This window comes from Tamandua tetradactyla, chromosome 10 (genome assembly GCF_023851605.1).
Source record: "Tamandua tetradactyla isolate mTamTet1 chromosome 10, mTamTet1.pri, whole genome shotgun sequence".
Taxonomy (NCBI): domain Eukaryota; kingdom Metazoa; phylum Chordata; class Mammalia; order Pilosa; family Myrmecophagidae; genus Tamandua; species Tamandua tetradactyla.
Genome location: NC_135336.1, coordinates 14,214,351 through 14,276,588, shown reverse-complemented (window position 1 = coordinate 14,276,588; position 62,238 = coordinate 14,214,351). Strand labels below are relative to the sequence as shown.

Genomic DNA, 62,238 nt, shown 5'->3' with positions numbered 1-62,238 from the left:
TCCAAAGCCTCTGGTGGCTTCCTGCTGCCCTTGGGGAGACAGCACACCCCTCAGGGAGCCCTCCAAGCCCTCCTTCTGGACACACCCTGGACTCTAGCCAAACTCAGCATTCGGCCCAAGTATCTTCTGCTCTCCCTCTAGCAATGACTTGATGACCTTCCTTAACTCGCCAGCTGCTCCCTCCACATCTCCAGATCCTGCTCATCTTTTGTAGCCCCCTTCAAATGCACCTAAATTTATTGACCTCAGTTTCTCGCCCTCACACAGTCCTCTCTCTGTACTGCTCTCTGCACGCTTCTTGCCTGGCATGGCTCATGCATGTCCCAGCACTCATTCCAATGGTGGCAGAAACAAGATGGTCCTACAGACGAGGGTTTGATTCCTGACTCTGTCACTTAGGGCGTGTCCTTGGAGAAATTAGCTAACCGGCCTGGGCATCAGTTCCCTTATTTGTAAAATGTTGGCACTTAATACCCCCTCACAGGATTATTTCATTGATCAGTGGTTCTCAACAGGGATGGGGTTAGCTCCCTGGGGGTAGATAAACCCCAGGATTATCTGGCAATGTCCAGAGACATTTCAGGTTGTCATAACTGGGGAAGGGGGTGTGGGGTGGGTGGTGCAGAGCTACTGGCATCTAGTGAACAGATGCCAGAGATGCTGAGCATCCTGCAATGGACAGTACAGCCCCTCATGACAAAAAAAAAAAAAATTATCCAGCTTATAAATGTCAATAGTGTCAAGGCTGAGAACTTAGTATAGATGAAATGGGGTACAGATGAATTAGGTGATGTTGGGCTTCTGGTTCATAGTAGGCTGCCTCACGAATGTCCATCCCTTCCTGCCTCTCCCCAGAGTGCCAGCTACTTACGGGGAAGCACTGTGTCTGATTCATCTCTGTGTTGGTCACAGAGCCCCACACAGTGCCTAGCCCAGAGGGGCCAGAAGTCAGGATCAGGAAGGAAGGAAAGGAGGAAGGAAAGAAGGGAAGGAGATATTCTTATTCCTGCAGATCCTATGGAAAGGAAGAAGAGGACCCCAATGCTAGGATGGGAAGGCACCAGGGCAGCAGGAGGGAGCTCCACGTGGGCTATCCTTGGGAATGGGGCTGGTGGTTAAAGAGATGAGGCCAGGGGCAATGGAGACTGACCCCCAGCACAGCCCGCCCCTCTTGGGCTCGTGTCACTTAATGGACAGGGTGCTCTTTGTTTCAGGCTCTGAATCCTGCAGCCATGGTGAGGATGAATGTGGTATGACTCAGGCTGTAAGGCTTGACCACGGCAAGCCACCCAGATGAGTATTTCCATAATAACACTACACACTTTTATATCTTCCTTTCATCGCAGATCTAAAAGCATAGTGCAAACATTAATTAAGGCTATTGGCATTCCACAAGGCACTGTATGTAAATATCACTCTCCCCACTTGGCGGGAAGGGTAAACTGAGCCACGGAAGGGCAGGGTGACTTCAGCCCAAAGCAGCTCATGCCTTGTTGAGGAGCTGGAGTTTGGCAGCCTCCCCACTTTTCCAACTCTGGCTTCTGTATCCTCTTCTCCAGGCCCTCTTGGTGATGCCACATAGAGGAGTGGTCTCTGGTCCCCCAGTGGGGTAGGGGACAGAGGGAGACAGTGGGCTTGAGTGTCAATGCAGAGGGAAGGGGCATAGAGGAGACCCACACTCTCAAATGTGCACCCTAAACCTCCCATCCCCAGCCCAGAGACTCATCTGCATGCAAAGCTGGGTGGGTGGCAGAGGATGATGTCAGAAAGGAGTAAAAAACATCATTTTTAGGAGGGACACAGAGTAGGAATAACTTTGTCTTTCTTTGAAATTTAAAGCAAATGTCTTTTTTCAAAATGTCAATAGGTGGATGGGACTAAGCATATGGTGCTCTGTATTGTTCTTGCAAACTTTCTGTAAATTTGAAATTACTTCCCTGCTAAAAAGGTTAAAAAGAAAGAAAGAAAGAAAAGAATGACCACCGTTTTAGAACCACTATGAGAGGGACTTGCAATTAATTCTGTCAGCCATGCAGGGGCAGCCTCTGACCCTCAGGCAGCCTCTCTTGGGGGCTCGGCCCCCTCTGGCTGTGCAGGCTGAGAGCTGAGGTCCCCCGTCCTTAGTGTGGGACATCTGTTTGGGAGCGAGTGGGGGAGTGTGTGTTTGATGGTGTCCAATGTCCTGTGCAGCAAGTGAATCCAAAAGGAACACTGGAGGAAGGAGAAAAAAGGAAAATGTGGTCCTTTACAAAATGTGGCAGAAGGAAATTCTTTAAACTTGAAAATCCAGGTTGTGCTTTCTTGGGGAAGGGCCGGGACGTCCCACAGCGGACCTGGGACAGCTGCAGTGGCTAGCAAACCACCCCCTACTACCCCCAACCCCACCCCGACACTGCCCCCTGCGGTGACTCATGCCAGGATCATTTAAATACCGGGAGTGCCCCGCGAGCCGCACTCATGCTGCAGCCTTGAGCCGCCCGCGTCCTCCTCTCCGGCTCCCTCTTCTCCACGGAGCTGCTGGTAAGTAGGTGAGCCGGCCCCACCTCCTCCCCTCTCCCCCCTTTTCTGGGCCCTCGCACCCGCCGCGGGGAGACACTCCAGAGTCCCCAGGGAGGGGCAGGGCTGGCAGGTGCCTGGGGCGGCTCTGCAAAGACCCCGGCCCAGGGGATGCTGCACTGGAGGGGTGCACGGCTGGCCCCCCAACTCCCACTGCCCTGCGCCCCCTCTGCAGAATCCCCGACCAGCTTCTGGCTCTGCCTGCTCCTACCATCCCCTGCTGTCCACCTGGGAGGCTGGGAAGGTGTTTTAGACCTGCCAGATGGAGCTGAAGTTGACCAAATCACTCGAGTCACCCACGGAACTTACCTCTTTGTGGATATTAGCTCCTTTGAGGAAAACGTTCCTTTTTTTAAGCTTCAGGTGGTTTGAACCCACATCCTCTTTCCCTGCCCTTACTGTGGCCGCCACTGTGGCTCTCGGACTGAGGCTTGTCCGAGAGCGGGGAGCGCTTCCTCCATGGGGTTTGCCACTGAGACATCTCTTTTCACTGACTTTGAGTTGCTGCAAATCACCATCAGCAGACATGCTGGTCTCGGGTTCAGGTTTCCAATTTAGACTTCGTCAGTGGACTTATAATTGTTTGGGGTCCTGCTTACGTAACCCCGCTTTGACAGTGCTCCCCTCTTGCCAGCTAGAAATGTCCGGCCTTGACTGAGGCTGGTGGCTCTGAGCAGGGATGGATGTGTGATGAGGGGTAGTATGAATTTAAATCTTTACCAGTGTCTCTGTTCAAATGTAAAGGCAGGACCTGGGGCCAAAGAACCCACCGTGGAAAAACAGAACTGTTCTAGACCTGTCTGTCCGTGTCTGTCCTGTCTACCTCCAGGACCGAATGTGTTACCCAAGGGCACCTATGCCTCTCTCTTAAATGCCACATGCACCACACTGAAGGGGCCTGTGACGCTCTCAGCTTCTCCTTTAGGATTTTCTGGGATTTTATCTCCTTAAGTTGAGCTGCTCTCAGATGTGTGGGCTTCACTGGCTCCGTAATTTAGAAATTCTCTAACGGTATTCACTTCTCCCAGTCTGCATCGAATGAACATCTGGGCGTAAATTCAGAGCCAGATGTTCCAGTTTCCCTGTGGTCTTGAGTCAGGCAGGCTCAGCAGTGATGAAACAGGCGTCTGAGAGAGGATGAAGCCAGGGCAAAGTGTTCTGAATAGATCCAGAAGTTTTCTCCCCGGGGCCGGGGGTGGAGGGGAGGGTGTACCACCTTGGATTGCTCTGTAAATGGAGGGTTGGCAGAATAAGGGTGGGAGATGTTGAGACACGAAGAGATAAGAGGAGGTGAGAGAGAAGCCCAGAACTGGCTGCCCCCACTCAGTCCTTCCAGCAAACACTCTAAGGCTGTGATTACATCTGGCAATTTGCTTCCCTAAATCCTGACCACAAAGACTGACTGCAACTTCTGGTTTCACTGTCTCCCTTGGCTTTTGGGGGCACAGAATTTAGAAACCACTGCCAAGATGCTTTGATCGGAGTCTGATCCATTTTTATCTAGTCTTGATCCCTTCCCTAAGAAGGGGGCTGTTCGGAGACCCCTGCTGCTTTTATAAAAGCCCCATTTGGGTAGTCTCCCTGTTCTGCTGGAAGTTTGTCCATATTCTCTGCTACTTATGCTCCTCTAATTACAGCCCTGCTCCAGCTCCTGCAGGAAGTGGAGTTCTTTGCCCCCACCCCCATCCTGACTATGGGAGGATCCCCAAAAGTAGGGCTGGAAGGGAATGGCTTTTTCTACTCATTTTCTTTTTTAAACGAATGAACAATGTTTTGTCTTTGAAGGGCTGTAGTAGGTGGAGGTCAACAATTGTGCAAGGTTGAGGAAGAAGATGTAGTAGGCTCTGTCCAGACTTACCTTGGGGTTCAAGGATGCTTTGTGTTTGGGGCAGAGTGTTCCTAAACTGGGCACGCATGAATTGAGCTGTATGTTCAGGTTACTGGGAACCACTCCTTCTGGAGACTTCTCTGCCCTTCCTGTCTCTTCCAGGTGAAAATGAGCCAATGTGAGCTGATTTAGGGCAGAACATCCTTCAAACCATGCAGCCTGGGAGTTGGGAGAGGCACTTGACCTTGGCTAATAATGCTGGGAAACTTGAGGTTTGATTGTCCATGAGCCTCCCAGATCGTTTTAAGATGGGGGTAGCAAAATGACCTCTTCCTGCCTCCCAGTCGCTTCCCGGACACCAGGTTCACAAGGCCCCGAAGTTCTGGGGTTCACCAGGATCTATGGTTAGAGGCCCTGATCTGGTGTCAGGGGTCTCCAGTAGACTGTGTGACCTTGGACAAATCACTTCCTCCCTCTGGACCTCAGTTTTCCCATCTGCAAAATGACTCGATGGTCTCTAGACGCACTTGCACCTGTGATACTCTGAACTCCTAGTGCTGCTTCTGGAAGCAGCTTCTACTTCTGGGTTCAACTCAGCACAAGATTCCTGTTGGGGATGCAGAAAGGGCCACTGAGGGAGCTATTAATAGAGGACACTGGGCTAGCACTGTGGCCCAACTTTCATCCTCCCCAATCCTAGCTTCTCTGTCTCTGTTCTTCTTGGCAGTAAATGACACAAATCATGGGCCTGGGCTCCCAGCTGCTCCAGGCCACAAGTGGTATTTCTTCGTGTGGGCTGCGGGCCTCTGCATCAGAATTGCTGGGGGACTTTGTTAGACATGCAGAGTCCCGGGCCCCACCCAGAGCTATGGGATCTGGGTCTCTGCGGGTGGGACCTCCAGACATCCTGATTTTACTCAACAACAAAAATAGTAACAATTGGATCTCGTCTTTATTGGGTGCTCACTTTGTGTCAGGAACTAGTCTAAGCACTTTACATATATTAACTCATTTCATTCTCATAACTATGGGGCCGGCTCCCTTAAATGAGACTTCTAGGTGATTCTTTCATCCTAATCTGGAGGAGGAGGCAGTCACCCTCTGTTTATTGAGATGGGGCGAGGAGAGGGGCTGGTTCTGGATGCGCTGATGTCTGCAGTGCAGCCTGTCAGTCAGAGGGTGACTTCAGACCTGTTACTGGTTGGAGCTCTAAGGCTGGGCCTTTCTCTTGGGAGCCCTCAGGTTAGGGTCACATCTCGCTGCAAATGAGGCCATGGTTAGGGAGCCCTGTGTTTGGGAGAGAGCACAGGACAGGGCAGGAGGTCCCCTCTCTGGGTCTCAGTTTCCCCAGGTGTGCCAGGAGGCAGTGGGACAAGAGGATCACTAACACCCCTCTCAGTTCTTGGAGTCCATGAAAGGGCTATGGATGGATGTGAAGATGTTCCAGTTAACAAGTGGAATTGTCCTTCCTGGAAGACTTTTGAAACAAGTTAGGGCTGAAAATATGGGTATAGGTCCCTCAGGCTCCAGATGGTGGTGGCACTGCTGGTGGGCTGGGGTGACCTAGAAGAGAGGGGAGTAAAGACATGGTGGGGCTGCAGGCAGAATCTCCTTTCTGCCTCCAGTCAGAAGACAGAGCTTGAAGGGCCCTTGAACCTCTTAGCAGAAGGTGAAACTAAGACACAGAGAGTTTACCAAAACTCATATCCCAGCGTTCTATCAAGATCAGAGGAGAACGTCAGTCTTCCAGGCTCTTTGCAAAAGCTTTGCTCTGTGGCATTGCAATAAGAAGACTTCTCCTTCCAGGGAAGCTCGTGTTTAGGGAATGAAGGTGTTAAAGAAAAAAAAAAAAAAAAACCCAACCCACCAACCAACTGAGCTCAGGGCTTCATGGCTAATTATGTGTTTGCTCATGAGTCACAGGGTGTTCTTGGTAACAAGACCCACAGCTGGAGCACCCTGATTCAAGCGCTTCTACCCCTGGGGAGGGAGTACTTTGGAGTGTCCAGTGAGCTGTCCCTCTGTCTTTCCATCTGCTTTGGCTTGCTGATTCCATGGGCCAGTGACAGAGGCCAGGCTGCACCCGCTCCCCGGGACAGGGGCTGGGTCGATTCCACGGCAGTGACTGAGGACGCGTTCTGCAGCCTGGAGGAGGAGGGTGTAATTAGGGTGGCTTCGTGGGCCTTTAACTGGCATCTGTCACAGCTGCCAGGCAGCAGCAGCCAGCGTGGGCTATTAGGCTACTGTGTGTGTGGCTCTTGAGGGGACCAGGGCCACTGCGTGAGCCTGCAACACTTGCTGAAAATCCAAGAGCCCGACTCTCCAGCTCATCCTCCACCACCCCCTCCTCCCAGATGGCTGTGCAGCTGGCTTTGAGGTGGGCTCACCGAGTGCTGGAAAACAGGAAACCACTGAGCGTAGTGCTTTGGAGAGCTCTGGAGACATGAGGATTTATGAAAAGGAAAATCCACAGATTCTTGCAATATTTCTCAAACTGAATGTGGCCCACTATAGACAACAATGGCTCTGTTCCCATAAAGGGATTATCTTCTCACTGCTCCTCCCAGGCCATGAGGCTTCCTCTCCTGGCCATGGGCCCTTCAGGGGCTGGGGATGCAGACTCAGAGAAGGTCACTTAGAGATGGGTCCTCAGGGTGCCTCATCCCACCCCTCACTTGACAGGTGGGGAAACTCAACAGAGACTGCCCTGGGCTGGCCAGGTTACAGCCACTTAATTTAGTCTCTGATACTTCAGGCTGCAGCACCATTTTGAAGTTGCTGGGCCTAGGAGAACACATTATAAATACATAAAGGACTGGCAAACCTGTTACCAGGAGCAGCTTTTGTAAGTCAGTCCAGAGGGCAAATGCCTCTCTCTCTCTCTCCATCTCTGCCTCTCCCTCTCTCCATCTCTCTTGCACACACACACCCACACACATACACATGCACACCATGGGGATGAGCAGACATCCATACCTGTCCACACAGACCCTTGTGAGCACAGACACAATTGTCCTGGTAGGTGGATCTCACGTCCATGCTCTTGGACTCAGTCTTAGAATCCTGAAAACTTAGGGATGGACAAGACATTAACTGTCTTCCCATCCAATACCCTACCAGAGTTAGGAATCGCCTCTCCAGCCTCCTTACCAAGTGGTTGCTGAGCCTCTGTTTGAACAGTTTTGGTGATGGCAAGCTTACTACTCTGTGATGCTGTCCACTCTGACTTTGGAAAGCTCTCTTTGGTGGTGAACTGAAATCTACTACCCCACAGCTTCTACCCACTAGTTTTTACCTTGGGGCCATGCTAAACAAGCCTGCTTCCTTCCTCTCACAGCCACCTTGCATGTACGCTAAGAGGTGCTTGTGGGCTCCTCGCATCTTCTCTTCTCAATATTCATCCACAGTTCCTTCAGTAGGTGCTTGGATGTCCTGGTTTTGGGGTCACCTGCACCATCCTGGCCACCCTTCTCTAGTTACCCTTCAGTTTGTTGTTAGCCTTTTTGAAGTGCAGGGGTGGAGCTCTAGTACAGCACTGAAAGTATGGCCTGATCCGGGCAGTGTAGTGTGAGACTATCACCTCCCTTGTCCTAGACACGATACTTCTATTAATGCAGACTACGATTACATTCTCTTTTGTGAGCAGCCTTCCTTCTTTGTTGACTCAGATACACTTAACCATCAATTATAAAGAGTGGATGTTGAACCACCTTTGCTTAGGCAGTTAGTTTTCTGCCCTCAAGTTCTGGACTTGACATTTGTCTCTCTGACTTCATCTTTATGAATGTGTCCACAGTTTAGTCTATCCCATTCCTTTGCATTTAGACTCTATTGGCTAAACCAATCTTTCCCTTGCCTTCTCTTTTTCCCTCTAAAAATACTTAGTTAAATCTTAGTGTAAAAGTACAGCAGGTTGGGGCTTGGATGGGGTGTGAATAAGTCTGGTTGGATGCTGGATGAACTTGAACTCGGTTTCAGGGTAAGCTTGCTAGTGGGGACTGAGGTGATGTACAGAAAGGGAAACCCGGGTTATTCTGAGTTCTGAGCTGGGCTCAGTATCCCATGAGTTCAGGGGCACAAAGAGAGGCCTGAGAAATACCTTCTCCATCCAGGCAGACTATAGCTTATATTCCATCATTTGAAATCCTTTCTCTGACTCAGGATTTTTGCTCATCAAAAGGAGAGGCACAGCATTCACCCTCAAAGTGCTCACCTGCGAGCCCAGAGACCTGGGCCTTAACCCCTGAGCCTCTGTTTTCCTGCTCCCTATATCCCCATGAAGTGACAGAGGTGCATGGTCATCAGTTCTCAACCCTTCGGGTATAACAGGCCTCTTTGAGCATCTAATGGAAGCTACAAATATGCTCATATACAAGAACTCCCCCAGCTGCTTGATTAGGAACCCTAAGATTAGAAGCACTTTGGGGCCTGTCTACCTCCAAGAGCCTAAAGATGATCATGGCGTGGATGAACTGGTAAGGCAGCCGTGCACACTTGCCCCGCCCTGTGCAGGATGCCCTCGCACCCATCTCCCATCTGCTCCTCACGGCAGCCCCAGGAGAGGTTACCATCCCCACTCAACAGAAGAGAAAGCTGAATGGAGGCCTCAAGCGACTCATTCAAGGTCAGACAACTAGTTAGCGGGCCTTAAATATTCATGGAGAGGCCGGTACCCATGTCCCAGGTCTCCACATTCTCTACATTTTATATATAAATATAAATATAAATATAAAATCAGGAGCATCAGCAATGTCAAATGTCAAAACTTCTCTGCATCAGGCCCCATTCCCACGCTGGCCCTGTGTCTGAGTGAGCGTATGGTCCTACTGCCTTTTAGCTCAAGGCGCATCCTACAGTTTCTGGGACTTACTCAAGATTACCTGATGTTTCTTCATGGAAACTGGAGCTAAGTACCCAGAAGTCAGGCCCCAGGCATTGGCTGAGCTGCAGCAGCCTCTTGCAGCAAGACCAGGAAGCGGTACAGACAGATAATTTCCTTTCACTGGGGAGGAGGTTTGAATTAAACCTCAGTGAAGCACATGTGAAAGGGTGAGCAAAGACTGTGGACAGTGATGAGGGGGTGAGCTGGGGTGAGGCGGGGCAGGGTAGAGGGCCTGGGAGAGGACAAGCTGGACTACCCCTTCGTCTTTCCCCTCCTCTGCCGAACACGGCTCCTCCCGGCAGCCACCATGTTTGTGACCTTAGCATCTTCCCCCAGGGCCAGGTTCTGTTTTTCTCTTGCTGTCATTTCTTCTCTGTTCTTCCTGAGGAGGCCACGTTCAACCTGCATGTTCAGTTGCTGGGAGGGAGTCAGAGAGGAACGAGATACAGTCCCTGCTTCAAGGATGTGTAGGGATGAAAGATGAATGTCCTCATTCTTGTTGACCAGGGAAGGTGACAGAAAGGAACGAAACGCCTGCCACCGTCGGCCGGCTGGGGCCTGGCATGGAGGGTGGGGAGACCGCCCGCCCAAGGGATTCCAACTCCTGGGATCTGGGGCGGCTTCCTAGGGGTGATCCCATTTGGGCTAGACTTGGAAGCATAGGAAAGCTGTAGATGAAGAAGCAGAGACTCCGGGTGAGTGAAGCGATGGAAGGGGGAAGGCATGAAGGGAGGGGAAGGGGCTTGCCCCGTGGGGACAAGAGCATGAGGCAAGAGCCTAGGTTGGGTGTGCAGTGACAGGGCTCAAAGACAAGCCGGTCTTTGGCACTGAATGTTGGAGTTGTCCTGAAAGCAGCCACCGTGTAGGTGAAATGACCCTGACTAACCTGTGCTCTCTCCCCTTGCAGAGGCCATGCCACTGAAACATTATCTCCTTTTGCTGGTGGGCTGCCATGCCTGGGGCATAGGGTTCGCCTACTATGCCTGTCCTAGTGAGTGCACCTGCTCCAGGGCCTCCCAGGTGGAGTGCACGGGCGCGCGCATCGTGGCGGTGCCCACCCCTCTGCCCTGGAATGCCATGAGCCTGCAGATCCTCAACACGCACATCACTGAACTCAACGAGTCCCCGTTCCTCAACATCTCGGCCCTCATCGCCCTGAGGATTGAGAAGAATGAGCTGGCTCACATCATGCCCGGTTCTTTCCGCAACCTGGGCTCGCTGCGCTACCTCAGTCTTGCCAACAACAAGCTCCAGATTCTGCCTATCGGCCTCTTCCAGGGCCTAGACAACCTTGAGTCGCTCCTTCTGTCCAGCAATCAGCTGGTGCAAATCCAGCCAGCCCACTTCTCCCAGTTCAGCAACCTCAAGGAGCTGCAGCTGCATGGCAACCACCTGGAATACATCCCCGATGGCGTCTTTGACCACTTGGTGGGTCTCACCAAGCTCAACCTGGGCAAGAATAGCCTCACCCATCTTTCTCCCAGGGTCTTCCAGCACCTAGGCAACCTCCAGGTCCTCCGGCTGTATGAGAACAGGCTCTCCGACATCCCCATGGGCACTTTTGATGGGCTCAGCAACCTCCAGGAATTGGCTCTCCAACAGAATCAGATTGGCGTGCTCTCGCCTGGCCTCTTCCACAATAACCGTAACCTCCAGAAACTCTATCTGTCCAACAACCACATCTCTCAGCTGCCCCCCGGCATCTTCATGCAGATGCCCCAGCTCAACCGGCTCACGCTCTTTGGGAACTCCCTGAAGGAGCTCTCTCCAGGGATCTTCGGGCCCATGCACAACCTGCGGGAGCTTTGGCTCTATGACAACCACATCACTTCCATACCTGACAATGTGTTCAGCAGCCTCAGCCAGCTGCAAGTCCTGATCCTAAGCCGCAACCAGATCAACTTCATCAGCCCAGGTGCCTTCAACGGGCTGACGGAGCTGCGGGAGCTGTCACTCCACACCAACGCGCTGCAGGGGCTGGACGGAAACGTCTTCCGCATGTTGGTCAACCTGCAAAACATCTCCCTGCAAAACAACCGCCTCAGACAGCTCCCAGGAAACATCTTTGCCAATGTCAATGGCCTCATGACCATCCAACTGCAGAACAACCAGCTGGAGAACCTGCCCATGGGCATCTTTGACCACCTGGGGAACCTGTGTGAGCTGCGGCTCTATGACAACCCCTGGAGGTGTGACTCTGACATCCTTCCACTCCGCAATTGGCTCCTGCTCAACAGGGCCAGGCTAGGGACGGATGCCCTCCCAGTGTGTTTCAGCCCAGCCAATTTCAGAGGCCAGTCCCTCGTCATCATCAACATCAACGTGGCGGCACCCAGTGTCCAGGCCCCAGTGCCCAGATACCCGGAAACGCCCAGCTACCCGGCAACGCCCCAGTACTCGGACACGCCCCGGTACCCAGACACACCCAGCTCCGCTGACACCACAGCCATCTCCTACACCACTGAGTACACCAGCCCTGTGGACGACTACACTGACCTTACCACCATCGGGGTCACCGATGACCGCAGCGTGTGGGGCATGACCCGGGCCCAGAGCGGGCTGGCCATTGCCGCCATTGTCATCGGCATCATCGCCCTGGCCTGCTCCCTAGCTGCCTGCATCTGCTGTTGCTGCTGCAAGAAGAGGAGCCAAGCGGTGCTGATGCAGATGAAGGCCCCCAATGAATGTTGAGGAGGCAGGCTGGAGGCAGGGCTGGGGGCCTAGGCTGGGGGACCCTGGAGGTACGGCGGGGAATTTCATCGTCCCACCTCCATCTCGGGCCCACGGAGCTGCTCCCTAATCTCTGTCTGTGTGCCCTGAGAGAAAGTTGTCCCCACCTTTTCCTGACCTCTCGGATTCTCCCGCAGAGAAACAGGTCTTGGAGGGCTTTGCTACCAGCAGGGAGCTCCAACGGGCCATGGCCAAGACGCCGGGGGATTTCCAGTTCACATGCCTGGGCTTCCTTCCGGAAGGCCCTTCCCCCAAACCCTCAGCACCTCTACTCCAAGAACAGCCTTCTCTATGCCCACGCCGTCTCCTGGCCTCTGTGGACTCACTGATTCCAAAGCCTGCTCACTTTATGGGAATAGTTCTCTGCCGGGGCTAGCCCCTCTCCTCAAAGTATTATCTAAGTTGATTTCCCTTCTCTCGCTCCTGCTCTCGGTGTTCTCGCTCTTCTTGATTTTCTGCTCCTGAAGGCAGGGTGAGTACTCTCCTCAAAGAAAGCTTCAAACCATTTAGCTGGATCTTCAGAGCTGCTAGATGCCCCAGCTTTGAGGATGCCGTGAGAGAGAGAAGGAAAAGCAATGCAACCTCGTTCCTGGACACAGAGCCATTTTGGTGTCTCTCTTGTGATTTTTATCTGGAAAAGGAGGAAAGTCTCCCATGCAACAAGTTTAGCCTTTAGAGAATGACATTTCTGAACTGCAACTTTTCTTCAAAAATTTCAGCACTTTAAGGAATAAAATCATGCAAAATTTCTGACCTCTAAACACATTAAATTCAGCTTGTTGGTGCTGGGTGGAGAAGGAAACCTGGTACCTGGGGGTCCTTGTGCTCCCCCCCTAGGGTTTTTGTTTTTTTTGACTTTCATCAAAGGATAGCATACATGCAGAAAAGTGGAAACATGATAATTGTACAGCCTGATGCATTTTCACAAACTGATCTCACCGTGTAATCAGCAGCCAGATCAAGAGAACAGAGCACTGGCAGTTTCACCAGTACATGGGTTTTTACTGATGCTGGGGCTTCTGGCGATTGCATGGGCTTCCCTAAGAACTGCTCCCTGGGAGTCAGGACCAGCCCTTCGCTGCCCCCTCACTGCCGGTCCTTGCAAAGGCCCAGCTGCCCGGCATCGAGCATGAGCTGTGGATACATTCAGCCCAGAGAACGCCAGGTGCCCGGGCTGGCCGGGTCAGAAACCTCCCGACTGTAAAGGCCCACGTGGCCACATGCCCTTCCCTGCCAACGTGTCGTCTGCTGCTCACTGGAGTCCCCTCTGCCCGGGCCTTTTATGGGCATGATATGGCTATATATGTTTTTAATTTTCATTCTCTGTTTGGGTGAAGGAAAATAGCTTAGAGATGAGGTCCTTTAATTGAGCAGCTGAGTGTAATGGAATCCAGCAATCCCTCCAACGTTGTGGTAAAATTCCCCATCAGCATTATAGCTAGCTAGCAGCAGCGCTTCAGAATTTTCACACCCAGCAGGCAACGTTGGGATGCAGCTAACATGGGGTCTGGGGGCTCTCTAGGGGGCTCCTCCTGCCTGTGGTCTTGTTATTAAGAGTTGAGTTGTTTGGTGCCGGTTTTTCTCCTCCGATTACTGGTTCAGCCACAGTTATGTGAATACTTGCATTTCATCCACACGCTGTTAAAGAAATTATCTTCATGGTGACTCATGTCTTTCTCTGGATAACTGGTCCATGAGTTTAGAAGTAAACACGGCAATGAAAAGGAGAATGTCACCTCAGTCTCCATGCCTGGAAGAGCACCAGGTGACTTGGAGATCTACCACCAGCCCCGAGGGGCTTTTATTAGTCCCTCCGCCCCACAGGACACACAAGCAGTCCCGGCGACTTAGGATGCTGACAGGAGACCCGGCCCCCTCCAGATCCCTGTAAAGGACCGGTGCCCCTTGCAGCTTTTCACTCCCTGTCCCAAGGAATCTGGGAGAGATGAGGACTTCAGAGTCAAAAAACATTACTTTCCCAAGGTAAATCTGGGTCTCCAAAGCATTTTAAAAATATCTGTGGCAACTGGTGGCACGGAACAAAGCTTGCCAGAGCTCATGGGGAAATGAACCCGGAGCTTAGGGTGGTAGCCCGCTGTATTCATCCTGGAGCCCACAGCGGGGGCACGGCCTCCTCTCATCTAGACTGGGGACAGCGTGGCCTGGCACTGCATCTTACATTGCTCAGGACCCCAGGTGGCTCCTTGAGAGGCTGCTCCAATGTCTCCTTATATGAGGGCACCCATGGGCCAGCGAGAGCAAAGAGGTGAGGAAGGAGTCTTCTCATTCCAATATGCCTCCCTACCGAAGCTGTACCCAGAATTCCTGTGTATCTCTGCCACTGGCTGTGACATTGGAGTAACTTCTCTGGCCCCAGTGATCAACGTGTGTCCCCTGGCTGAAAGCCAGCATGAGGGAAGCTGTCCTCAGATGAGTCCACCAGGAGAACCCTGGGTGAAGGGTGGAGGACCCTGTAACCTGGCCTTCCAAGCTTGGCTGCTCCATTCTTCATCAGAGAGGGTTGGATGGAGATTCTTCTTTGTTGTCTGGCCATGGAGCCGCCAGGGAAGCTGGATGGAATCTCCTTTCCAACAGGAGGCTACATCTACATCTCACCTCTTGGGGCTAGAATGAACCACTTGCCCCCCAAACAGTTGGGGTAAGATGCAGGGTTCTAGTTTGTTTCTCCCCTCTTCTCGCTGGCTTCTTGGCCACCTTGCCGGCCACCAGCCTCCGTTTGGAGTGGGGGGTGGGGTCACTTGATGGAGGAAAGGTAATAAAAACCAGTCAGACCCATCAATTTTTAAAGCGCCCGTCTGCATGTGCTCCCTTCAAAGCCCTTGCTGTCCATCCTCTTTTCAACCCTCACAACAACCCTGCGATATTAGTACTGTCATTTTCCCCATGTGATAAGGTACAAAGCCACTTGTCCTTCTGCAACATCATTCAGCAGGTGTGGGTTTTAATTCTCTCTTCAGCCTTTGAACGAGACCTTGTGGACTGCCCTTGGGCTTTCATCATTAAACCGCAGAAGATGGAGTCACAGGCGCAGTGCTCCCCACAATGTGAATCATTGAAACCTCACTTGGTCTGGACCACAGTATTTGTAAATACGGGAGAAAATTGAACTCATCCATCCGTTAAAGAGAAACTGGCCCTTCTCATGGCGGTTGTGGGACTCTGTGTACATTAGAATGTAGTGGTCCAGCAAGGGTCTCAGGAGCATCCCTGACCCTTTTTCATGGGCAGAAACAATTTTCTCAAGACCTTTCAGACATTAGCGTAGAACAGTTTAGGGGCCCTCCTATCCAAAATCAGGAAGCGTGTGGAGAGTGGACAGCTATTAGAGCAGTTCCAAACACGCTAGATGTGTCCTATCCTTTGGCTGTAAGTCACTCAAAGAATTCAGCCCACAGCTCTCACCACTGGAACTGAATCCAGGGAGCTGGGGAAGACGCTGATGGTCCTGGGAACTGACGGGGAGCTTTGTGGTGGTTCCGAGAGGGTGGGCGGTACAGGCCACTTCCAGGGGAGACTCTTCCAAGTCCGAAGTTTCTTCTTCACCTAAAGAGAGACTGTTCTCGCCAACCTATTGCGTTCAGCCGCAGCATGTAATTTACCTGGTTAGAGAATCACTGCAAATAGCCCCAGTGCTTAGCGATGTGTTTAGAGGTTTCTGTGCCCCTGGGGTTTTACAGAGTGTGAGCCCTGGTGGGCAGGGTCGGGGGTCTGTCTCTTGCTGCTGCTTGCAACAAACTTGGTGTACAGAATCAACAATAAATGATATACACACAGGACCCGTGTGCTCTCTGCCGACATCCTGAGAATCAACACCTGTTGATTCTGCTCGTCACACGTGTGCAAGGCTGACCTGGGCAGACCCTGGAAAAATGGATCATAGGTTGAGAAAAGGGCCTTTGGAAAGTGAGTGGGGACCCAAAAGGGAATAACACATGATATCTACGGGCCATTGTGGCTGGATGGGGCCTTAAGAATTGGTTCGACCCATTTTGCAGATGGGGAAAGTGAGATCCAGTCAGGAAGAGAATGAATTTCCCAGAGTCACACCGAGTAGTATCTGAGCTGGCACTACAGCCCCTGTCTCCACACTCCTGTGCCACCTGTCAGGCACTGGCTGTCACTCCCCACTCCTCCACAAGCCCACACACACCGTGGGGTCATGCGGGTTGGATCCTGTACATCTCGGGACTGCAGCGGGGCCAGGGAATCCCAGGCGCTGAAGATCACCGCTGGGATGGGGACCACTCCCGCCAAGGGTGCAGATGCCCCGGGAACTCCTTCAGGCCTCTAGGCTCCCTGCACTGCCACGGCTGCTGGCACTGACCCGTGGTTGCAGGGGGGCACTCTGCTGTCCTTGCAGCCCACCGTCGGGCTCAGGCCACGGCCTCCAGATCACACCCACCGGGGATCTCTGCAGCTGTTTAGACCCCATCTCCCTGCTGATTCCTAGGGTGGAAGCCTGTCCTGGGAGGGCTGGGCTGGGGCAAGGTTCAATTATGTCCATCATATCACGGGGCCAGACCCCTTCGGTGACTGGGGCAGGGCTTTGTAGCCCTTCCTACCTCTGGACTTGAGTCCATGCAGACAGGTTTCTGGAATTTTGGATAGTGGGTGGTGGGAGGCCGGGGTGGGGGGTGTGAGGGGTTAAAATCTTCATCCCTCATCTCCTAGGATGTCCCTGGGTCTTCAGTGCACATCTCCCCTCCCCACACGCAGCACAAACATGCCCGATGGCCCTCAAGCTGCACATCCCTGCAGTTTAACTTCATTACACACATACACGCACACACATGCACACACATACACACGCACACACATGCACGCACACACATGCACGCGCACAAACATACATGCACACACATGCATGCACACACTTTTACACGCACACACATGCACACACATTTTCACCCCATTGTGCAGCCCCCAGTTGAATACACCAAGAGAGAAGAAATTCTCTACCTCCTAAAACAATTTTTTTGTCCTTGGAGATCCCTGAGTGTGAAAGCGTTCCTCTCCGTATTAAGCCAAAAAGCACCTCTCTATGACTTATTTTCCCCTCTGAAAGTTCATTAAACAATCTAACAACAGCAACAACAAACAGCCCACGACCGTCTGAGACTCCCTCCCGGGGCGAGAGCAGAGCAGGTGGCAGCAGGCTGCCGGGCGGAGGCTGGACCCACGGATCGTTCCGTGGTCCTGCAGGGACCAGCCTGGCCGTGGGAGCCACGAGGAGGGGGCGCGAGTGCGGAGCCGGTTCCAGTCCTCGCCCTGGAGCAGGCTGCCGGGAACCTCCTGGGTGGGAGCCCTTGCGACCCAAGGGTGCCAACCCCACGACCTTGGCTGGATTTCAGCCCCCCCGGGGATCTGTGTGCGGGAACTGGCCAGGGTCATTTTGTAATCTTCAGAGGCCTTGCCCCAGGTTCTCTCCTGCTGTCCTGTGATCCTGGGGCCATTCCAGGAACGCTCAGGCCATAGGAGGGGAGGAACCACTGCCCGGAACTTTGACCATTGCTGGGTTGTTTTCCCGCTGACCGCAGCCGGCACCAGACGGCCTCTGCCCCCAAGGAAGAGCCAGGCACCTGACCCCGCCTGCGCAGCCCCTCACGGTGAGTCTCCTGGGGTCACTGCAGGGCGCCGGGGTCTGTGGGGGGGGGGTGGGCATTGGGGGTACGGTGGGGTCTGGCCTGGGGTCCTGGCTGGGAGGCAGGAGGGGGGCTGGCTGCTCTTCCCAGGCTCCAGAGTGTGCCCCCCCACTCCAGGCAGCCGACAGTATCTGTGCCCCCTCCCCCCGAGGGGAAGCCCCCCCAGGACTTAGCCAGGCTGGTGCTGGAAAGAGGCAGGGGGCAGGTCACCCTGGAGGGATTCTCGGGTGAAGACAAACGCAGGCCCTGTGCTCGGGGAGCTCATGGTGAATGGCGGCATAGCGGGGTGACCGTGTGTCCAGGTGTGCCCCCCTGGCCCGGTTTCTGCCCTGGTATTGTTGTGAACAGCTCCCTCTCATTCTCAGAAGTGCCCAGGTTTAGACGCTAGAGCATGCGCTCATTCTAGGAACAGAACACATAAGTAGCTGCTATTTATTGGGCATTTACTATTTGCCGGGCACTTTGTTAAGTATTTTATGTTTACTGTCTAATTTAGTACATTGATTCCCCCACTGAGTGCTCATTTTAACCCCAAAGGATGGGATTGCAATTATGGATGGGGAAATTGAGACTGAGAGAGATTGAGATTTGCCCCAGGCCACGGAGCTCCAAGGTAGCGGTGTCCGAATTTGAACCCGGTCAGAGCCTGTGCGCCTCCCCATTCCGCTGAGGAGGATGAAGAGCAGAGGCTGAGAGGTAGGAGATGAGAGGGCCACATGCATGGTCCACTCAGTTTGGCACCTGGGACCTGGGCGCTTCTCTGTGGCCAGCCTGGAGCCAGGCTTGGGAGGCGGGGCTGAGGCCGAGACCCCCGGCGGCAGGGCTCACAGTCTGGGTGTGCAAAAGGCTAAAACGCAATGCAGACTGGCCCACATTGCAGAATGACATGAGCATTAAACAGGGGACAGGAGTGACCTGTGGGACCCACAGAAGGGGCAGTCAAGGAAGGCTTCTTGGAGGAAGTGCGGCTTGTGCTGGCCTGGAAGGGAGGGTAGGATTGGGACGAGTAGAAATAGGGAAGGGCAGGCCCAGGTACTCTAATGTGAGAGGGCCGCGTAACCCAGGGCCTAGAGTGGGACTCCTGCGTGGGGAGTGTTAGAAGAAAGGACAGTGTCCAATCCACAACCTCACCTTATTTTAAAAAGTTAACTCTTTTTTCTTCAAGAGCACTAACACACCTGACAGACAAGAGCTCTTGAGCCTTTACAATGTCTTTGCCCAACAGGGAAGCGATCAAAGGAGTCCCTATTATATGCTAGGAACTGTGCTGGATGTTTACACAAGTATCTCAATTTTTACATGAAAAAATCTTTTGCCCTATTACAAAAGTGATACATGCTCATCATAAAAACATCTGGAAAATACATTATTAAGCAAAAGGAAAAAAATTAAGATCACTCACAATTTCTTCTTTCCAGAGATAGTAACTATAAACATTTTGTATATAATCTTCTATTATAATTTCTATGCATAAAAGTACCTTACAGATGAAAACTTAGCATTTTGGGATCCTTAATGTATTTCATTTAATATATTGTAACCATCTTACCAATAAATACAACATAATTTTAAAGACAGTAGTGTCTCTTTCCCCTGTATCTGTGCAGCCTAGTTCATACAGTCAATCCCTCATGCAGGACATTTGTTGTTTTTGATTTTTTGCTGTAATTCATTATATCATTTAATCGTCACAATCGCCTCAACAACTCTGTAACTTAGGTGTCATTGTTGCTATTATTATTATTATTTTAAACAATTTTATTCACCTACCATACAATCCATCCAAAGTGGACAATCAATCTCTCGGTGTAATCACAGAACTGTGCACTCATCCCCACAATCAATTTGAGAACATTCTCAAAACTCAAAAAAAAAGAGCAAAAACAAAAACAAAATCCCAAACTACTCGTACTCCTTACACCCTTATGTTACTGAGACTCAGCATTGGTATAGCACCTTTGTTACAACTGATGCAGGAATCTTATGACATGTTCCAATGTTACTGTTAACTATGGGCACGTGTTCCCATTCGTTGTATTTTTTTCATTTACCGCCTTGTTATTAATACCTTGTAACAGTGACGTACATTTGTTCTGGTCCACGGAGGAACATTCCTCTATTTGTACTATTAACCACAGTCATCAGCCATGAAAACGGGGTCCGCTGTGATACCCAGTCCCACGTCTCATCCTCAGCTTTCCTTCTAGCGACATGCATGACCCTACACTTTCCCTTTCAACCACAGTCACATCCATGACTCAGCGCTGTTAATTATACTCACGATAATGTGCTACCATCACCTCTACCCATTTCCAAACATTTACAATCAACCTTAAGGGTGCCTGGGTGGTTCGGTGGTAGAAGGCTCACCTCTCATGCGGCAGACCCGGGTTCGATTCCCGGACCATGCACCCACCCCCCCAAAAATGTTTAAAATCAATTTTATTAAAAATTCTGTACAAATTAAACATCAGTTCCTCACTCCCTACCCTTTTTCTATCTACTGGTAATCTATATTCCAGATTTTAACTCATGATAATTAGTTCGCATTAGTGAAATCATATGATATTTGTCCTTTTATGTCTAGCTTATTTCACGCAGCATTCTGCCCACGAGGTTTATCCACGTTGTCACGTGCATCAGGGCTTTGTTCCTTCTTACAGCTGAATAGGATTCCATCGCAAGTGTATTCCACAGTTAGTCTATCCATTCGTTGGCTGATGGACACTTGGGCTGTTGGAATCATTGTTATTGGTATTCTCAATTTACAGATGCAGAAATTGGGACTCTGAGAGGCCACTGCACTCCCTGGGACACAACTGGGCAGTGGGGTGGGGCAGGGCTGGTTAGGGAGGGAGCTGACTGCTCTCTCAGCCTCTTAACTTATTTTCCTGGCTGGAGAGGAAAGGAGAGTGAGGTCCAGGGAGCAGGCGGGCCTTCCCCAGGCACACTGGGGAAGCTGTGGAAGCATCTCACCCAGGCGATGTGGCAGCATCCAGCCCTCTGGGGTGAGGCAGACACTGATGCAGGCAGCCCCAAGCCAAGGGGTTCAGGGCCAGGGGTCTAGGCCCCATCACCCTCAGGAAAGTTCTGTGGGGGTGGCCAACTGGCCTGGGGCACATAGAAATATACCAACCCAGCAGCAATTTGAGGAAAGGAAGGAGTCCATTTGCAACTAGCCAGCAAAAAAAAAAAAAAAAAAAGAGGCCAGACTTCCTTGGCTTGCTGAAAGCATGGAACATTTTTGTGGGCATTTTCTGGTCTCTGCACAAATGCAGAGGTGGCTTCCCAGACGGACAGCAGAAAGCTTCTGGCTTCCACCCCATGGTCCCCTCTTAGTGCCAGCACACATGGGCTCCAGAGGCCCCCGGGTACCTGGTCTTGAGGGTGGGTTGGGGAAGGGGCTCCAGTCAGGGCATCTTTGTCAGACCCACCAAAATCCGTGCTCCACTAACCCACGGACAAAACAATCACGTTTCCTTTGGTTGGGGAAGAGGGAGCCAGAAAAAGTGCTGAGGAGATGCATCTCGCTGGTCTGTAAGTGGGGCAGTTGGGTGATCTCATCGGTTTTTCCTTAACTAATCACTGGAACTACTTCAGAACAGAGCTGGGGTGAGCATGGGCTAAACTCAACATAAACAGATCACAACATCGCTGAGCGCTCGCGGTGTGCCAGGCTCTGGGCTCGCGGTTTGCCACGTATCTCTCCTTCACTCCTCACCACCACCCCACAAAGCAGTAGCATGGAAATTGAAGCACAGAGAGGCTAAGCAATCCAGCCAAGGTCACACAGCTTCATAAGGGATGGAGACAGGATTTGAAGAAAGACTGGTCACACAGAGCATAAAATCTCAGCCACTCTAAGATGCTGCCTCCCAAAGGGACACTGCAGTTGGGCCAGTGATGGGAGAGCAAGTCTCAGGCTGGGAGTTGATCATCTGGAAATCATCAGCATTCTGCAGCCTCACTGTGGGTACCATCTCTGCCCTACCCTGGACCCCCAAAGACCCAGCAAGAGGGGTCTTGCCCTAAACGTTAGAGTTTAGTTCCGGCCCTCCTCCCACCATGACACCCACATAAGGTGAGAAGCCTGCTAGGTCAAGGGGACATGCCCATCCAGAGGCCATGCCCCATTCTTGCCCTTTTTTTTTAAGCTTTTTTATTGTATAGTATAACGTATATACAAAGCAAAGAAAGAAAAAAACAATAGTTTTCAAAGCACTCTTCAACCAGTAGTTACAGGACAGATCCCAGAGTTTGTCATGGGCTACCAGACCATCATCTCAGATTTTTCCTTCTAGCTGCTCCAGAATATAGGAGGCTAGAAGGAATAAATATTTTTTTTATCATTACAATTGACTTTTTTCTTTTTTTGTGAAAAAAATAACATATATACAAAAAAAGCTATAAATTTCAAAGTGCAGCATGACCATTAGTTGTAGAACATATTTCAGAATTTGACATGGGTTATAATTCCACAATTTTAGGTTTTTGCTTCTAGCTGCTCTAAGATACTGGAAACTAAAAGAGATATCAGTTTAATGATTCAGCATTCATATTCATCTGTTAAGTCCTATCTTCATTGTATAGCTCCACCATCACCTTTGATCTTTCCATCCCACTCTTTAGTGGTATTTAGGCTATGGCAATTCTAAATTTTCGATATTGGAAAGATCTGTCACTAAATATGGGGTAGGGAGATGAGATGTATGATGCTCTGGAGAGGCAGATCCCTCTAGGTTTCAGGACTTATCTGGTCCAGGGACCCGTCTGGAGGTTGTAGGTTTCTGGAAAGTTACCCTAGTGCATGGAACCCTTGTGGAATCTAATATATTGCCCTAGGTGTTCTTTAGATTGGCTGGAATGGTCCTGGTTGGGGGTTGGCAAGTTTTGATCGGTAGCAATGCCTAATTGAAGCTTGCATAAGAGCAACCTCCACAGTAACCTCTCGACTCTATTTGAACTCTCTCGGCCACTGATACTTTATTAGTTGCACTTCTTTTCCCCCTTTCATGCCCCAATTTTAAATTGCACCGCAGGACCTAGAATCTGTGTGAGATGTCCCCAGGGTCCATCTTCCTGAAGGCTGATTATGCCACAGAAATGTATCCCCTTATGCTTGAGGGGTGGCCAGGGGCGGTTGTTTGTTGTGACGTGTGGGTAGGGTCTCCATTCACAGAACAGGAGAGAGTAGGGGTGGGAAGAGAAGGGAGCAGACAGTGGGAGGGCCCCCTTTTTATCCTTTCATCCTGAGTCCTGCAAACATGAGAGTGTGCCCATCCCCTATGCTTTCCCTTGCCCTGGTATAGAAGCCTTTTGGTGTGGAAAGCACCTGCTTAGAGCTCATACCGCTGGGCTCTGCACTTCTTAGTCATTTGCCCTTGTACCAGTTTCTGTAGCTCTGGGAACCTCAGTTTCCCTGTCCTGACCATCTCCAGGCTTGCTCTGAGGAACTGTACAGCAAGCAGGTGGGAACAGCCCCACAGCTCAGCCCCCAATTCAGAGAGGAAACCCCGTTGCCCCCCAATCCAGCTGAAGCTAATTTGCCTAAATGTGATTTTCTGGGCCACAAATGCCATAGTTTTTGATCCAAGGTCTGAATTCTAGCATTCTCTCCTTTGCTGGAAGCTTCTAAAGCCCATTATTTCCAAATGAAAATGGATTAAAAGTTAGAGGCCCAAGCCAAGGGGAAGAGAGAGCAGTCTCAACAGGCTTGTAAGATGATACACACTCTCCCCATGAGGCTTTATTTTTTAATTTTTATCATGTACCTTCTGGTTTGGTCAGGGTTTTCCTGGAAGGAGCAATCTACAGAACCAAGAGATCTGGGTTCTAACCAGCCAGAGCCCTCTTCTTTTTTACCTGTCTTCTATGCCTAGAAGATTGTATGCCCACAATCTCAAGAGAATAAACAGCCTCATGCTATAAAGTTAAACTCTGAAACTATAGGTCCGGGGGATGTAGAGACAGGAGGCATATACTTACCTTGAGCCTCGTTCCTTTCCTTCACAGCTCCTGTGTGTTAAGGACCTTTTTCCTGGAAGGAGCAATTGCGTGAGTCAGGTTCTAATCCCAGGTTCGTCCTTCCTTAACGCAGTTTACAGATCCACCCCCCTGCAGCTTATTCAGCAAACTTGCATGCACAGAGAGCCTCGAGGGAGCCATGCATTTGCTCAGGGAGGAAAGGACACTTTTCTACTTGATTAGGCAGACATAATTCCTGGAAAAACTGAGAGTTGGTGAGTATCTGTATGAGAGAAGGGTTAAGGGAACTTTGTAAACAGTGTCTGCCTGGGTCACCTTCTCCCGAGTCTTCAGGTGGATGAGGCTGCCAGCAGAGGGCAGCAGAGAGACAGCCAGTGAAGCATGCTGGGGTCCAACTACGCCAACTGCTCTCTGTGAGTTTTTACTGATGAGGGGTGTGCTGGTTTGAAACTATTATGTACCCCAGAAAAGCCATGTTCTACTCCTGATCCAATTTCGTGGGGGCAGCCATTTCTTTTCCTCCTGATTTATATTGTAAGGCAGAAACTTTAGATTATCTCCATGGAGATGTGGTATGCCCAGTTGTAGGTGTGACCCTTTTGATTAGATAGAAATGTGACTCCACCCGTCCCAGGTGGGTCCTGATTAGTTTCCTAGAGTCCTTTAAAAGGGGAAACATTTTGGAGAAAGCTCAGATACAGATGTTTGGAAATGCAGATGCAGACTCTTGGAAAACAGTTGATCCAGAGTGTACATAGACACGGATATTTGGAGATTCTTGGAGTGCTGACAGGGAGAGCAGATGCCTAGAAATGGGAAGAGTCCAGCAGATGTTGCCACGTGTCTTCCCATGAGATGCTAAGCAAGCCAGAAGCCAGAGCTGTGTCCCAGAGGAGCTAAGTGAAGGCTCACAGATGCTTAGAGAGGAAACCACTGGCATCAGAAGCTGGAAGCAACAGAACAGGGAACAAGGATCAGTAGATGCCAGCATAAGCCTTCCCAGATCAATTTTCCTTCCTTTCTTTTTAAATATTTTTATTGATAAATTTTAACACAGAAACATTCCATACATGGTGTTCAATCAATGGCTCACAGTATCATCACACAGTTGTGTATTATCATGGAGAAATTTGCATCATTCCAGAAAAAGAAATAAAAAGAAAAAAGAAAAAACTCATACATACCATACCCCGTACCCCTCCCTCTCATTGACCACTAGTAGTTCCACCCACCCAATTTATTTTAACCTTTGTTCCCTCTATTATTTGTTTATTTTTATCCATATTTTTTACTTATCTGTCTGCACCCTAGATAAAAGGAGCAACAGGCACAAGCTTTTCACAATCACACAGTCACATTGTAAAAACTATATCATTATACAATCATCTTCAAGAATCAAGGAGATCAGCTTTTCTTGAGCCAAGATATCTTTTTCTGGATGCCTTAGTTTGGACATATTTATGGCCTTAGAACTGTAAACCAGTAACTTATTATATTTCCTTTTTAAAAGCAGTTCCATTTCTAATATACTGCATTCCGTCAACTTAAGAAACTAATACAAGGGGTAAAGTGAGAAAAGTTAGGATTATATTTTGAGGTTTGCTTTTCTATAAACCCATATATATTCTATTTAAAGGGCATTTTATTCTTCCTCCTTTTTTTGGTGTTCAAAGAACTGTCCTGTAGTGATGGCAGCTCGCAACATTCCACAGTAGTTAATGTGGTTTATTAAGGGCTCACTCTTTGTCAGACACTGATCCAAAAGCTTTATCTCTATTTACTCATTTAATCCCACACCCACCCTAAGTGGTAGGCCCTATTATTACCCCCTTTTAACAGATAAGGAAATTGAGGCACAGACTAAGTACATGTGCCGGGTCTCATAGCTACAGAGTGATGAACCTGGGGTTCAAACTCATGGAATTTGAAGCGCTGCAAGCGCTGGGCAGGAGTGCATGGGCAGGGACAGTGGTGAGGGGGAAGGAGCGCCCCCTAGTGGGCCAGGGTCACTACGCAGTTAGTGATGTCGTGAAAACGTGAAACCCCATGTTAATCTGAACTTCTAACTGCAGTATGTCCCAATTTTTTAATGTCCATTACCAGTTCATATATTAAAAAAAGGTCCCCAAGGGATATACAAACACCCCTATGGGCTGTATCACCAGTTTGTGGCCTGTGGGTATATGGTGGCAGTTTTTAAAAAAAGTTTATTTTTAATTACTATTTATTAAAATAAAAACTTGGTCCCCTTGCCTTATTTTAATAAATCTACTGGTCCGTGGGATCCCCAAGTCAGGGACTCTCCTGTCTTCACAATGTTGGAAAGTTCTGGTGGGCTCCACTGGGGTTGGGGAGGGGTGGGCAGGAAGAGAGAATTTTAAAATATACATATTTTTTGAGAGATCTACACGCATCATACATTCCATCCAAAGTATGTGGCTCACAATATCATCACATAGTTGTGTATTCATCACCATGATCATTTTTAGAACGTTTGCATCACTCCAAGAAAAAAACATGCATCCCTACCCCTTACCCCTCCATCTCATTGACCCCCAGTACTTCAATTTGCCCAATTTTTTTCATCCCTTTCTCTTCCCCCATTATTTATTTTTTTATCCTTATTTTTCACTCATCTGACAAGACCCTGGATAAAGAGAGCATCAGCCATAAGGTTTTCACAATCACACAGTCACATTGTAGAAACTATATGGCTATACAATCATCTTCAAGAATCAAGGCTACCGGAATACAGTTTAATAGTTTCAGGTACTTCCCTCCAGCCACTCCAATACACCGTAAACTAAAAAGGGATATCTATATAATGCATAAGAATAACCTCCAGGATAACTTCTCATCTCTGTTTGAAATGTCTCAGCCACTGTAACTTTATTTTGTCTCATTTCTCTCCTCCCCCTTTTGGTCAGTTCTCATTCCCATGATAAGACTCCCACGAGTCATGCCCCACATTGCCAGAGAGATTTACACCCCTGGGAGTCATGTCCCAAGTAGGCGGGGTGGGCAGTGACTTCTCTTTGGCTTAGAGAAAGAGGCCACATTTAAGCAATGAAAAAGGTTCTCTGGGGGTGACTCTTAGGCATAATTATCAGTTGGCTTAGCTTCTCCTTTGCAGGAATAAACTTCATAGGGGTGAACCCAAGATTGAGGGCTCAGCCTGTTGAATCGGTTGTCCTCATTGCTTGTGAGAATATCAGGAATTCCCCAGATGAGGAAGCTGAATATTGCCTCCATTCTCCCCAGTCCCCCAAGAAGGCTTTTCAAATACTTTTTAATTCTCTGCCCAAGTTACCCTGGGATGTATCGAGTCATCACACTGACCTGGACAAACCAACAAAATCTCATGCCCTATTCAAGATTCCACGTAATTATGGTGTTTAACTAAACAACCATACAAGTTAAATGAGGTATTGTCCTACCAAAATATAAATTTTGCACCAAATATACATCTGGAAGAGACCATTTTGGCAGCAGCACTGAGGAGAACATAGACTCATTTCAGAAAAGAGCCTGTGGTTGCATTTGCCCTCAGTGGACCCTACAAAGAGCAGAGGGTAAGAATCACCTTACGATTAGGCTCTTAAGTGTCCTGAGATGTGAAAACTCAGGAAGAGTTACAATTTAGAAGTGTCCAACTCAGGAAGAATCTGTCCATACTTTATATATTATCTTTAAAATATTCCACAATACCCACGGTCTCCTTTTATACCTCTCCGTGCCTTTTTATCTTATTTCCATGTCTCCCCCCAGTGTGGACCTGGAAAGTCTGGGAGACCTGATTTGGGGCTCTGCCACTGCCACTGACTTGCATGGTGACCGTGGACCGTGGACAGGCTCCGTGACACCCTCAGTGTCGCCCGGAGGCGAGAACCCCGGCCCCGCCTACTTCACAAGGCTGCCGCGAGGTGCAGCGAAAACAAGCAACTAAGAATACAGACCGCGGCCCAAACGAGCGGCCTCCCTGACAAAACTGATCCTCGTCTGCAGCCTGACTCCACCACCGGCCCCCAGACCCGTGCCACGGATCAGTGTGTCCACTGCCCTGGACAAAGGTGCCTGTCCTGTTCTCTCTTTTCTGTCCTACTTGGGATCTAGGAGATGCTTCCTGGAGGCTGGCGCGGCTGGGCCTCCCTCCTGCTGCTGGCCAGGCTCGCCCAGCCCTGCCCCGCGGGCTGCGACTGCTTCGTGCAGGAGGTGTTCTGCTCAGACACGCGGCTGGCCGCCATCCCGCCGGACATCCCACCGCACGCCACAGACCTCATCTTTGTGGAGACGTCGTTCACCACGGTGGAAAGCAGGGCCTTCAGCGGCAGCCCCAACCTGACCAAGGTGGTCTTCCTCAACACCCAGGTCAGCCGCCTCGGGCCCGATGCCTTCGGGGGGCTGCCCGGGCTCCGGGACCTGGAGATCACCGGCAGCGCCTTGTCCAACCTGAGCGCCCACCTCTTCCCCGACCTGACCTCACTGCGCAAGCTTACCCTCAACTTCGACCTGCTGGAGGCCCTGCCCGAGGGCCTCTTTTGTGACATGGGCGCCCTGGAGTCCCTGCAGCTGCAGGGGAACCGGCTCCAGACCCTGCCCAGGAGGCTCTTCTGGCCTCTGTCCCGGCTGAGCACCCTCAACCTCGTGCAGAACCACCTGGCCTGGCTCCCCGAGGGGCTGTTCCACCCGCTCTCCAGCCTGCGGACTCTGAAGCTGAGCGACAATGCTCTGTCCTGCCTCCCCCAGGGCGTGTTTGCCAGGCTGGGTGGCCTGCGGGAGCTGTTCCTGGACAGCAACTCGATTTCCGAGCTGCCCCCAGGAGTGTTCTCGCAGCTGTTCAGCCTGGAGAAGCTGTGGCTGCAGCACAACGCCATCGGGTACCTGCCACTCAATGTCTTCTCCGCCCTGGGCAACCTGACCTTCCTGAGCCTGCAGGGGAACGCGCTGCAGGCGCTGCCCACTGGCCTTTTCGCCCAGACCCCAGGCCTGGTGGGGCTGTCCCTATCTCACAACCAGCTGGAGGCCATCGCAGAGGATGCCTTCGCCAACCTGTCCAGCCTCGGTTCCCTCATGCTCTCACACAATGCCATCCCACACCTGCCCGCCGGGGTCTTCAGGGGCCTCGGGGGCTTAATCAAGCTCTACTTAGACAGCAACAACCTGACAACCCTGCACCCGGCCCTCTTCCAGAACCTGTCCAGGCTGGAGCTGCTCGACCTCTCCAGGAACCTCCTGACTACGCTCCCTCAGGGCATCTTTGACGCCAACTACAACCTGTTCAACGTGGACCTGCGCGGCAACCCCTGGCAGTGTGACTGCCACCTGGCCTACCTCTTTGACTGGCTGCGCCAGTTCAGCGACTGGTTCTTCAATGCTCAGACTTACTGCGCGGGCCCTGCCTACCTGAAGGGCCAGGCGATGCCCGCCCTGACCCAGGAGCAGCTGATGTGCCCCGTGGCCCGTGACCGCTTGGACTTCCAGATCCTGGGGTCGCAGCGTCCGGGGCCTGGGGGCAGCTGGGATCTGGCCGTGGAGGAGAAGGCGTCCCAGAGCCGCTGCATCTACAGCAGCCCCGAGGGCTCGGTGGTGCTCGCCTGCGACCAGGCCCGGTGTCGCTGGCTGAGCATCCAGCTGTCTTCCAGGCAGGGCTCGGACACCCCGGCACTGATGCTCAATGCCAGTCAGCAGTGGGACTTGAGGTCGAGCTGTGGCTCTGTGCGGGTCACCGTGTCGATTGAGGCTCTGGCAGGGGAGCCCTAGGTGTAGGGACCACAGAGCCAGGAGGCCACCACGCGGCTTCCCGCACCCACCAGGCCAGGGCTGGGGATGACAGAAAAACGAGCCTCCGCAGCACGGGCTTCTCAGATGCAAAGGATGGGGCTGCTACTCTAAGGTGGGGTGGGGTGGGGGGGTGTCCACAGGCTCCTCTCCCAGCCTTCTCCTCCTCCTCTTCCTTCTTACCGTCCCTCTCTGAGTCCCAGACCTAACAAGGCCGTCCTTATGCTTTGCAAGTCATTCTTTAGAGCTGTTTCATGGTCTGCAGAATAAAATACCTGCCCCCAGTTCCAATCCCAGTGTTTTTCTATTATTTAATTCCTACCCCACTCTCGTCGTCTCCCTGAGGTGTGTTCAACACTGTGCCAGTTATCCAAGAGGGAGAGGCCACCCACCCCCTTCTGACATCCAGTGTAGCAGGTCCTCCAGGAGCTCAGGGCCTGGCTGCAGGGAGCAGGGTTGGAAACAGTGCAGGAAGGGGCGCGACGGCATAAGGGGAGGGAGTTCAGAGGAGGCAGAGGCCACAGTTAGTGGGCACCTCAGGGAAGGCACATTTGATTCCGGGCCTAGGGAGCATCAACAGGGAGAGCGGAGATGACATTCTGATGTGTGCAGAAGCATATGAGCCAAGAAAGGGAGGTGGCAGGCAGGTTGGGGTCGGGGACATGGGGGTCTGGAGCTGGCTTTTGGGGGGGGGGGACAAGATGAGAAGATAAGGCTGCAAAGCCTGAAAGGATGAGGGGCCAAAGGACAGAGTACAAGGTTTGCATATTTATTAAGGATATTCCTGGAGGTTATTGAAGGACTTCATGCAGAGGAGGGACGTGCTCCTGCCTGTGCTTTAGACAGCTGGGGGGGGTGGAAGGGTGAGGAGGACAAGAGGCTGGGAAAGCAGGAAGGAGAACCCCCACCCCCTCATCCCCAGCGATGCAAACCCAGAGGCCCAGGGATGCATATAAAAGAGATGCTAAGGAAACAGAACGAAAAGGTTTCAGCAACCTAACAACACATCCACAGATGGAGCAGAAGACCTGAAGGTGAATTACGGAAGCACAAATTTAACAATATAGGTATCACTTTTATGCCTCTTAGTCCAGCAAAACCTAGAAAGCTGGATTTGGTAGTTAGGTTCAGGTGTCAACTTGGCCAGGTGAAGGCACCTAGTTCTATTGCTGTGGACATGAGCCAATGCCACATGAACCTCATCTGCTGCAGATTACATCTCCAGTCGGCTAGGAGGCGTGCCTGCTGCAATGAATGATGTTTGATTTCATTGGCTGGTGCTTAAATGAGAGAGCTCAATGTAGCACAGCCCAAGCAGCTCAGCATGCCTCATCTCAGCACTCGCAGCTCAGCCCAGGCCTTTGGAGATGCAACCCAGAGGCCTGGAGAGAAGGCCAGCAGAGATCACCCTGTGCCTTTCCAAATAAGAAAGATCCTCAGTTGAAAGTTAACTGCCTTTCATCTGAAGAACTACACGTTTTTAATGGAATAAATCCCCTTTCATTGAAAGTCAATCCATCTCTGGTGTGTTGCATTCTGGCAGCCAGCAAATTAGAGCACTGGATAATACCAAATGTGGGCCAAAATGTGGTCCTTCAGGGACCTCCACATATTGCTGGTGGGCTCAACTCTGGAGAACAATCTGGCAGGTCTGAGTCCAAGAAAGGGCCTGGGCATGGGAGGAGTGGTGGGCAGGAGAGGCAGAAGCCTGGGTGAGTCGTGGCTGGCACTCCTGGACAGCTGGGACGTAAACCAATGACAGGGCAGGTTTGGGAGGAAGAAGGGGCGAGATAAACTGCATTAGACAAGGAAGCACAACGTCTCCTTCATTTCCACTGGGTCCTTTAATAGAAAGATAAAATAAAAAGTTTTCCCGAGGTCCAAATCAATTAAATTCTAAGGCTTGGCAGAGTCACCAAAAGAACAGACTTTCTCTCCACTTCTAGCAGTTTATTTTAAGGATGATTTTGACCAGATACTCCCAAGGTTGGGAAACTTCGCCTTGCTCTGGAGGGCCCAGGAGTCAGCAACTTCGGCAGCTCTTTTAATGCCACCCTCAAGACTCAGTGCCCTCACTGGCTGAGGCCCCAGGCAGGGCTGCAGTAGGTGTGAACTTCCATTTCGGTGTGGTGCCCACTGCCTGGGGAAGGGCGTGCCAACACCTAGCACAGAGGAAGAGCTCCATAAATCTCCATCAGATGAATGCCTGAGCTACAGCTCTGGGTCTGACAGCCATGTGTCCATGGGCAGGGATAAAGGAACAAGATAATCCAGCAAGCATATCTCTCAATTTACCCTTCCCCCACCGCCAAACACAACTCTTTAGTAAATTAAAATATAATAATTTCTCTGGGTGCCTAATGGTGTTGCAGGGTGTGTTAATTAGATTCAGTTGTCAACTTGGCCAGGTGAGCATACCTAGCCTTGTTGCTGCGGACATAAGCCAATGGTAGTGAACCTCATCTGTTGTTAATTACATCTGCAGTCAGCTAGGAGGCGTGTCTGCTTCAATGAGTGACGTTTGACTTAATTGGCCGGTGCTTAAATGAGAGGGCTCAACGCAGCATGGCTGAAACAGCTTCACATTCCTCATCTCAGCACTTGCAGCTCAGCCCAGGCCTTTGGAGATGCAGAAAAAAGTCACCCCGGGGAAAGGTGTTGGAACCCAGGGGCCTGGAGAGAAGGCCAGCAGAGACCATCCTGTGCTGTCTACGTAAGAACGAACCTCAGTGGAAAGTTACCTGCCTTTCCTCTGAAGAACTAACAGAATAAATCCCCTTTTATTAAAAGCCAATCCGTCTCTGGTGTGTTGCATTCCGGCAGCTAGCAAACTAGAACAGAGGGAGAGCACTATCCTCAGGCCAGGGTTGTGACCTTCAGCGAGCTGCTTGCTCTCCCTTTCACACTGGCTAGCGGGGACCAGAGCCGCTGTGCCCTTGGGTGGGATGTAGCTATACTAAAATACTCTTCGTTGCTTAGCAGAAATCCAAATGTAACCGGATATTCTGCATTTTACCTGGCAACCCAACCACCTGACGGGGTGTGGAAACAAAAGGGGGAAAGGGTAGGGGCCCACCAGGGGGCTCTGTGAGGCTCTCGAGCTGACCGGAAGCAGGAGACGCCAAGCATCCCTCCGGCTCAGACTGAGAGGTAAGTGGGCGGAGAGGCACCTCGTGCCCAGCTGCCTGCCTCCTTGTAAGTGGTCCAGGCTGGTGCAGTAAGAAAGCTTCTGATGGGTTCCGCAATGGAAATAAAGAGATGGGCTCTGCCCTTCCTTAGCATAAACTTTGGCCAAGTCCTGCCTCCCCTCTGGGTCTCAGTCTCTCCATCTATACACCAGGAAGGTGGGTTCTTAATGCTGGTTTAACCTAGGGTTGAGCCTGGAGAGCCTAAAATCAAACAGGTGCCTGAGCCCCCTTCCAGAGATTCTGATTCAATTGGCCTGGATGGGACCCAGGTATCAGCTTTTTTTATTAAATTCCCCCAGTGATTCTAAGGCAGGGTTGAGAGCCAAGGCTTCATTTGGTCTTGGGCACGTTCTGGTTCTAGGTCTTACAGACCCAAGGCAATGTAGCAAATGCTAGTCCTGCCAGACCCACCTCTGCATGAGGAATGAATGAAACAAGCCACAAACACTGTATATAAAAATATTTCATAGGTTTTGTTTCTCTTATTGATGTTTTTATTTAGCATACTCAGTGCTGTCAACATATTTTGCTTTTTTGAAGAAGCAACAAGCTGTTTGCATGCTGCCTGTTTTTTGCAGTACGAGGACAGCTAAGTCATTTGAAAGCACCTCCTTCTGGCAAGACAGTACATCTGCTACTTGCCAATAATGTAAACTTGGTCAAGTTATTTAACCGCTAGTGCCTCAGTTTCCTCATGAAAGTGGCACAATAATATACACCTCATAGTGTTATTGGTGATGAATAAATTAACGCATTCATATAAAGTACCCCAAACAATGACATATGATGAATTCTCAGAAAATGTAACTTTGCATCATCATTATCAGTAGTAAGTACTATTACAAAGAAGTGTGTGTATGGAATGGGGCGGGGGATGTGGTGAGGCAAATATTAGCAAATTATTTGGACATAGCAGTTGTTTTTCAGATCCTTTTGGGGGGGGGGAGGGCAGTGCATGGTCCGGGAATCAAACCCAGGTCTCCTGCATGGAAGGCAAGCATTCTACCACTGAACCACCCGTGCACCCTAATAGCAATTGTTTTAACGTGTTTCTGTTGATCTAAATTAAAACTGCTGTTTATATATCAAAATAATTTGGGGGGGGTTGGTAATGCAATCCTTTGGTTCTCTGCTAACAAGTGGATATTGGAAAATTGGACGGTGCTCTCAAAGATGAGATAATTTAGCACCATAGAAGTCCGATAATGAATTCTTTCTCACATGGTGTTTGCAGTTGCTTGGGTCTCCAGGTATTTCAACATTTCTCAAAGCCAGCAAAAGCTCACGGTGCTTGATCCAATTCTGGGTCTCACAGCGCCTCCTTGTGGCTGAGAGGAAGAATGGCTACCCTCAGTCGGCACGATGCGGCTCCCGAGGCTCTTTTCCGCGGAGACGCAGAGATTTCTGTCTTCCGCAGCTGTGAAAAGTGAGGGGTCCGCGTGGCCCAGAGCAGCGGCTCCAGCGCGGGTCTCTTTCGGCCTCCGGGTTGGCCCTTAGTCTGGTCACCGCCCACTGCGGAAACGCTCACCTCGACTGCGCGGCACCGCCACCTAGTGGCCACTGTAGATATTGGGACGTTTTAGTTGGTTCCAGGCATGCCCTGGGTGCGTGTCCTTTGTCTCCCACGGTTTCCAAATGTCCTGCCAGACGCTGATGTGGGTAAAATCCTGTTTAGAACATCAAGGTCTAGAACCTGCCCTGTTTTGCATGTAAACACAAAGTGGAGTTTTCCGGGACTGCCCCTGCCATGTAGGTTGTGAGAAGGTTGTGCTTTGTATACCTTGGAATTTTGCCAAGCGCTTGCTCAGCATTTTGGAGAATCTCTTCACCTTGGTATGACTTGGCTGTTGTTTCAGAATGCCAAATATAAACATAAAGTGACTTCTATGAAATTCACCCTTCATTCATTATAAGTGGGTGAAAACATCTGACTGCTTCATTCTGTCTTCCTGTGAGATCTTATTCAAGCATTTATTATTTTATTTAGATTCCAGTTAGAACATTTTATTTATTTATTTATTCTAATTATATAAATAATATAAATTATTTCTAATTTATATTCCAGTTAGAACTTTTTATTTATTTATTTTTATTCTGTTGCCTGATTACATTATCTGTGCATTCTTATTTTGGGAGACTGAAAGCGGTGTTACGAATTGTTTACTAAAAAAAGAGGTATTGGATCTGTCCAGGATGAGAACCAATTTGCAGGGTAGCAGAAGGAGGAAGCTGGTCTTCATCCAGGCAGGCCTTGTCTTTATTTCCTGGCACTTTCTTCCTTAAGAGCCGGAGGTCTCTCCTCTGTTGGCTCCCCCTTCCTGCAATGAGAGTGCACCCTCACGCCCACTTTACCAGGATGGCTTGGTAAAGGTGAACAGAGACTCAAGTTGCATTTGGAGGGAAGGAAAAGATCAGGAATTCTGCATAGGGGCATCAGTTCTCCCTCTACTTTGCTCTGTGACTGAGCAAGGCATTTCCTCTCTCTGGGCCTCTGAATCTTTGTTATCCAGGGGCTGAAAGCTTTAAGAGCAGATGTTCTCTTCAGTGGGTGTGTAGGAGGTCCCAGCTCTTGCCCCACCTCTCCGAGATCTGGCACATTTCTGGCAGGCACCCACCTCCTCGCCTGGCCTGGGGGATGGTGGACACCTCCCCAGGGGAGGGCACAGCCAGAGGCTAAACTCTCAGAACTCTGGGAGTAGCTAGATTCCCTGGGGCACAGCCAATAAGCAGAATTCCATCATGGCCTTTAGCCTTACTTCTCAAGAACTGCCTTTGCAACCTCCCCGTCCACTGGTTGCACTCAGTGATGGTCAGCTCACTCCTTCCAGGGAGCCCAGCCCTCCCTGGGCAGTTATGACTGTCCAAACAAGCGTCCTTGTAATGGTCCCTTCTGGCCCAGAACAAGTGGACACTCCTGTCCCCACAAAAGTCCTGCAGATGTGAAAGCAGCCTTCATGTCCCTTCAACCATCCTGTCCTGGGGGTGACCATCCCCAGGAGCACCTACTTATTGATAGCTGCTTCTCACAAGGTGTGGTCTCCAGTGCCTCTCTCTCCTTGTCATAGAAGCTCAGGATGTGGCTTCCTCCTGCTGTGCATGGATTGAGTATGGAGCACAGATCGGGCACTTTCCTGCAGGGCTGAGGCTCTAGGCTAGTGGTCCGTGGTAGACGGGGAAGTCAATTTCCTTGATGCTGTTCCCTGGCAGATTCATCCATTGATGACTCTAGGGATTTTTAAAATCTCTTTCTCAGAACAATGTGGCTGGTGTACTTTGCATTCTTTGGTTCTAATACTGGAGGATAAATCATCCCAACAACATCCTCGAAGGCTAGCCCATAAGACTTTCTTTGTCAAGCTGATGCCACAGCAGTTCCAGAGATGATGGAGTCAGCCTTCATAGAGAGATACTTCATGGTCAAGGACATTCCTGTTATTGGATGGGAAGCATTAAAAATCCTGGAAGTTTCAGAAAAGTGGAAGTTGTGCAGCATTTACCTAAGAGCTTTGAAGCAGGTGAGCTGATGATCTGAAAGTATTGGTGTACATAAGGATTTCTAGTATATGCAGTTCATGCAGCATGTCTCTAAGGTACTTGCGATACCACCTTGCCAGCTGCAAAAACTCAGGTCTTAAGAATGACATGATGAAGCAGAGAGGAAACTTTTTAATGACCTTGAGAGTTGGGAGGAACTGTTCTTGAACAATACTGACATTCCTGCTCAAGTGACCAGGGTGCTGGCTGACCTTTGTGCACTTGGCCAAAAGAGATAGGTCTACCTTCCCCAGAGAAAGCATTTCAGAAACTGTCCTGGCTGAAAACCCTTTCCACTAGCTGAGACCAGAACTGGATACCAGGCTTCAGGATTCTGGACAATCTGGTGCACTTGGTTCAACTGAGCCTTCAGGGCAGTGGGACCACATTTTTTCCAGAACTCCTTCAGTTGGAAATGTGAATTTGGAAAGCAATTTCCCTGTGAGGCTCCCATCTCCTGTCTTCTTTGAGCCAATCAAGCACACACAGGGGAAACTCAGTTCAAACTAGCTGTGGACACTCCCATTCCTGTTATGCAATGCTACTCTCCTGGGAGTGGGATCTGAGCTCAGATGTCTGACCACTCAGTGTATCTGCCAAATTCTCCTTAACCAAGACGCTGCTCATTTCTTACAACCAGATTTCAGATCTCTCTTGGAGAATCACGAATTTGGAAAACTCACAGTTTTCAGCTTGGAGGCAAATTAAATCACCTCTTTAGAGTGTGATGTGATTTCTTCTTTTGTAATAGTTGAATAGTCTATTTCTGGAGTCACCCCTGCAGTAGGCTTGTCTCCAGGAGCTTTGCTTGCATTTCCAACTGTAATGCAACTTCATATGTCAACCTGGCCAGATGACAGTGTCCAGTTGTTTGGTCAACCAAGCACTGGTCTGATTGTTACTGTGAGGACATTTCATGGACTTAAATCAGCAGTAAGTTGATAGCATCTGTGGCCAAATACAATCATCTACAATCATCTGAGGAGAGATTGCCTTCAACAATGAAGGAAGTCTCCTCCAATCAATTGAAGGCTTTAAAAGGAGAAGTGATGATTTCATCAATCAGAAGAGAGAATTTCCATTTCTTCTTCAGCCAGCCAGCTTCTCCTGGGGAATTCATTGAGGATATTCATTAGAGTTCTCGGCTTGCCATCTGCCCTACAGAATTTGGACTTGTGTTTCCCCACAGTCGCATGAGGCAATTCTTATAAAAATTTCATAATATTTGCAGATATCTCCTATCAGTTCTATTTCCCTGGATAATCCTGATCAATACACCATCTAAGCTCTCAACATGAGATTCCTTCTCAGGTAGCCCCAGAGGATTCCCATGCGGGTGGAGTTGTCAGCATCTCACTGCCATCCTTTGTGCAGCAACTCAAAGTGATTTAAGAGAACGGGACTGCTTTGCTTATGGACTCCTTGCTGAAGCTGCATCAGCCTCAGAATCATCAATAGCATCCTTATAACCTCCCAGTTGCAGTGACATGCTAACCACCACCCAACCCCGAACCACTCTGCAGCCAACAACACCCAGCCCCTACCACATCCTCATCAACCCCCCTTCGTGCTAACTCCAACCCCCAAGCCACACATCAGTGACCAACCCTGGTGTTTTAATTTCCTGGCTGCTAAAACAAATACCAAACAATGGGTTGGCTTAAACAATGGGAATTTATTGGTGCACAGCTGGGTGAAGTCCAAAACTGAGGCATCAGTAAGGTAATGCTTTCTCTCCAAAGGCTGGTGTTTGGAGGCTGGCTGCCAGCAACTCTTGGGATACCTTGGCTTTGCTGTCACATGGCAGAGTCCTCTCCTTTCTCTTCTGGTTTTGATTTACTTCCAGTTTCTGGCTTCTCCCATGACTTTCTCTCTGCAACCTTCTCTGTAAGGCCTCCAGTAATAGAATTAAGACCCATCTTGATTCAGTTGGCTACACTTTAATAACTAAAAATAACCTCATCAAAAAATCCTGTTTACAATGGGTTCACACTTACAGGAATGGATTAAGATTAAGAACATGAGTCCAAGATGAGTAAAAATATATAGATAAAAAGTAAATAAATAAAAGGGGATAAAGAGTAAAATAAATTGGGTAGATTGCAATACTAGTGGTCAATGAGAGGGAGGGGTAAAGGGTATGGGATGCATGAGCTTTTTCTTTTTATTTCTCTTTCTGGAAGGATACTGTCATGGTCAGGTTCATGTGTCAACTTGGCCAAGTGGTGGTACCTGTTTATCTGGTTGGGCAAGTGCTGGCCTGTCTGTTGCAATGAGGACATTTGATAGAATTAGATCATGATCATGTCAGCTGCATCCACAGCTGATTCCATTTGTAGTCAGCCAAAGGGGAGTGTCTTCTACAATGGGTGATACTTAATCTAATCACGGGAAGCCTTTTAAGGGGGACTCAGAGGAGACGGGTCCCATTCCTGCTTCAGCTGGTGAGCCTCTCCTGTGGAGTTCATCCAGACCCTCCATCGGAGTCGTCGGCTTCATAGCCCGCCCTGTGGATTTTGGACTCTGCGTTCCTGTGGTCACGTGAGATACTTTTATAAATTTTATATTTGCAAGTGTTCCTTGTTGATTCTGTTTCTCTAGAGAACTCTAACTAATACAGATACCAATGTTCTAAAAATGATTACGGTGATAAATATACAACTATGTGATGACATTGTGAGACATTGACTGTACAATTTAGATGGACTGTTTGTGTGTGAAGATTTGTCAATTAAAAAAACAAAAGACCATAATTCAATTTGCCACACCCAGTGACAGAAATTTCACCAACCATGACCAACTTTTAGACAACCAAGACCTTGAAACTCTGGCTCTCCTATCACCCGCACCCATGCCCAGGATACCAGTCTTTTTTTAAATCATTAGTCAGTTTACAATTATATCTACAGTCAACAAAGACAAAAGTAGAGAGCCTTCAGCAACGAGGGAAGTCACATCCAATCATTTGAAGGCCTTAAAGGGTGAAGGGATGATTTTAGCAGTCAGAGAGATGGAAGAATTTCCATCTCTACATCAGCCAGCTTCTCCTGGGTAATTCATTGAAATCTTCATTGGATTTCTCAGCCTGCAGCCTCTCCTTCAGAATTTGTCCTTGCCAATCCCCACAGCCATGTAAGCCAATCATGTAATAAATCTCATAATATTTACATAATATATATGTATATATCCTATTGATTACATTTCCCAGGAAGAACCCTGACTAACACAACTGCAACTATGGCCTCCCTCTCTCTCTTTTAACCTCTCTAACAACAATACCAAGTGCTTTTGCCCACTCCTGGCTCAGAAAGACAGACAACACTGCAGATAGTTCCACTGACCTCTTTGTTTCTCAATCTCACCATACATGGGGCTTCCATGTGGGTTATACTGCACTGTCCTGCTGGAGTTTGTTCATATATATTTACCTATTAGTGGTTGTTCTAGTTTGCTAGCTGCTGGAATGCAATATACCAGAAACGGAATGGCTTTTAAAAAGGGGAATTTAATGAGTTGCTAGTTTACAGTTCTAAGGCCGAGAAAATGTCCCAATTAAAACAAGTCTAAAGAAATGTCCAATCAAAGGCATCTAGGGAAAGATACCTTGATTCAAGAAGGCCGATGAAGTTCAGGGTTTCTCTCTCAAGTGAGAAAGCACATGGCGAACATAGTCAGGGCTTCTCTCTCGGCTGGAAGGGCACATGGCGAACATGGCGTCATCTGCTAGCTTTCTCTCCTGGCTTCCTGTTTCATGAAGCTCCCCAGGAGGCGTCTTCCTTCTTCATCTCCAAAGGTCACTGGCTGGTGGACTCTCTGCTTTGTAGTGTTGCTCTCTCTGAATCTCTCATTCTCCAAAATGTTTCCTCTTTTATAGGACTTCAGAAACTAATCAAGACCCACTCAAATGGGTGGAGACATGTCATCCCTAATCCAGTTTAACAACCATTCTTAACTAAATTACATCAACCAGGGAGATGATCTCATTACAGTTTCAAATATACAGTATTGAATAGGGATTATTCTACCTTTAAGAAATGGGATTTATATTAAAACATGGCTTTTCTTAGGGGGCATACTTCCTTTCAAACCAGCACAGTGGCCTTAACCAGTTGTGTGTGTGCGCTGTAGCACCCAGAGGCCTGCCTCCGGTGTCCCCAAGGCTCAGAAAGTTGCAGGGTAGGGAGGTGAGCTCAAGCAGAGTTCCATCCCCATGAAAGATCCCACTGAGTCACCCTGCAGCCAGAGTGACTCCTCCTGCCCATTAGGGGAAATGAATGACTTTTCAGGAGAAGAAAGGGAACCTCTACCTTAGGCTTGGAGGCTGAATGGGGCGATTTGTATTCAAGGCCTTCTTGATTGTGTTTTTTTATTGAAATATGTCTGTAACACCATTTTTGTGTGAGTGTGTTTTTGACATCTGCAAAGCCAGCAACCTGTGCAATCTCCTGGAGTCTTAAAAATTAAATCTATGAAATTGGCATATCCTAATAGACGGCAAGCCCAAAGTTCCAGGGCGTTTGTGGTAAGTATCACCAGACTCACTGCATTCGCCCACAACAGATAGAAATATAAGAACTCACTCATAGGAAACCTCACTATCCAAGCTCTACTCTTACAAAGTTGAGCTTAAACCAGGGAGAAATAAAAATATCTCCCAAGCAGCCCAAAATAAGTTTCCAGTGCCTTAGATGAAAGCACGTGTATTTGTTCAAAAGAACTTTCCTGTATTCAGCATCTGCTCACTTTTCCTTGAGATATACGTCTCTCAAGTTTGGTTATAATGTTTCCAGACAGAGTGGATTGAAGCCAAAAATAATAAAATGGCAGGAGGGTGGCAGTCCTGCTGGACCAAGACTTGCTAACAACAAAGAAAGGGCAGAGGTAGAAAACATGGCAAAACCAGACAGCAGCCCTGGGAAAGAAAAGCCACCTGGGCAACTCCTCAGCTGATGGATACAATGATGTCCCTAGGTTACCTGGAAAAAGTCAAAATTATGTATAACACTGTCTTAGTTTGCGGTACCCTGAAAGCAGAGCTTAAGTGCAGTATAATTGGGAGACAATCTCAAAAAACAGTATCATGAGACAGGGAAAAAAGAAAAACCAACCCAAGGATGCATCTTGGAGGCTGCTCAGTGGGCGACTGGGCTTGATTCCATGAGGACTTCCAGGGAAGCATCCAGAAACACCTCCAGACGGTCCTTCCAGAGGACAAGAGGCAGAGCATTTATCTACCGGCTCTTGCCGCTGCCAGTTGAGACTGACCGCCACATGCAGCTTTGATTCCGCCACACTTCTGGGTTCCCTGGCAAATGGGCAAATGGGAAGCTGCCTGGAAAAAAGAGAATGGAAAATGGGAAGCTGCGTTTGAGGCGGGTCTCTCCATCACTGCTGAGCTTACACAGAACTCTCCAAGAAGTGGCTGCTGGAGAAAGGGTGGGCTATCTGCTACAGGTACCCTCTGTTTAAAGCAGCAGCAAAAAGTGGCATCTGCCCTAAAAAGAGTGTAAATGTTAAACAAGGGTAAATAGTAAACATTTCATCACATTATGGGGCAAGCACTGAGTTGTCCAGGAGATGAGTCAGTGCAGAATGATAAATTGCAGAGGGCTCCGAGTAAACAAAGTGGCCTTGGGGATGTTGAAACAGCCGTGCAGTTTGTGGCTATGCTCAGAGCTGCCATGGCTGCAGTCACCAACTGGATGGAGGCACCTGGAGACTTTTAATCCATTCTGGCTTCAGCCTTCAGGGTGCTTTGAATGCAGCGTCTACTGCCGACCATCCTCTGGAGGGGGCTGCTTGTCTAGTTTGCTCTTTCCTCTAACCAAGGGTTACTTTTTTTAGCACCCTCTCCAGTTGAGGTCAGGGCAAGATCCATTTATTCAACAAATGTTTACTAGTGTCTTAGGTCAAATTCCCCAGGAACAACAGACCTTGAGATGATGGTCCAGATGCAAATGATTTATTAAAAGAAGTGATCCCAAGACACATTGGTAAGGGGGTGGGGGAAGCAGGACAGGCAAGGGGCGGGAAGCCAAGCAGGGTGCCATGTTAGGCGAAGAACGAGCCAGATTCCACAGAAAAGCTCTGGAGTTGAAATCATTTCTCCGAATTTGCCCAACCTCAAGGCAAGGGAGCTGAGGTTTTATACCCCTCGTCAGTCAGGCCTGGCTAAGGGCTGCGCCCCTTCTCGCCCTCCGTCCCCCTCCTCCAGATGTAAAGCTGCTCCAGTGGCCCAAGAGCAGTTCTTCAAAGCCACAGGTGCTGGTGTTAGAAGCAAAAGCACCCAGAGGCTGGGGATGGGCACCTGGAGCCAGCAAAAGGACCCCGGAGATCTGGGTAGGGTATTGCCAGTGTCCACTGCAGTTGGGCGTCTATGAGCCAACTTTGGTCACTCCTGCCACCCAAGTGCCCTGGGCTGGGGTCTACGAGACATGTGCCCTTAAGGAGATCACTGCCTCTTTGGGCCTCAGTTTCCCATATGTTAATGAGGGGTTGATTATTTTAAGACTTCTCCCTCCTTCTATCCTCTGCAACTCTGTGGTCACAAGGTTTAAAATTATGGGGTGTGTGTGTGTACTAATAGGAGTGCAATCATTTGGTCATCCTTTATGTTTTTTTATCTAGAGATATTATTAAAACACCAAAGTGTTTTATTGGATGGTAGAGTGGAATCATATAAGCATTTTTTTTCTTTTTTATAAGGATTTTATTTATGTAAATGCCATCACAGGAACTCAAGAGGTCAGGGGAAGTAGGGAAGTGGTGATTTTAGGTGGGATAGTTTTAGGGTAGTGAGATATTTGAGGCTAATAATTTAAGAACAAAAGGTAAGAATAAAAGATAATTGTCACTTGATGCCAGGGCAAAAGAAGTGCAAACACTGGAGCTGCAGTGTCATTTGGCTTTTGCCAAGACCACAATGGACAGCTTAACTGCGATAGGGCGGTGCAAGGTGGAGGGAGGGGAGGGAAACAGCCCTGTAGGGGATCGTCTGTGGTGTGGAACCTACCAGGACCCCATGAACAACGGGGATCTGGTACCTTCTGGAGCCCATCTCGGGCGCGGCGGTACTGTGAGTGATGCGAGTTCCCCGTGCCGTCTCAGGCATCCATAAAGCATACTGGCGGGACGTGGGGCCTCTCCGAGCAGTGTTCGTCCGACCCATTCTGTGCCTGGGAAGAAACGCCGCGCGCCCCAGAGACTGCTTGGGCCGGGGGTCGGGTCCGGGCGGAAGGCTGAACGCCCAGCAGTCATTCGCGGGCGTCGCGGTGGAGCCAGGCCCGGGCGGCCGCTGTGGGGTCCCCACTGTTATTTATGGCCTCGCCGGGGCACCGGACACCGGCTTGACAGCTCGCTGTAAGCTGACCCCGCTGCCCCGCAGCCCGCAGCCTCCTGCCGGCTGGTTCATCCACCAGAGGAATGTCAGCCGGGAAGATAGTGACCAGACGCGGTGGGTGTGGAAGGAGAGTTTCCAGAGCGCACCCCAGCCCCGAGACCTCTTTCTCCAGAGACGGGGGCGCGCGCGCGTGGACACGGCTTGGACCCCTGAAGGTTTACGTCAGCGGACATTTGTGAACCAGACGTAGTGCAGCCAACTCGATTCGTACTTTCGATAAGAGGAAAGGGGAGAGCAAATGATCCCACACAGTAAGTAATCCAAAACAGTTCTTTGAAATTGGCTCGGGAGTGTACATTAAAGGTTTTGTTTGTTCTTGCTTTGGTCTGTGTGTGTGAGGCGTGCGCACGTTGGTTTGTTTCTTTTGGCAGCGGAATACCAGCCTAATCCTATGTAATTCACCTGACTGTAGGCTTCCTGTGCTTACAGTTACTGACACCGAGAGCTGAGAAGGTCCAGGAAGGTGCTGGGCGCTGCCAGCTGCGCTGAGAAGGTCGGGTGTCTGGCCGGCCCCACCCACCACCGTCCCCGGCGGCAGCCCGGCTGCGTCGGCCATCGGCCATCGGAATCTGCAGTCCTGGTGCCGCTGACACTTCCTTTGGTAAAATGGGCCTGGTAATTCGGGCCTGGTTTGCTTCAGTGGACCGCTGTGGAGATCAAGTGAAGTGATGCAGGAGAAAATGTTTGGGAAACTGTGAAGTGTTCCTGGTGAGGACTGTATCACTGTGAAATTCCTCAGCCCTCCAGGGAAGGAAACACAGGCCGGGGCGCCAGGGCAGAGCCTGGTCAGGTGCAGCCGAGGAGCCATTCTGCATTTGGGGCTCCTGGGGGAGCAGCTCCCTGTGGGGTGCAGCCTGGGGAGGGGTGGTCTCCCTGGCGGCCCTGCAGAATCCCGGGGGTGGGGGGTGGGTAGGGGCAGGCAGGAAGTGGCTCTCCACCGTCTTAGGCCTGCCTGTCATTTGGGCAAAGCTCTGGAGGCCTAGTTTGAGAAACGCAAAGAAGTGTGTATCTTGGTGGGTCCTGAGATCATCCAGGATGCAGAGGCTTATTGCCATTGGGCCCAAATGCTTCCTCTCATCTGTTTCCCCCACAGAGGGGCCTCTGCAAGTCCCATCAGAGACCAAAGCTTAATACAACCAATTCATAAAACCTTAAAGGTTCATATACATTCTTACCAATACTTTATTCAAAAAATATATGTTATATGTTTAGAGCAGTAGCTCAAATGTTTCTATCATCTAAGAATTATTACTGTTTTTTTGCATGGGCAGGCACCAGGTATCGAACCTGGGTCTCTGGTATGGCAGGCGAGAATTCTGCCACTGAGTCACCATGGTTCACCCAGAATTCATTTTTAAATGCAATTTTATTGAGATATATTCACATACCATATAGACCATCCGAAGAATACAATCAAGGCTCATAACATCATCACATAGTTGTGCATACATCGCCATGATCAACTTTAGAACATTTTCATTACTCTAGAAAAGAAATAAAAATAAAAAAGAAACCCAAATCCTCCTTACCCCTTATCCTCCCCTCCCCCCGATATTGACCCAGAGTATTGGTGTTGTACATGTTTTACTGTTGATGAAAGAGTATTAAAATATTACAGTTAACTGTAGTCCATAGTTTGCAATAGGTACATGTTTTCCCATATACCCCTCTATTAGTAACTCCTTGCAATAGTGTCATATATTTGCTCTATTATGAAGGAATTTTTAAAAATATTTGTACAGTTAATCAGTCCTTGTCCATGGCAAGATTCACTGTGTCATAATTCCCGTGTTTTAACCTCATTTTCCTTCTGATATACGTGACTCTGAACTTCCCCTTTCTACCACATTCACACACAGTTCAGTACTGTTGTTAATAAGAGTTCATTTTTAATATACCAAATATTCTCTCTATTTCCTGGGTTTCATCAGGTACGATTGTTGAGTGCCCCTTGAGTACCATGCAGTGTGTAGGACCCCGCGTGGTGAAGGTGGAAAGGTGGTCTGCACCCGAGTGCTCATGATTATAGAAGTAGAGCCGTCAGTCAACCATTGCAGCTTGGGGAGAACCTACTCTGGCAGAGAGAAGTGTGGGAATCATGCTATACAAGAGAAGAGGTACTCGTCTTGCAGCATTACAAATGTCCCCAGAATATAGTGGTTTAAAACAACACTCAGGGTGGGCGATGGTGGCACAATGGCAGAGTTCTCATCTGCCATGCTGAGACCCGGGTTCAATTCCCAGTGCCTGCCCATGCAAAAAAAATAAAAAAATAAAAATAAAACACTCTCATGGATTCTGTGGGTCAGGATGCAGACAGGACTTAGTGGCGATGCTTTATCTCTGCTTCCTCACCTGGAAGATGCAAGGCTGGGGCTTCCCCAAGCACGTGCGTCTGGGGACTGATGCCAGTTGCTAGAGATGCAGGCTCTCCCTGGGGCCTGGGCTTCCTCATGGAGGTGGCTATACTCCAAGGGCAAGTGTCTGGGAAGAAGTGAGGCAGACAGAAAGAGAATATGGGTGGCAACTACGCAGGAACCCTGTCCTTTTTAGGAACCAGCCTTGGAAGCCGCACAGCATCACTTCCACCATTCTTCATTGGTAGGGCAGTTCCAGGGAGCTTCACCAGATTCGAGGGGAGGGAACACGATTCCACCTCTGGGTGGGTGGAGTGTCAGTAAGGAGATCCTGAGAAATGGGATAAGGGTATGGAAAATACAGTCTGCCACCCTTGTTTAAGAAGGGTGATGGGGGGCTAGAGGAGGCTTCCTGGAGAAGGTGATGCCTAAATTAAATCTTAAAGACTGGTGAAAATGTGACTGTGGGAAGAGGGGGAGAAGGAGAGAGATTCCAGGTGGAGGGGCAGCATCCATGAAGGGTCAGGTGTAGAAGAAGTACAGGGAGTTTGGGCAACTATGAGCAGTTGTGTGATGCTGGAGCAGGGGCGGCGGGAGAGGGGGCTGCATGGTGGGTGAGCATCACCTGGATTTCACGATCACCAAGGGCTGCCAACCCCTTAGAGAATCAGAGCAAAGATACAGCCTGTGCTGGTTTGAAATGGTTATTTTCCTCAGAAAAGCCATGTTCTTCTAATCCAGTCTTGTGGGGGCAGACCTGTTGTTGGGCAGGACCTTGTGATTAGGTTGTTTCCATGGAGATGCAACCCAACCCATTGTGGGTGAGACCTTTTGATTAGATGGAGATGTGGCCTCACCCATTCAAGGTGGGCCTTAGTTCTTTTTCTGGAGCCCTGTATGAAAAGAATAAAAGGCACAAAATGTAGAGAGAGCTCAGAGCTGACACAGAGAGCAGAGAGATGAAACCAAGTGACAGACATTTGGAGATGCTAAGCTAAGAGATGAAACTCAGAGTCAGTCCCAGAGAAGCTAAGTGAGGACCCACAGATGCTTAGAGAGAAAGACACTGTCATTTGATACCAGAAGCAGAGAAAGAAGGACAGCAAAAGTCACCATGTGCCTTCCTTGTTGATAGAGAAACCCCAGATGTCACCAGCTTTTTTTCAGAGTCAAGGTGTCTTTCTCTGGATGCCTTAACTCAGACATATTCATGGCTTTAGAAGAGTAAATTTGTAACTTAATAAATCCCCTTTGAAAATGCTAATCCATTTCTGGTATCATGAATTCCAGCAGCATTGGCAAACTGAAACAGATTTTGGTACCAGGGAAATGGGGTGCTGCAATTTGCAAATACCAAAAATGCTAGAATGGCTTTATACATAGATAAGGGGAAGGTTCTGGAGGAATTGTGAGGAGCTTGCTAGAGAAAGCCTAGATGGCTTTTAAGAGGTTGCTGGTAGAAATATAGGCTCTTAAAATACTTCCAATGAGGCCTTAGACAGAAATGATGACTGTGTCATTGCAAACTGGAAGATGGGTGACCCTTGTTTTAAAATGGCAGAGAAGTTGACAAAATTGAATCCTGGTGTTGGATGGAAGGTAGAATTTGAAAGCAATGAACTAGGATACTTAGCTGAAAATATTTCCAAACTAAATGTGGAAAATGCAGCCTAGCTTCTTCTTGCAACTTATAATAAAACATAACAGGAAAGGGATAAGCTGAAAATTGTACTCTTAGGTACAAAGAAACCAGAAACTGTTAGTTTGGAAAATTCTGAGCTTTTGGGAAATGAGTCCCCAGAGACTATTGTCCCATGTGAAGATTTAACCAAACATGGAACCAGTCAGCCATTTCAGGAAGAGCCAAGACTGGAGATGGAATTTTCCAGGAAGGGTTTGTGGAAAACCCTATTGTCTAGTGGTTGTGATCCCTGTGTGCTGCATGGAAAATTGACAAGTTTTGTGACATCTGTATGAACGGAGCCATGGTCAGTCTGGATGAAAAGGAACAGAAAAAGGATAGAGTGAAGAAAAAATAACTTCAAAGGCAGAAGAACCATGGAAGCTAAGGTCTGGAGCCAAGAAATCTTGGGCCAGGAGAGTGGACCCATCTATCCATGGGGAAAGAGCATGTTTGCTCTAGAGGCAGAAGCCAGGCCTTTCTTCTCAGTGTTCAGGAAGAGTTTGCCACCTCAGGCCTCAGAGAGGGTGGAGCACATTCCCCAGGGATTGGGTAGAGTCTGGCCACCACCTCACTGTGCTGAAGGGGTTGGGCATGTGCCCCAGAGATGGCAGAGTGTCCAAATGCCACCCACATGCTTGAAGAGGGTGGGGCTGAGAACAAGGTGGTCTCCCCAGTGCTCTTCAATGCCAACCCTTATCCTAGTGTTTGAAGAGAGCAGAGCTGCTGCGCAAGTCATTGGAAAGGTTGCGACTGCCACTCTCTTAAGCCCCAACTATGGAACATCATTCTATAAATGACTCTCAGACTTTGAAATCTAATGCAGTGTGCCCTGTAGGTTTTCAGCACTGTTTGGGTCTGGTGACCCCTGTTTCCCTTTCAATTTCTTCCTAAGGCAATGGGAATGTTTATCCCATGACTGTCCTTCCTTTGTATATTAGCAGCAGATAACTTGTCCAAAGTTTCACAGATTCACAGCCAGAGAATTTTGTCTTGGAACAGACCACACCTATCAGTTGACTTTGATGAGATTTTGTACTATTTTTTGACTCTGGATTCTATTTGCATTGTTACTGAAATGGTTTAAGGCCTTTGTAATATTGTGATGGAATGAATGTATTCTGTATATGGGAAGAACCTGTCTTTTAGGGATCCAGAAGGTGGAATGAGCAGTTTTGAAACTGCTTTGTGCCCCAGAAAAGCCATGCTCTTTTTTATTTTTATTTTTTATTTAGTTTTTTCATTTGTTTGTTTTTTGGTTAAGCCATGCTCTGGGTGCAGACTTATTGTGGTGGTATCATTTGAATTGGTTGTTTCCATGGAAAAATGGCTTACCCAATTGTGGGTGGAAACTTTTGATTAGATTATTTTTATGGAGATGTGACTGTGACCATTTACAGTGGGTCTTAATTAGTTTACTGGAGTCCTTAAAAGAGCTGAGAGAAAGAACGCGCGCGAGAGAGAAAGAGTGCTCGGAGCTGATATAGAGAGCAGAGAAATGAGACCGAGTAACAGACATTTGGAGATGCTAAGCTAAGAGATGAAACCCAGACATGTCCATAGCTTTAGGAGAGTAAATTTGTAACATAACAAATCCCCTTTGAAAAAGCCAATCCATTTATGGTGTATTGCATTCCAGCAGCTTTAGCAAACAGAATCACAGCCACTTCCCCAGATAAAAATGCACCCACAAGATTCTGCACACCATTTCAGGGGCCCAGGTCAAGAGCTGCAGTATCAGATGATTTCAAAGATTTAGTTCTGTCCTGAGCTCCTGTGGGGGTCAGACTTAACATATCCCCTTCCCCCACTCACCAGTGGCTGTGAAAGAGACTCATCAGTGTCAAAGAAGAGACTCTATGGGGGAAGGGAGTAAAGAATTCACTTCTTGAATGGATTGGGAAAGGGAATTTAAACCCTCTGCAGGGGAGAGAGGTATCCCTGGGCCAAAGCTGGTGGCTATGAGGCCTCCAGTTTCATCACTCTCTGCAAAGCCCACCCCTGAGTCCCCCAATAAGTGGGTGGTTCAGGAGGCATCGATGCACCAGGCTGCACTGGGATAACCTGTGCTCAGGGCACGGAGCTCCTAAGGGCAGGCCTTAGGGAAAACCAGGGCCACCTGTGGTGTGTGGGTCACTCAGGCCCCATCTGTGTGTACGTAATGGGGTGAGAAGGTCGGTGGACATTTGTTTCAGCACTTAGATTTCATGGACCAATAAAGCAAACAAGGCCAAAAACCAAAGCAAAACAAGAGGTGGGGATTTATTTTGCCAATTAGACCATCAAAAATCATTGTGTACTGTTACCATAATTTCATAAAAGAAAGGATGTGGAATGATGAAAAGGAAGGACCTAATCAGAATGAAGTACAGCCTTTCCTGAGAAAGGGCCCTGGCAATTGTCCGCAGACGCATGGAAGTGGGACATGCGCTGTGCATCGTCACAGTGCCCTCACCGACTGCCGAGAGCTTTCTTATACTCCAGTGCCGATCGCAGACCCCCAGCTCTGCTGCCTCTGAGGCTCTTCACTTTCAGCTCAGTTGCCTTCCTGGTGAGGTCACAGGCCCCAGCTTCACACGGACAAGGCCGCCTGCTTCCATTCAGGGCCCCACCTGATGCTCTGCCTTCCCAGTCACTTCAAATGGGGATGGCCAGGCTGCTAAAAGCCACGGGGGTGGGGTGACAGCACAGCCCTCCGTGCATGTGCAGGTCTCCCAGGGCCCACGTCAGATTCAACCCATCCCTCATTCCAAATGCCCCACCCAGCCAGGGGCGTCCCCGAGCCCGGTCCAGACCTCCACATCTGCTTTGCATCCTTGGTAGAGCCTCACTGTTCACAGAGCACTTCCAGGTGAGGTTCATTCTCATGATGGTGAAGGTGTTATCTCAGGTGTCCAGATGGGAAACCGAGGCCCAGAGAGCGTCATTGATTTGCTCCAAGTCATGCAGCTGGTTGCTTTTGGAACTGGGATGATATGGCTGGTCTGACCCCCTGTCCAAGGACAACTGGGTTTCCAGGGCACCATCCTCTCTCCCCCACCTGAGGGCTGGCCTATTATCCTGCCACCTGACACCTCCCTGCCGGGCTCCAGGAGGCTCAGAGCTAGGTGAGAGTGTGACTCAGGTACGAGTCAGCTCTTGTCCCTGCTGGGAAAAACCCGAAACGGAGAGTCAATTCGCTGCCTTCCCCACCTACCTCTCCAGCCCTCAGTCTTCAGCTGCATGCTAGATAGGCTTTCCCGGGAGGCAACTCACACGTTCCATCTGCTCTCACCCCAGCCGCTTCCTCAGGTGTTCCTTTGCTAGCCTGCAGCCCGTTTGCTCCCATCCACTCCCATGCTTCTCTGCCCTGCTTTGTATAGAGGAAGTATTTCTCAGGCCCCCTTGCTCTCCTGGTTTCCATGTAGGTTTGACCAGTGGAAGATGGAAGACTAGAGAAGGGTGTAGGGGAGAAGCCAGGGTATTTCTTCCTCTTGCTCTTTGCTCTAGGAAGCACCTCCAGCAGGGTTGAGGTGTCCTACTTGGCCCCTGTCCCCACCGGACAGGCCAGCTCTGGTTTCTGCTGGGCCTGGTACCTCCTGACCTCTGGGCTCTAGTTTCACAGAGCTCCCTTTTCTGCCCCTCTTGCCTTTGATGGTGGCAGTGGCTTTCTCCCACTGCTGATCTCTGGGCTGCCTCAGCATCTCATTTGACTTCTGTGCCGGTTTGAAGCTATTATGTACCCCAGAAAAGCCATGTCCTTTAACCCCCATTCAGTATTACTGGGTGGAATCTTTTTTTATTGTTTCCATGGAGATCTGACCCACCCAACTGTGGGTGATAAGTTTGTGTGCATGTGTGTGTGCTGTATGATAGGGGTTGTACTTCATTCTTTTTCCATGTGACTATCCCATTATTGCAGCACCATTTGTTGAAAAAAATTTTGGGGGGGGAAGTACATGGACTGGGAATCAAACCCGGGTCTCCCGCATGACAGGCGAGAATTCTACCACTGAACTACCCTTGCACCCTCTGTGGGTGGTAACTTTTGATTAGATGGTTTCCATAGAGATTAGTCTCCACCCATTTAAGGTGGGTTTTGCTTACTGGAGCCCTTTAAGAGGGAACCATTTTAGAAAATGTTTAAGAGCCCAGGTAGCCAGAGACCTTTGGAGAGGAAGAAGGAAAATGCCCCCTGGGGGGCTTCATGAAATAAGAAGCAGGAGAGAAAGCTGGCAGATGTCTCAGCTTTTGCCATGTGCCCTTCCAGCTGAGAGAGAAACCCTGAACGTCATCGGCCTTTCTTGAGTGAAGGTAATCTCTTGCTGATGTCTTAATTAGGACATTTTCATGGCCTTGGAACTGTAAATTGCAACTTAATAAGTTCTCCTTTTTAAAAGCCGTTCTGTTTCTGGTATATCACATTCCGGCAGTTGGCAAACTAGAACAGCTTCTCAGCTCTTATGTCACCTATGCAACCATTCCCTGTATCAAAACTGCCTTTCTGTGAAACACTGGTGTCTTGCTGTCTGGGTGGACCGCCGACTGAGAGAATTCCTCTAGTCACTGAGTCAGAAGACCGTGCCTCTTGGACTTCTCTGGGACCCTTCCCTGCTGCTCCTTCCTCTCTGCTGCAGCCTTGGGCAAGTCCTTATCATCACCGACCTGGATGACGCCAATGATATTCCCCCAGGGCACGCTGCCAGCCAGTCACCCTCCACGTAGCTAGCTGCCGAGGGGCCCTTCTAATGCGTTCATTCAACCCTGGCATGCAGGTGAGGCTTCCCACAGCTTCCTGAATCAACCCGCACGTTAGGGCCAGCCTTCTAATCTGGTCCCCTGCAGCTGCAGCCACCTCCTCCTGCCACCCTGTACCCCACACCCCAGCAACACCAGACTACAAGCCATTTCCCCAAAACACCGTGCACTGCCTTTGTTCATGCCACTCCCTCTTCCTTGGCTGACCTCTCTTTTTGACTGGTAAAAATCTTTTGATGCTTTAAGCCTGACAGCAAATGCTGCCATCTGTAGGACGCCACACATCACTCCCCATTCTGCTTTCCATAGCTTTCTTTTGTCAATAGACTTTGTTTTACAGAGCAGTTGTAGATTTATAGAAACTTATGCAGAAAGTACAGAGTTCCCATATACACCCCCCATTCATTATACAGTGTTTCCTATTGCTGACATTTTGCATCAGTGTGGTACATTTATTTCAATTGAACAGCTATTAAAATTATATTATTACTGAAGTTCATAGTTTACGTCAGGGTTCACTTGTTTTGTTGGACAGTTCAATGATGTTTACTTTTTAATTTTTATTGCGGTAACATATATACCACATAAAATTTTCCATTTAAATCACTATCAAGTAGACATTTCAGAGGTGTTAATTACATTCACACTGTTGTGTGACCATCACCACTATCTAAGACCAAACTTTTCCCATACTCTAGACAGAAAGTCTGTGCCCATTAGACATTAACTCCCCATTGCTCACCCTGCCCTCCCCGGTTTCCACAGCTTCTCCTACCTTCTTCCTGAAAAGCTATTTTCACATGTGCCATGAGTTCAAGGCTGGGCCCTTGAACTCCCCTTCAGCCCCTGGCACCCAGCATTCTGCCTTACACGGGAATTCAGCAAATGCTGGTTGAACTGAATGGAGAACACTAGTTCCAATCAGCTGGTGCCCCAACCCTGTGGAGACCCGTGGAGACTCGGGTCCCCTTCCTGTCTGAACAATAAGCTAGAGAGTTAGGGGCCTTCTCCTGACACTAGAGCTGTTCATTTCATTGACATTCTAAATGATCCTGGTTAACAATTTCAGTTTCTTTGTGTTCTGCAAAGCTGGCAATAGGGCGGTGGAGCTGAGAATGTGAAAAAGCAAGATCCACAGGAGGAAAACAAATACCCACCTCATTTCTATTTAACAATTAAAAATTGATCATCTTCTCAGAGCTTTCTTGGGAATGAACAGATATGAATGCAGAACATTAAAATGTGATCCTTCAAGGTGATATAACTGCATAAAGACCATTAGTGATGATTTCATCATAATCCCGCCTCTCCCCCCCACCCCCGCAAAGCTAGAGCTTTGTATATCTGCAGTGAGCTAAATTCTAGAAAGAGTCATTCTTCCTGAAAGTTGCGTTAGCATCACTTTCCTGCTCAAACTCAGATAACAAGGCTGGAAATCATCAATTTTGAGTTCAAGGCCCTCACCGGCCCCTCCCTCCCTGCTTTGTCGTGGTGTGTGGGGTGGCTATGGGGGAACCCTCTTCTCCAGCAAGACCAACAGAACCCAGGCACATTATGGGGCAGGTCTCCCATCCACCCCTCTGAGGTTAGAGAAGCAGTTAGGAGTGTGACGTCCAAATTCAGATAGCCTGGTGTTCACACCCAATCTCTACCACTCCCCTGTGTGGTAGCCCCAACAGCCTCCACCTGGAAACCCACTCTGATTTCCTATGGCCAGGCATTACTCTAGTGTCTGCCAGCTCCAAATGTCACCCCTCTCTCCCCCACCCCAAGGACAGTGAAACCTCTACAGTCGTGTGATATGTCCTTTACTGTCATTTATTTGTGTTTGTCTAGTCTCTCCCACTAATCTCTAAACTCTGTGGCCTATAGGGGTCAGCTGCCTTCAGATGATGTGCATGAACGGAGACCGCAGATGTCGCTGGGCTGCCATGTAAAGGCTACCTGGCCCAGGGCCCAAGTACTCGGGCCGAACTTCGCTGATCATTGGACACCAGCCATATAACTGGACAAAGCAAACAGACTAAAAACTACTGTTCAAGTTGGGGATCCAGGGTCACTTTTGGGAGAGTTTGTGCAGATTTGTTTCTGGTGCCCATAAGCTAGGCCTCCAATCCATCTCTCTTCTCCTGAAAATTCAGAAGAATCATGAACAAGAACTGGGTATGAGTCTAAACACGGAGGGTCAAAGACTGACACCTTTCAATCCCAGCCCCTGCCGAATCACCTCAGACAGGCCTCCGGTCCCCTGTGCCTCCTGTTGCAGTTTTCCTGCATCTCTACTCACTGCCTCAGCTGCTCCCCAGCACCCCAGGGGAGTGCTTGCTGCCAGCCTGGTGAATGGGGACGATCAGAATTCACATGCATCGCCTCCTGGGGAGAAGGAGGGAGTGTTTATGAGTATGTGAGATTTGAGATGCTTCGGAATGCTGGGGTGACTGTTCGGTTTTAGCACGGCCAGTCCTTGGAAAGGGGGACCCCTCCTTCCAAGACAACCCAGGACAATCGGTTGCCTTAGGACACAGGGGTTCTGGGCAAGGTCTTTCCCTTCTCTGGGCCTCGATTTCCCCATTTGTCATGCAACAGAATTGGATCAGACAATCTTGAAAATCCCATCCAATTTCCTGGCCCAGAGAGTCTGGGGAGATGCTGGCTGGGTGGTTAATTCTAATGTGAGGCCAAATAGTGTTAGAATGTACTAGAGACCTCAGGCCCTGGCGGGGCTACCCGGCCTCTAGAAGCACAAGAGGGCACTTTCCCTGGAAAGCTCTCTCCCGGCCGTGGCCACTAGGGCGCGCTATGGCGCCGTGTGGGAGCCCGGTGGGCCGGCTCAGACTTTTCAGCACCCGGCTCGAGCGGCTCCGGGACTGGAAGGCGGCGCCGTGCTCCCCGGGCCCGCGCCTCCGGCAGCCGCTCCTGGCCCATCCCTGCCCTCCCCCGTGCATCTGTACTTAGTTAGCGCTGGCCGCGGCCCCGCCGCGCTTGACGTCAGTGATGTTCTCGGTGCTGAGAAAAGCCGCCAATGCACGGTGCACAGGTTGCCCCGCCCGGACCAGCCCGACCGCCTGCCTCCTCCAGGCAGGCCCCCGGGCTCAGACCTGGGATGAGTCTTTGGTCAGGGGTCCCTCCACACCTGGGATCTCCTCCTCCTCTTCCACCTGACGGAGCCTGGAGGGCCCTTTCCCATCTTCCCTGGCAGCTCCTGCCTCTCCACTGCCTTGGTAGGACCTGAGGGTTCTGGGAGATCCCCCAGGCAAGGTGGTCAGATCCGCTGGGTCAGGTGCATAAATGGACTCACCTTTCCTCTCCTGGGTCTGTCTCCTGTTTCCTCTCTGGCTCTCTTCCACGGCTGCCTGCTTTCCCCTTTTCTCTCTTATCTGAGCTTCGTGGCTCTGTTATTTCCAGCTAATGTGTTTACATATGCAGGGATGCAGGAGAATGGGGCCAGGGATTGCCTGAGTTTGACAGGACAGATAAAGCGTCTGTGAGGAACATGGGGTGCCTATGTTGCTGGCAGGGTGTGGGGGGCAGTTCTGGGAGTTGATGGAACTTTAGTTTCCTAAAAAAATTGCACCCATGAAGTAGGGGTGAGGAGTTTATTCTGGCGAAGAGAACCCAGGGCAGCTCTACTGTGGATTCCCGGGCCTGACTGAAGACACGGCTTCCCTCCCCCGGCAGCTTTCCCCAGCCAGGGGGCCAGAGTTGCGTCTTTGTGGTAAATTCTCCATTTCATATCTGCTCTGCCCCTCTTCAACTGTTTGCTTTTCTGGGCTTCCTCGATGTGAGATTCCATCTGGCGAAAGGCTCCCCGGGTAGAAGAAGTTTGAATGTTTCTGGCCTGGACGGTGCCTGATGACTCTTTCTGGCTCTCTACAGAAGAGGAGAGGATGAAGTAATTCCGGGAAACAGGAAACAGGCTTGAGTTCTGCCTCTGGCCCTCCGTCTGGGGCCCTCTAACCCTGACTTCAAGTGCCTGTTCCTCATCTCTCTGTTTTAAGATCAATTTCCCCACTCCCCACCTCCAAGGCCAGCCAGTGAGGCGGGTGTGCCCTGCAGCCCCAGATGGCAGGGGGTTAGGCCAGCCAGATGGGGAAACTGAGGCCCAGAGAGGGGAAGGGAATGCCTAAGGTCATATAACTGGTTCCCAGCAGATGCCTTTCTTCAGAAGCCCCTGCCAGGGCCCCTCAGAACTCCTCCAAGGCGCCAGGGTGCGACCCTCTTAGTTTTGAGGGAGTGGTAGCCGGGCGCTCAAGGGGGAGCCCGCTTGACTGGAAGAACTCTAGTCCCTACTTGAATCCATCTAAGCAGCCCCAGGACTTGGGATTCCAGATGTGCTTCCAGAGCTTCTCTGGGGGAGCTTTGAGTCACAGCCCCAGCAGGGACTCAGGGTGGAGAGCACATCCCAAGGGCTCAGAGGGGATTTAGCCTGCGAGGCACCGGCCTGCACAGGGGGATGGAAGGCCAGGGAAGAGGTGTGGGATGTCAGTACAAGTCCCGCCCCTTCCAGTGTGGCCTCTCCAAGTAAAGGTCCCATCCTGGAATTAGATCCGCACTGGGGCTGGGGGCTGGCCAAGGAGATTTAGACAGCTCCACATTTGGGCAGCTTTCTCTCTGCCTCAGCAATGCATCTGGCCAGAGTGCAGCTGGAAATCGGGGTCTCATGAAGCATCACCTCTGGGAGGACTGTGCTCTTGTTTTATGAGTGAGAGCCTGAGGGTGAGGGTAGGGGAGACCGTGTCTCGGGAAAACTAGGAGCACAGCGGGAGCTTGGACACAGGCCCTGGACTCAGGGGTTTTGTCCTTGCCACTGTCCTGTCTTCTGCACGGACAGATGACCCGATCCTGCTTTGCAGGGGCTGCCCTCTTTCCCTCTGTTCGGGGTGTGTGATGTGTGCATGTCTTTGTGTGTGCACTGACATTTCCTGTTTTCTGTCTCTGTCTGCCTCCAAACCCTATCTGGTTCATAAAACCTAGAGAAAAAGAGTCACCTATTCCAGGCTCACCATCAGGAAATCCTTTTTCCCACCTCACCCCAATCCCCCTTGCTCTCATTTGAATCCCTCCAGGTAGGGCTGGCAAGCATCTGTGCGACTTGCCCTAAGGGCCCCAGGGAAAACCAGTCTGGGCTGAGTCTGGGAAGGAATTCTTTCCCAGAGTGTGCATGGCGGCTGGGGCTGTCCCCACACCCAAACTGCTGTCTCCACGCACGCGTGCTGCCTCTGCCCGAGTTCTCAAATGGTTTTGGGGGGTTGCTGATTCTGGCCCGAGATTTATAGTCTGTTTACTCAGCAAAACCGCTTGTTCTTTTCTGCTGGTGGGGAAGGATGGGGAAGGAGGAAGGTGAAGGCGTGTCCTTGGAGCTGCGGAGGCCGCAGCCGTAGGGATGGCATAACCACTCCCACTGATGGGTGACCTCCATGAACCCTTCATTCCCTGCCTTTCCCCACCAGACAGGAAACAGGGAATGCACGTCCCTCCCATCCAGGAGGCTTCAGATTCATTTTCTGCTCAAAGACCACTGACTGCAAAACTCCCACCTGTAAGGTCAGGAAAGAGGAGAGAAGTCACGTCTGTGCAAGGCCAGCCTGCGCCAGATTTCTCACGGGACCTCCCACTCCTGCGATACTAGGATGTGGGGACAGAATGGAGGTGCAGGGAGCCTAAGGACTTTGTCTGGAGACAGCAAGTGAGAGAGCTGAGATCCAAACATTTGCATGGCTAGTGCCAGAGCTCGTGCTCTCCCCTCAATCAGGGTTTCTCAAAGTGTGCAGCACGGGGCACGTGTATGATTAGAATCAGTCGCTTTAAACAAACCATTACCAGCTCAGGCACTGTTCCAGGATCTGGGGATTCAGCAGTGAAGAAAACAGGCCCTGCTCTCAGGCAGCTTCTATGTTTGGGGGAGAACAAAACAAACAGAAAGTACAATAAATAAGTAGATTATACGGTCAACTATAAAGTGATAAGTGCTTAAAAAAAAGGATAAAGGGATGGAAAGTACTGGGGTTATGGGGGTTGCAATTTCAAATGTAGTGGTCAGGATGTGCCTCGCTGAGAAGGTGACATGAACCAGGACTTCAAAGAGATGAGCGTTTTCAATGTTTCCTGCTGAACACGTGCTTCCTGGCCTCACTTCAGATGTGCTCCCTCAGAACCTTGGGGAACGGGGCCTAGGGATGTGTATTTTTTATTTTTTTAATGCTGTGTGTCTGGTGGGGTCACAATTCATTATTTTTCCATGTTAGTTTCCCGTTATATTGTAGCACCATTTTTTGAATTTTTTGTTTGTTTGTTTGTTTTGCTTGCTCATTTTTTGGGAAGTGCATGGACTGGGAATTGAACCCGGGTCTCCCGCATGGCAAGAGAGAATTCTACCACTGAGCCACCCTCGCACCCCATGTGTATGTATTTTTAACAAATCATTTATTCACACCAACATTTGTAAATTCTGGTTCCACGTCCCGATACCTCTTTTTCATGCACGATTTTCACCTAACAGGTCAGGAAATATTCGCCCAAATCCAGGTGTAGCTTCAGAGGTTCAGGAAAGAAGCTGGAAATCCAGGGTCCTAGTGATGATTCATGCCATGACCTGGTAAATTGGCTAGTACTTAGCAACTGAAATAGGCATAATGTGCCCATAACTTGACTGGGCAGGATGCCAATGTTGGTGCCTGGTCAGAGTACACAAGTTAGTGAAGCAGCTGGCCAGCATCGCAGGAGGAGCATGACTTAGAAGATTTATTCTTGAGCAGGTTCAACTGTGGTGGTCTCGGGCAAGTCATTTGATTTCAGGAGTTTCAGCTTCCAGATTTATGAATTGGAGCTGCTGAACTTTTCCCTGCTCACCTCACAACTTTGCTACCACCTCGGGCCAGCCTGTCCATCCGTCCATCCACCCATCATCACTACTATCTTCGTTTCATTAGTTTCAACATTCTTGGTATGATCTATATTCAATCAACAAAATTCCAATTCAATAAAATAATTTGGAGCATATCTAGAATTTATGACAAAGGAATTTGACTTAAAAAAAAATGAGGAAAAAAAATTCAGTGTGCAGTAATTAACTGTGATTTTGAAATGTTTAATCTTGGAAGATCTGTGCAACGAGGTCCAAAGGTAGGGTTCAGTCCCCTAGACTGGGAGAAGCAGACCATGCCTGGTGACTTCAATTGCAGTGAAAGCCGCTTCCGATTTTCCCTGATGGCAGGGAGCCCTGCCTCAGTGCCCAACCCTATTAACTGTTGGCTTCCCAGTTGCTGAATCCAGCCAAACACATCCTCTGCCTTTTGAAGTGCTTATTGGAAAAGCAGATTTCATCTTGGCTGGAGCTCTGAGCAGTTCCTTGTGTGGGGTACTCCCCAGGGCTGTAATTGAACACAAGAAAGCATCGGCCTCCTTTTGGAATTCTTGCTTTCATCTCAAAGTCACATTTTAAAATTTATATTGAAAAAAAAAAGAAAAAAAGTCAGGGAAAAGGGCCAGCACAGCTCACATGGCCACTGGTGCCAGAACACCCAGCCCAGCAGCTCCAGGAGCGAAGGCTGCAGAGGATTAGAAGGGGGAATTAAGACCATACAGTGTGGTAGTACTTCACGCCAGGCTTCCGGGAGCTCTGCTGTGTGGCCTGAACCGTGAAGGACTTTTGAGACTGGGTCTTGGTGGGGTGTGGGCTTTGCAGAACAGGGTTCTGAGGGTTCAGCAAACCCTTCTGTTCAGACCAGACCCCACTTACACCAATCCAGAAGATGAGAATTTTCTAAAGGCCCCAGAGAATGGGGAGTCCAGGTCCAAAGCCTTCTCGTACATGCACCCCAGGATCTGACCGGTCTGATCAGCAGGAAATGTTCTCTCTTCTCAACCCCGATCCATTGTGCTGCAGAGGAACAGGTTTCCGGAAGCTTTTTTTTTTTTTCTCCTTTCATGGAGAAGTGAAATAAAATAACACCCTGGAGAAGAAAGAGTCCTCATAGTTCAAACATACTCTGTCTTTTAGCCCAGCTTCCCTCTAGCACAGTTATTGTTGCTTTATCAGCTGCCCCACTATGACCCCTGAATCTTTTTTCAAGAATTTTTGTTCATTGGAAATTATTCTTTACTATGTATGCAGCCAGTTTCCTCTTTCTGCATATAGTATCCTGCATTTATTTCTGTTTGATACTAAGATCATGGCTAGCTTATGTTTTGCCACCAAACAAAATTAAAAAATAAAAGATGGGTGGCTTACAACAAAGGACACATAAGAGATTATTAAAGTAGTCATCCTATTTCCAGGACCATCAGAAGGAGGAGGGAAGTAAATATATAAAACCTACAACTAATATAAAATTTAACTCTGAGGCTCCTAGCAGCCAACGTAAAAAATTTTTTAAAAAAAGGAGAAATATATTGGTTCCCTAGAAGAGCCAGATTCACCTTTTGAATTCTAAGAGAAATTTCTACCAGCAACTCCTGGAGAATGAAACGAATGCCAGTGAGTTGGCAACCGTTTTATGCCAAATGCTGACGCATTATCACGTGGATTTTTTCTGTTACACTTAACCAGTATTTAGGACATCACTGTGAGTACTCTGGGGAGTGGAAGGTAATCTTGGGTGTAGAATAGAATATAGGAGACTCCAAGAGGACTGGTAAACCATCCCCCCAGAGCTCCCACCAGCATGTCACACATGTCATACTTAAAGGGACTTTGAGTTGGATCTGGAGCAAAAAAAAGAAGAAAGACAAGCCATCAGCCGGAATTTCAGGGGAACATCGGCTTTACACCACACAGCCGGCATCTAGTGAGCAGAAAGTGAATCGTTTCATTAGATCAGCTGGTACCTAAGTCTTGGTGCTGGGGCCTGGGTACACGTGTGTGAGTGAGTGTGGGTACGTGTGTGTGTGTGAGGGGGTCTGTGTGGGGTGGGCTTGAATGTAAGCCCTCCCCCACCCTCAGCACCCACCCCTCCCCCACTGCAGAGTCAGGGTCTCAGCATCCTGGCATTTGCTCCTGTGTGGGTAGTTGAATTTGACCAGCCCAAATTACAGGACCTTTAAAAAAAAAAAATACAAGACCTATTCAAGGTCTGAATTCAGATCGCTAATTCTTTGGAAGAACGACAGGATAGTTTCAGAATGTTCGGGACTGGTGGTTGATAGCTCCTAGCAGATAATTACTCCAGCTAATATTGAGGAGCAGAGCCAGGCAAGCCTTTGGAATTAGGGGAAGGAATATCTGCTTCTTGGCTGTAGAATTTCTAATAAGGAATTCTGTAGAATTCTGTAGAATTCCTTATTAGACTAAATTGAGCCTCCCCTAGAGCTGGACACTAGGTCCCCAGGTCCCCATGGCCCCGCCCTTTGCTGTTTTTTTTCCCCCTTTTAGATCCATTGACTTCAGAAACCAAATTTATGAGATTTATTCATTTATCTTTAACTGAGATAAATTAAAGATAAATTTAACTGGACCTGCTGCCAAAGACCTTCCCTGCCCTGGAGGAAGTGGAGGCAGCTGCCCTGCCCTCCTCATGCATGTAATTACAAGACAATGTGATGAGGAAATAATAGGAAATAAAAGTAAATGCTAAAATTCTACTTCTCCCCGACTTGTGGCTCTTCTTCTCTGGAACCAAACATCCATTTGCTTTTCTATATTGTGATTATACCCCATTGCTGACCCTGTGGGGAAGTGGCATAACTTTGGTTTAAATACTGCAAATTTGGTTGCCACAAAGTCCCTTCTGATTCCCAAGAATGGGGCCCTCAGCTCTGGATGGAAAGCTTCTGTCACAACAGGGTGGGCCAGGCCTGGGTGCTGGGTGCTCAGGGGTGAGGTGTGTCCTCTTCCCTGGCACCCTGCGGTCACAGGACAGGTCAACGTTCCTGACCCACATGGGGTAAGGATCCACGGGTATGTTCCAGCTATGAAAAGTAGC

General features: G+C 49.5%; 2 protein-coding genes across 5 annotated transcripts; both read left to right on the top strand.

Annotated features, from left to right (window-relative positions):
* Positions 1-2,465: 2,465 nt before the first annotated feature.
* LRRC15 (leucine rich repeat containing 15) lies at positions 2,466-15,786 on the top strand. Of its 2 annotated transcripts, none has more exons than XM_077117909.1 (2): positions 2,466-2,528; positions 10,174-15,786. In XM_077117909.1, the coding sequence occupies exon 2, from the start codon at positions 10,179-10,181 to the stop codon at positions 11,955-11,957; it is 1,779 nt and encodes a 592-aa protein (XP_076974024.1). In that variant the 5' UTR covers positions 2,466-2,528; positions 10,174-10,178; the 3' UTR covers positions 11,958-15,786. The 2 variants fall into 2 exon arrangements, with proteins under 2 accessions (XP_076974024.1, XP_076974023.1); XM_077117908.1 differs by having other exon boundaries at positions 2,469-2,520.
* Positions 15,787-17,497: 1,711 nt separating this feature from the next.
* Positions 17,498-29,702, top strand: CPN2 (carboxypeptidase N subunit 2). Of its 3 annotated transcripts, XM_077117548.1 has the most exons (3): positions 17,498-17,623; positions 20,247-20,355; positions 27,413-29,702. In XM_077117548.1, the coding sequence occupies exon 3, from the start codon at positions 27,761-27,763 to the stop codon at positions 29,402-29,404; it is 1,644 nt and encodes a 547-aa protein (XP_076973663.1). In that variant the 5' UTR covers positions 17,498-17,623; positions 20,247-20,355; positions 27,413-27,760; the 3' UTR covers positions 29,405-29,702. The 3 variants fall into 3 exon arrangements, with proteins under 3 accessions (XP_076973663.1, XP_076973662.1, XP_076973664.1); XM_077117547.1 differs by lacking the exon at positions 20,247-20,355; XM_077117549.1 differs by lacking the exons at positions 17,498-17,623; positions 20,247-20,355 and adding an exon at positions 23,676-23,735.
* Positions 29,703-62,238: the final 32,536 nt, after the last annotated feature.

What these genes read in the sequence shown, in the direction of transcription:
- LRRC15 (XM_077117909.1), top strand. Translation starts at nt 10,179, where the DNA reads ATGCCACTGAAACATTATCTCCTTTTGCTGGTGGGCTGCCATGCCTGG.
- CPN2 (XM_077117547.1), top strand. Translation starts at nt 27,761, where the DNA reads ATGCTTCCTGGAGGCTGGCGCGGCTGGGCCTCCCTCCTGCTGCTGGCC.